The sequence below is a fragment of the Onychomys torridus genome, chromosome 3 (assembly GCF_903995425.1).
Source record: "Onychomys torridus chromosome 3, mOncTor1.1, whole genome shotgun sequence".
NCBI classification, from domain to species: Eukaryota; Metazoa; Chordata; class Mammalia; order Rodentia; family Cricetidae; genus Onychomys; species Onychomys torridus.
In genome coordinates, this window is record NC_050445.1 from 89,786,169 (window position 1) to 89,858,093 (window position 71,925).

The 71,925-nt window shown below is 45.0% G+C and overlaps 3 protein-coding genes across 4 annotated transcripts; 1 reads left to right on the forward strand and 2 right to left on the reverse strand.

Moving 5' to 3' along the window:
* The first annotated feature begins 8,060 nt into the window (after positions 1-8,060).
* Gpr27 (G protein-coupled receptor 27) lies at positions 8,061-10,780 on the forward strand. The gene has a single exon (XM_036182463.1). The coding sequence runs from the start codon at positions 8,395-8,397 to the stop codon at positions 9,523-9,525; it is 1,131 nt and encodes a 376-aa protein (XP_036038356.1). The 5' UTR covers positions 8,061-8,394; the 3' UTR covers positions 9,526-10,780.
* An 11,216-nt stretch (positions 10,781-21,996) lies between these two features.
* Positions 21,997-22,380, reverse strand: LOC118579222 (60S acidic ribosomal protein P1-like). Of its 2 annotated transcripts, XM_036180352.1 has the most exons (2): positions 22,310-22,380; positions 21,997-22,234 (listed from the first exon to the last, which is right to left on the reverse strand). In XM_036180352.1, the coding sequence occupies exons 1-2, from the start codon at positions 22,378-22,380 to the stop codon at positions 22,036-22,038; spliced, it is 270 nt and encodes an 89-aa protein (XP_036036245.1). In that variant the 3' UTR covers positions 21,997-22,035. The 2 variants fall into 2 exon arrangements, with proteins under 2 accessions (XP_036036245.1, XP_036036244.1); XM_036180351.1 differs by having other exon boundaries at positions 21,997-22,380.
* A 7,229-nt stretch (positions 22,381-29,609) lies between these two features.
* On the reverse strand, positions 29,610-44,481 carry Prok2 (prokineticin 2). Its single transcript, XM_036182661.1, has 3 exons — positions 44,342-44,481; positions 40,909-41,034; positions 29,610-30,397 (listed from the first exon to the last, which is right to left on the reverse strand). The coding sequence occupies exons 1-3, from the start codon at positions 44,432-44,434 to the stop codon at positions 30,293-30,295; spliced, it is 324 nt and encodes a 107-aa protein (XP_036038554.1). The 5' UTR covers positions 44,435-44,481; the 3' UTR covers positions 29,610-30,292.
* Positions 44,482-71,925: the final 27,444 nt, after the last annotated feature.

A 71,925-nucleotide genomic window follows, 5' to 3' on the forward strand; every position in this document is an offset into this window, starting at 1 on the left:
CAGGACAGGAGGTCTTATCCAGGGCTAGCTCCAAGCACCACAGGAGGACTGATGGGTGGACCTTGGGTGGCACCCACATCCTGCTAGGGCCTTCACAAGTAAGTGAGGATCACAACACTAGCTAGTTTAACCACTAGAGGGAGTCTACTCGGCTTTCGAGTGGAGTTGGTAAGGAGAAGGGTCACATAAAAGAAGGCCCCAGGGGCTGGGGATTTAGCTCAGTGGTAGAGCCCTTGCAAGTGTAAGGCCCTGGGTTCGGTCCTCAGGCCCCCCCACCTCGTTGGCTCCAAAGCTCCCAATCTTCAGATGTGAGCATATGACCTGGAGTAACTACAGAACCCAGGGAAGTCAAAGGGGGCCATTGTGGAGGGGGTGGGGGCAGGGTGAGGGATAGAGAGGGAAGAGCAGGGACCAAGTGATCTGATGGGGGAATGAGGAAGATGGGGGGAGGGCTTTAACTACAGATGGGGAGGGCGATAAGTACAGATGAAGGAGGGTACAGTACCAGTAAAGCTGTCTGTAAAGCCATAAGAGAGAATGCTATTAACTATCTACCTAGAAGTACCTATAACACATGCAAGTCAGTGAATACACAGACAAATATAATTGAAATGAAACATTTTCATCTTGGCTCACAATGCTTTCCTCAAAAGTCACAGCCTGACAAAGATCCCAGCAAGAGCATGAGAAGCCCTCTTTTGTAAAGCTTTCTTTTGAGCTGTTAGTCAGAGTTGTCTAAGAGACTCCCAAAACATTGTAGGATTTTGCTTTGGTGGTCCCCCGGAGGTGGAAGGCAAGTCCCTATCGCTGAAGACACCATGCACTTCAGACCTGAAGACCCAAGGTAGACCTGAGCCCAAAGCCTCCTCCATAAGCATTAGTTCTCATGATATTAGAAGGCACCATGCACACTTCCAAAGGAGGGGAGCAACCAATAGTCCTACCCACCTATGACACCTAAGAACCAGCCACAACAATGGCCAGCACAGCAAATAACCCTAAAGGCGCAGTAGTGGCCCATGTAACTTGGTGGTAACCAACAGCTCTCTAATTGGACTGACATCAACAAGAGGGAAATAATGCCTTGTAGTTAGAGTTTTTTTGCCTGGCCCAGTCAGGACAAATCTCTCTTACCCACCAGTCCCACAGTCGCTCAGACCCAAGCAAGTAAACACACAGAAACTTATATTGCTTACAAACTGTATGGCCATGGCAGGCTTCTTGTTATCTACTTCTTCTATCTTAAATTAACCCATTTCTGTTAGTCTATACTTTGCCACATGGCTCGTGGCTTACCAGTACCTTACATCTTGTCATGGCAGGGGCTGGCGGTGTCTTTCTCCACCCGACCTTCCACATCCCAGAATTCTCTTCTTTCTTGTCCAGCCTATACTTCCTGCCTGGCCACTGGCCAACCAGAACTTTATTTACACAGAGTGATATCCACAGCAATGCCTAGGACTGGAAACCTAGCCAAGTCACTGGCAGCTAGAGAAGTCACGGATCATGGAAGAGAATCTACAACCACCACTTTATCAAACCCACATAATCTCTAACTACGTTCTACATATTTATTCTGTCTAAACCCACAGGTAAGTCTAGGTCTTACCCCTTCTCACCAAGGAAACTTCTCTATGCAATTGATGAAGACCGTTAGAGAAAAATCACAAACCAAAATCGCAACCCAAATGCAGAGTTGTGGAGCCCAGTCCCAACTGATACATCTGCAACACAACCCTTGCACCTAAGGCTCAGGGATCACTGTGGGAAAGGCAGGTAGAAAGATCATCAGAGTCAGAGCAACAGGAAATCTGATATGAGATCGTGCCTCCTAGAAATGCCAGATAATCTACACCTATGAAATCTCACCAGCATGGCTGCCCAACCATGACCTGAATAAGGACAACACCAACAGACATGTTATCATGCATAGGGGAAAGCTCAGGAGGCCTCAACCCGGAAATGGTTAGCCTCGAAGGATATATATTGTCTGAGCAGGATATATATACACACACAAATGTGTATATGTGTGTATATATCCGCACACACAAATATATATTAACAACTGAAGAAAAAGAGGACATGAATTTAAAAGAGAACAAGGTAGGTACATGGGCGAGTTTAGAGGGAGAAAAGGGAAGGAAAAATGACATAATTACATTATAATTAAAAAACCAAAAAGGTAGCCATTCTTCCTCACGTGGAAGCATGGCTTTAAGTCACTTGAGAATTCATCGCAGTAAACCACCATCAACGGTGGACATTTGATGGTAATGGCACACCACTGTTGATCCTGCATGATCCTTTACAATGTTGGAAGCACCTGCCCACTGCAGTGTACTTCCTAGAAGAGCTCTCTCTCATCTGTTCCGACGCAGATACCTGAGGCTGTTCTGCATATGCTACCCAATGCCCTTAACAAAACACTGCACGCAAATGCAGTCGGGGACCTGGAGTCTCAGAACATTTTCAGGGGATTTAAGGATTGTGTAGAATACAGTGTTGTTGTTTTTCCTTCTCAATGTTGTAGAGTACAGTCCATTTGACCATGTCATGCTGATGTTTTCCTGCAATTATCTGTCACTTATTAATAACTGAGGACTAGAGGGATGGCTCAGCATTTAAGAGTACATGCTCTTGCAGAGGACTCAGGTTCAGTTTCCAGCACCCACATCTGGCAGCTCACACTGCCTATAACTCCAGTTCCAGGGGTTCCAGTGCCTCTGACCTCTGAGGGCACCTGCAACACATAGTATATATAACCGCCCAAACACATCTTTGTTTGTTTGTTTGTCTGAGACAGGGTTTCTCTGTGTGACAGCCTTGGCTGTCCTGGAACTCACTCTGTAGACCAGGCTGGCCTCAAACTCACAGAGATCCGCCTGGCTCTGCCTCTCGAGTGCTGGGATTAAAGGCGTGCGCTACCACCCTCCAGCCCACACATCTTTTTAAAGAAAAGAAATGAGATATTCACCTTATCCTTCCACTCTGTTCTATCTGTGCCTACCTTACATAATTAGCACTTATGAAGTTGAGTATTTTTGTAGAAGCACCTCGATGATGCACACAAACACCGCAGTGCATCACTGCACATAAACAAATGACAGCTTTCTGAGTATCTATGCTGATTGAAGAGTACTGACTGAAACCCTCCATATGTCCTCCCAAACTCACATCAGCTCTTCCTGATGCAAATCCTGAAGTCCATGCAAGAGGCAAGTCTGTACATGTGACCATATGGAAAATGTGACTGGCTTCTGTGGCCATTCCCAGGCCAGTCTCAGAACTCAGACCCTCCAGGCTGACATTCACTCAGAAAACTATGAGCAGGAGTGTGTATCACTTTTGGACAACAATCCATTCCTTAATAAGGTCATAGTGCTGGGTTTACTTTAATACAAATTGGGTTTTATTTTGTATTATTTGTAATTCTTTCTCTTGGGCCACTCACGGGATTGTGTAACTCTCCAAAATACCTAATTCAGGAAATTTTCCTCACTCTTTGGACAAATGCTATCTATAGCCAGGCCCAGCCCCGCTCCAATCTCCTCTGCAACCAACTTTTGTCTCTATGAATTTGCAGAGAACAAGGCTTGTGCACAAATGGCATGAAACCAGTGACCACCGTGTGTGGTCATGTGACATTACCTGACTGGCACCCCAACTAACTGTAGCTTGACCCATTTATGTATTCTCTATGCCAACTCAAATGCAAGCCATCTTGTCACACAGTAAATTTCCAACATTTGCACGGCACCATACAGAGGTAAATCCATAAAATCAAGGGAACTATAACTGCTCCGTAGCAAACTAACTTTTGTCTGTGTTGCTGTCTTGCCTTGCTGGTGGGGCCATGTGGCCCCAGATTTCATGGCAGCTCCTTGCTTCTTTAAGAGTTCCATACATCTGGTGCACATATTTTACAATCCATGGCCATTCAAGCCAGGGTGTGCACGCATGGAGGCTATCTTATCTGGTATTGGGTCAGCTGGGATCAAATTGTCCTTGTCTTCAGTCATTGTTGTTTGCAGGACTGAGGTATGAGCACCTGAGAAGGCCCCTGACACATCTGTCCCCGGTCATCATCTTCAGCTATCACTAATTCCATGCCACCGAATACACACCTTGCATTCTGCTATCTACTAGCAGGTCTCTTTAACTGATTCTTCCTCACAACAGACCTCTGAGGTTCAGAAGCTCAGAGCAAAAAGGACTTTCCCAGGTGTACATAGAGAATAACTCATTTGGGTGTGAGCCAGGGTTGATCTACTTCCAAAGCCTATTTGCATTCTTGAAGTTATGGCTGACTGCCACAGAGCAGCCCAGTGCTATGATCTGATAACCTAACATCCAATGGGTCTAAACTCTACCCCACTGCTTCTAAGAGTCAAGATGGGACTGTCAATGCAATCTTCTCCAACTTGGCATTCCTTGTACCCACAGGTAAATGACCAGACAAATCTGAGGTAGCGGCCAAGATGGCTTCCATGATGACGGGACCCATGGCTACAGCTGCATACGCCAAAGTGTGCCAACTAGTCCCTCTGAACAAGCTGGTTTACATTACCAGTCACACCATGTGCATCAAAGAGGTGATATAACTGACAGAGGGAGTTTTCCAACTCTTTTATCTATATGCAAAAGAAAAGAATTGCTTTTAAACAAGGTAGAAAATTTTATTGAAAAAAAAATCTCATTTGCCTTTAACATGAGACATTCAACCTGATGTCTAAGAAAATATTTAAGAGCCTGGCCCGAAGTAAAAAGAATACGAGTTGTTTCTGGCTGATGAAATGTTAATGGCTTTTCCTTAAGTGTTAATCTATTGAACAAACGCTGAGAATGAAAGCCGTGGACAAGTGCTACCACAGTCCTGATTTACATGTCCTACGGCTGCTGATCCTGTTTGATTCTGCGTAAATGACTAAAGCAAACCTCAGATCCCAAAGACAAGTGCATGAGACTAAATAGGCAGCAGTGGAGAAGAAGAAAATATATACTTTTATATGTAATATATAAATATGATAAATATAAAAATACTAATATGTTTTTATATAGAATTTAAAGCACAAGAGAACTATGGATTCTTTTTCCTCACCTTCTCTGAAGATTAGCTCTCTCCATTTGGGAAACAGACCCATTTAAACTCCATTTTTTTCCCCCTCACATACAAACTAAACTGCAGACTCAGAGACCCTAGGAAATCAATACCCTATTTTGTAAATGTGAACATTCTAGATTTCAAGGGGTTAAATGACTTGTTGAGTGATTTATATTCATAACAGCAAATGCTGTCAATATTCCATCTCAGTGGGGAGGGTCTGACCTGAAATGAGAGGACCTGGGCACTTCTTCTCACTCAGCCATGAATGACTCTGTAAAACCTCAGTATTGGCTTAGCTGGTTTTAAAAAGTCCTTCTCCCCTTGAAGGGTCTATCATTCTCTGTCCTGAGCACCTGCTGTTTACTGTTGGCTGTCATCTCAAGAGTCAGAATTTGGGGCTGGAGAGATGGCTCAGCTAGTTACTAAGGTACGTGCCTTGCAGAAGGACCTGAGTTTGATCCTTAGAACCCATGTTAAAATAAAATAGCCAGGTACAGTGAAGTTTGCTTGTAATCCTAGTGCTAGGGAGGAGGAGAGAGATGGATTCCTGGGGCTAGCCTGGCAGCCCAGTCTATACTCTGCAAGCTTGAAGCCAGCATGTGCACACTGCTTCATCTGCAAAGTGGAGATTGTACCCATACATAATACACATGCCCATGGCAATGATATCAAATAATTCTGTTATTTAACACAGTTTGATATCTGGGTGATCAATATATAGAAGCTGCCTTTAATAACAACATAAAGAACCCACAGACGGTGTTTCCTTCTCTGGGCAAGTACAGCCCACACAGTGGCAAGATCCCATTGTCTAGGGCTACGCATCTGGCTTTAAACAAAGAAAAAGAACCCTCCCCCCCCACACACACACACACACTGAGCGTGGGAGTCTATAACATCGTGCTTGCTGTGGTGTAGGTCTTCTAGAAAGCTCACAAAGGGGGCTAACCTACACACCAGGAATACTTCCGCTCTCCCCTCTTTCTCTGCCTGGGACATCTGCAGCCCATTGTGATCATAAGGGTAGGGAAATACTTTCACAGACTCCATCTGTGAAATTAACCAACACCAGCAAGCACTCACCTCCAAACATGTCTCTACTACCATGATGAAAACCCAATTCCTAACCAGTGCACCCTCTCAAACACACTGCTCTTTTCCTGTCACATATATTTACAGGACTGCCTAGTCAGCCACTTCCCCTTGACCACTTAGGAGTACCAAGAATGGCATTCTCTTTAGATTTTTGCAAACATGTCCAAACTGTATTCAAAGGCCTTGCCATTCAAAGTGGGGCCAACAGCCAATATTGGTGTCATTATCTAGGCCCATTCTGGAATACTGAGTCAGAATCCCATTTTAAGGGGATCCCCAGTGATTTCCAAATGCAAAATCTGAGGCTCTGGACTAACTTTCAAGTTCTGCACTCTGTCTCTGACTTGTTAAGTTGCCCAGATGGGCTTCCAATTTGCCATCCTTCTGATTCAGCTTTCTGGGTGCTGAGACCACAGGTGTCATCCCTCTTAAACCCTGCTGGCAGAACAAGCCTGCTTATCACCGCTCTCCTCATCCCTCTTCTTCTCCAGCACCATTTGAGATTCCTTTTCTATCAAAGGCTAAGTTCTGACTCTCTGTGATGGTGATCTTGGGAATGCTCACCAAGAGGCCCACTATGCATGTAGATTTTTTTAAATGACTATATCTGAAAAACAATACAGCCCTTAATTCTGTTTTTGCCATGCTAAGCAAATGAGGATATTGATATAAACACACACACACACTGACATGCAGGCACACATATGCATACACACATGCACAATATTTAGAGACTAGTTAGATGGACAGGATTTTTAAGAAGAAATAAAAGCAGATGATGGGCCGGGCGCTGAGGGTGCACACTTTTAATCCCAGTACTCGTGAGGCAGAGCCAGGCGGATCTCTGTGAGTTCGAGGCCAACCTGGTCTACAGAGTGAGATCCAGGACAGGCACCAAAACTACACGAAGAAACCCCATCTTAAAAAAACCAAACCCGCCCCCCCCCCAAAAAAAAAGATGATGGGAAACAGTTAAGTACCAGGAAGCAAATGAACAGAAGCCAATGACAAAAAGGCTGCTCCAAAAGCCTTAAGAAGAGCCTGTTTGTGAAGCTGGTGCAGACAGTGGGCCCAGCAGGATCAAAGGTGTTTACGGACCAGAACATGGGACTGGCCATTTCAGACTAACCCAGGAAATGGATATCCCATGAAATGCAGGCATCACTTAAGGAAAACGCTGTGGTACATGTTTGGCTGATGTTCCACTTAGGAGTTAGAAAGCAAGCATGCTTGAGGATCCCTGAAAGTCCAGTCCTGGAAATAGGACTAAGTAACATCGAGAGCCCAGCTGGGCCACTTCCTGGCTCTGGACTCCCTTGCCCTCTAAACCTAGGCTTCCTGGGGTACCTGATGGGTTTTGGAACAGAAGCAACTTTGCAGTTGTGGCTGGAGGTGGGGGTGGCAGGGGGTGCTCGTCCCCCGCGGGCTGCCGCCCACATCAAGCTTCACCTGGGTATTGGTGTTCGGTGATTACCCCGCTATGTTACTGCCCATCATTACCAGCTTGCCAACAGAAGGTTCACCCCGAGACATCCCTATCTCCTCTTCCCCCAGGCCTCCCAGACCCTACCACCCCAGGCCACCGTGTTCCCAGCTCCCGGCCACAGTGACCCCAGCGCTGGCGCCTGATGCCACCTTCGCCGAACCCCCGTTTACCTGGGGCTAAACGCGACTTGTCGCCACCTCGCGTCCTGGGCCCTGCCTCCCCTCCCGGCTGTCGCAACGGCGCCCCCAGCCCAGCCAGGCCCGGTGCGGCGCGGGATGCCTCGGCGGGACTGGCGGCGGCGGCCACGCTGCGCGCTCCGGCGGAGGGGAGGGGGCTCGGCGGCGGCGGCGGCGGCGACGGCGGCGAAGGCGGTGGCGAAGGCGGCGGCAGCGGCAGGCTCGGCGGGGGGCAGAGCCAAGAGGCGCGGCGGCGGAAGAGGACCGAGAGGAGGGCGCGGAGCATGCGGGGGGCTGCGGGCCTGCCCGCAGTGAAGCCCGCCGCGCCCAGGGCGCAGGGAGTGGCCGTCGCCTCCCGCGCGCACCGCGGCTGAGATGGCGGCGGCGCGGCCGAGGCGCGCGGAGCCCCCGGGGCAGGGCCGGCCGGGCGCGGGCTGACAGCCCCGCGGGCCCGGGGAGCTCACGCGGCGGAGCGCAGGCCCGGGGCGGCCTACGGCGAGCGGCGAGGGCCGGCGGGGAGGAGCGCGGCCGCGATGGCGAACGCCAGTGAGCCGGGCGGCGGCGGCGGGGCCGAGGCGGCCGCGCTGGGCCTCAGGCTGGCCACGCTCAGCCTGCTGCTGTGCGTGAGCCTGGCGGGCAACGTGCTGTTCGCGCTGCTCATCGTGCGGGAGCGCAGCCTGCACCGTGCGCCTTACTACCTGCTGCTCGACCTGTGCCTGGCCGACGGGCTGCGCGCGCTCGCCTGCCTCCCGGCCGTCATGCTAGCTGCGCGGCGCGCGGCGGCCGCGGCGGGGACGCCTCCGGGCGCTCTGGGCTGCAAGCTGCTGGCCTTCCTAGCCGCGCTCTTCTGCTTCCACGCGGCCTTCCTGCTTCTAGGCGTGGGCGTCACCCGCTACCTGGCCATCGCGCACCACCGCTTCTACGCCGAGCGCCTGGCCGGCTGGCCGTGCGCCGCGATGCTGGTGTGCGCCGCCTGGGCGCTGGCGTTGGCCGCGGCCTTCCCGCCGGTGCTGGACGGCGGTGGCGCGGACGACGAGGACGCGCCGTGTGCCCTGGAGCAGCGGCCCGACGGCGCCCCGGGCGCGCTAGGCTTCCTGCTGCTGCTGGCCGCCGTGGTGGGCGCCACGCACCTCGTCTACCTCCGCCTGCTCTTCTTCATCCACGACCGCCGCAAGATGCGGCCCGCGCGCCTGGTGCCCGCCGTCAGCCACGACTGGACCTTCCACGGCCCGGGAGCCACGGGCCAAGCGGCTGCCAACTGGACGGCGGGCTTCGGCCGCGGGCCCACGCCACCCGCCCTGGTGGGCATCAGGCCTGCAGGCCCGGGCCGCGGCGCCCGGCGCCTCCTGGTGCTGGAGGAGTTCAAAACGGAGAAGAGGCTGTGCAAGATGTTCTACGCCATCACGCTGCTCTTCCTGCTCCTCTGGGGGCCCTATGTGGTGGCCAGTTACCTGCGCGTCCTGGTGCAGCCTGGCGCTGTCCCGCAGGCCTACCTGACAGCCTCGGTGTGGCTGACATTCGCGCAGGCTGGCATCAACCCCGTGGTGTGCTTCCTCTTCAACCGGGAGCTGAGGGACTGTTTCAGAGCCCAGTTTCCCTGCTGCCAGAGCCCCCAGGCTACGCAGGCCACCCTCCCCTGCGACCTGAAAGGCATTGGTTTGTGAGGCGCGCTCTGCCACCCAGGCTCCCTCTGGCTTCGATTGTGACCGCGCTTCTTCCCCTTCTGTCCCGTGTCTGGTTTTTCTCCGCTGCCTTCACAAGACTCTCAAAGTGGACGCGCACTTGGATTGTACAGACTCCTGTTCTGGGGGGCGGGGGAGGGGATGCCGAGGTCCAGTTCCGTCCTTCTAATTATACTTTCTTCCTGGCCGTAGGCCCTGCAGTCTTTTTTGTACTGGTACCGACTTATTTTCTTCCACGTATGATTTTTTTTTTTTAAATAAAGGCTACACTGGTTTTATTCATGCAAAGTTTCCTAGAGACCATGGCCAGTTTTCTACAGAAGCTATTTTTGACAACCTCAAGTGGCATTACCTTTGCATTGCAGTGAAGGAGAGGGCTAGGGGATCTTCTATTGGAGATGGAAGAGAGACGAAGTTGTCTGAAGTCCCCTCTGCAGGCCACAGGACTAGGTGTGCTGTGTACCTTGTTTGGAAGTGTGGGGAACTTTTCCCAGCGCTGACACTGAACTTTAAGAGGAAATGGGAATGGGTAGGAAGGCAGTCACTTTGGAATCAGTTAACGAGCAAGGTTTGGAGCCCTGTTTATTTTACTTTAAAAACGACACATTAGCAACAGCTGTTCTGTATATCAATCTTGAACGGAATCTTTCTGTGGGACTGTGGCTTTTAAACGGTATAAAGTGTTTTGGATAGTAATGTGGAGAGAAAAAAAAAAGTTATTGCATGTGTTTGTGCTGATCGTGATTTGCGGATGGGGCGGGCTCTGGAGGGCAGAGAACCACAGGTTGGTTTGGGTTTGGGGTTTGGGTTTGGGTTTTTCCTCCCCCCCAGTAAAAAGTTAAAATACTTTTGTGGAAATGGCTTGTGCTTTGATAAGCCCAGTTTTGCTCTGTCTTATGAAAATAATTTACACTCTGAAGACTTTTGTCCATGGTAAAAAGAAATGGGATATAAATGGTGCCTCTCCCAGGAGACAAAACGTTTTTCCTGTGGTGTTTGCTGAGTTAGGTGGTGCTGTTCTCTTGATGGCTGATTTCAATGATTAATAAGAACTATAATTTAAAACACTATCTCTTTGTTAGACATTGTCATTTGGAACCGAAGGACTACATTGCAAGTACTGTATAATACTTTTTGCTTAAACTGCTATGTTTTTATTAATGTAACTTGCGTTTTGGAGATTTCTATCTGTACTTCTCTTTGCATTACACAAATACACCAGTATTTTCCTTCTGCAGTGCCTGTTCTGTTGTTTGAGGCCAGGCCCCCTTGGCTGTGGCTAAGTCACTTAGTTCTGTCCTTTAGTACGTGCTGGCCGGGTTCAGGTTTTCGGCTTGGACATTGGGAGCCCTTTGCGAGTGGGGGTGGGGGCTAGTGTTCGTATGTGTAGATGTGCATGTGTGTAGATATGCATGCATATACACATGGGGCCAGAACTTGGCTGCTTTTGGTCTCTATTCCTCCCCATGTTATTTTTTGAGACAGGGTTTCTCAAAACCTGGATCTTGCCAATTGGCTGGTTGGCTGGCTGGTAAGCCCCAGGGACCTTTCTGTCTGTACCTCCTCAGCACTGAAGATTACAGGTGTCCCCAGATTTTTACTTTTTACGTGAGTCCTGGGGATCTGAACTCGGCTTCTCCTGCTTTTGCAGCAAGCAGGTTACTGCCGAGCCGTCTCCCCAGCAATTGCCTTTTAACTTTGAAGTACAAGATAAAAATGGGTAAGTTGAGGCTGACTGCCCTTCCAGAGGTCCTGAGTTCAATTCCCAGCAACCACATGGTGGCTCACAACCATCTGTACTGAGATCTGATGCCCTCTTCTGGCCTGCAGGCATACATGCAGGCAGAACACTGTACATAAATAAATAAATCTTTAAAAAAGGGGCGTGGGGGGGACCCTTCTCTTTAAAGAAAGAAATAGTGAACACACATACTATTTTAAATGGTTTTAAAAACAAAACCAATGGGCTGGAGATGTAGCTCAGTCGGGGAACATTTGCCTAATACCTGAGAGACCTTGAGTTTGATTCCTAGAGACACAAGGAGGAAAGGGCCACTGATTAAAAATAAATAAATAAAAGGTATGACCAAAGTAATCATTTTGACATACTATTCATAATAGATGTAGTAAATATATGATTTATTTTTGAGCTTAATATTGACTTAAACATTAAGTCCAAGAGAGGTGAACAGTAAGTCCATGTGGGCAATGTGTCTCTACTAAACAGCATTATTTTGTTCTGCTTGTGAAAGCTGAAGACACTGTTCTATTTGGAAGGCTCTTTTACTCTGTGACCTTAGTTCAGATAGAGTTCCGCCCTTGGGTTTTCAAGGGCCATAGACAGAGGGGGCAGGGGAAGTAAATCCTCTGCCACACACCTATCCAAGTGATTCATGTTCAAAACACAGAGGTCACCAAGGCCATGTTTTATACAGAATATTTAGTGCCTAGCATGCCACCAGCGCCCACCCATCACAGGACATGCCTGAGCTATTCCAGCTTTAGGCAGCAAGGCCATGTTTTATACAGAATATTTAGTGCCTAGCATGCCACCAGCGCCCACCCATCACAGGACATGCCTGAGCTATTCCAGCTTTAGACAGCATTTAGACAATAGCAGAGCTATTCCAGCTTTAGACAGCATTTAGACAATAGCAGAGACAGTCTCACCTGTTGATGCTGGGGGCCCTGAGATCCTGGGGGGTATTTTCAGAGGAACTAGATTGGCATGCTTACACAATGCAGTGGTTCCTCTTGGGGTGTGCTGAGCCAGGAGCCCTTCTCCATGGAGAGTCATCTTCCACAGCCCTCCATTATTTCAAGGCATGACTTAACTTTCTCAATGCTGTGTGCAAACTTGGTCATGGTTTCCAGTGAGGATTCAAGCCAGAGCAGCACAAGGTGGTCATCAAGGCAAGTGCAGCCTGTGTCCCCGATGCTCAGCTCCTTGTAGCATAGCAGGTACAGTGCACTGAAGGAAGACAGGCACTGAGAAGGCTCATTTGCTAATTTGGGACATTAATTCAGCACACTCCCCTCCCCAGGGTGAGTTGAGAGAGTTTTCTCCGTACTCAAAGCAACAGGGAAGAAAAAGCTATGTATAGAAATTCCATCTGCATGTCCTGGCATGGATTTATTGAGTTTAAAATGAGCAGGTTTAGGTCTTTTGGTACCTCTATCAAAGAGCTTTGCAGCAAGAGTAGAGCTGTGCAAATTGAAACCTGACTTTCCGTTTTTAAAACGTGGCTACTCCTAGCAAAATGGGGAGCGTGTAACAAATCGGTAGCCATCATGATAAGTAATCGTTGGATCCACTGTGTGGTCTTACCAGAGCCTGTCAGTTTGTCCAATTGGCTCCCATTCTTTTTATGTGTGTGTCTGTGTGTGAGTGCATGCATGTGCCGTACTCACGAGTACATGCCATGGTGTGCATGTGGAAGTCAGAGGACAGCTTGAAGAAGTTCGTTCTTTCCTTCACCGTTCAGGTCTGGAGATCTAACAACTTGTTGGGCTTGGTGAGCTGAAAGCTACTTCATCTGCTGACCCATCTCACCAGCCCACCTCTTCTTTCCCCTTTCCTCTATTATTACTTCTCTCTCTCCCATCTCCCACTTTTCTTTGGATCTTTTTAAAGAAAGGAAATACAATTATTTCGGCCCCCTCTCTTTCAGATGCCCTGCCTTGCAGGAGAGAGTCTAGGTCTGATCTGTGACTTAGTTGTTTGCTTGTTTTGGGTGGTGGTGGTGGTGGTGGTGGTTTCAATTCTTCAGTTGAAAAAGCAAAAGTGATGCCTTGGCCCTGCTGAGGACACAACCAGTCCCCAAAATGCCCCAGGTCTGGAGCAGAGGTTTAACAAGGACTATCTGGCTCATAAGTCAAGGCCATCCCTCAGAGGTGGTCTTAGCAATTGGATGGTGTCATTTCCAATTATTCTGGCCAACTATGGACATAGCACGGAGTCCAGCAATTCCACCAGCGTCCCAGGCTCTGGCAGTCCTTATTCCTGCCTTGCAGCCTCCATGGGTGCACAGGCCCCCTTCCTTGTTCCTCAGCATCTTTCTTTCTTCGCCAGTTTACTCTCATGGTTCAGAAGTTCCCAGAAAGATGGGACCCTGCTGAGAGCTCAGGTGGGTCACTGAGTAGGTGGGATGTACCACACATCTTCCTAACAACCTTCTGGACTGGGTGAACCATCTTTGTGGCCATAGGAGGGCATTCATAGGCCCTGCTCTTTCCTCCAGCTCTGGGTCTCCTTGTATTTCCATATTCCCTTCTTGGATTGCCTGTGGGTATAACTCTCCATGCTCTCTGCACCTGTGTGGGGATTCCTCCCCATCTTATGTCCAGCAGGATACTAGGTGAAATGGCCAACATCTCAGGAGGCAGGAACACAAGGAGGCTGTACAAACAACAGTGCCCCAGCTGCCTGGACATTGGCTCTGTGCTAGACCCAGGCCAAGGACCATGGGAAACCCTTCTTGGCCAGCTACAATACCTTACACTCTGTTCCCTCCAGGAAGGCTGTGCCTCAAGTCATGAGTCACATGGGATCTCCTGTTCCCCTCCCCCAGTCTCTCTTCTGGCCCTCTCTTGTCCTCCAGCCACCCCTGGTCACTGGCAGTGTCACACATTATGACTCGTTCCTATGTCCAAACACCTTACTGCTCCCACCCCTCTGAACTACATATTAAACTTTCAGACCTAAAGAGTGACAAGACATAAAGAATGAATGCTGGAGCTGGAGCTGGAGAGATGGCTCAGTGGTTAAGAGCACTGGCAGCTCTTCCATAAGTCTTAAGTTCAATTCCCAGCAACCACATGGTGGCACACAACCATCTCTAATGAGATCTGAAGCCCTCTTCTGGCATGCAGATGTATGTGCAGATAAAGTACTGCAGATATAAAATAAATAAATGTTAAAAAAAATAAGTTCCTTGGGGCTGGAGAGATGGCTCAGAGGTTAGGAGCACTGACTGCTCTTCCAGAGGTCCTGAGTTCAATTCCCAGCAACCAAATGGTGGCTCACAACCATCTGTAATGAGATCTGGTGCCCTCTTCTGACATGCAGGCAGAATACTGTATATATAAAATAAATAAATAAATCTTTAAAAAAAAAAAAAAAAAAAAGTGACTGCCTCCCTCTATACCGTGGTGGGCCTCATCCCATTTGTGCACTGTGGGAGAGGTTTGGGGAGCTGTTGTAGTCGTGAACTCTTATTGCCTGGAGCAGCCTGGAGCAGTCAACTACTGGCTTACTGTCTATCTCAAGCACCTTAAATTGTCAGGACAGTGAGGTGGCTGGGTTGTGAAATGCAGCTGCCTCAAAGAATTCTCTCTGATCACCTGGGAGATACTTCCCCCACGTGGGCAGCCAAGATCAGTGGCCTTTAGGGCCCTCTCAGTGAGGGCTAAGGGAGACAGTGGGGAGCATCCTTACCCACTGACACCTGGTTCTGCATCAGCACTCTTTCCACACCTCTTTGCTACCCCAGGAGGAAAGAGGAGCAAAGACAAGATGGAGCTGAGTTCAAGAGTTTCTTTCTCCTTTTTCTCCAACTTGAACAAAACTTTTAGGGTTGAACCTAGCTCTTGAGAGAGGATGTGATGCTAGCAGCCAGAGCAGCCCAGCTCTCTTAAGACCACAAGGAGAGACACTGGTTTCAGTGAAGGCCATAGACCTTAATCTCTAGACTGTTAACGTTGGAGTAAAATCAACCATGGTTTCAGTCATTACAAGGATCCATAGAGCTCACTGGCCAGCAAGGGTAACCTACTTAATGAGTCCCAGGCTAGTGAGAGGCCGTGTCTCAAAAAAGAGGGGTTGGGAGCTGCAGAAATGGCTCAGTGATTAAGGGCACTGGCTGATCTTCCAGAGGTCCTGAGTTCAATTTCCAGCTCACAACCATCTACAACGGGATCTGATGGCCTCTTCTCTCTGATGGCCTCATCTGCCATGTAGGCATACATGCAAATAGAGTACTCATATACATCAATAAACTATTAAAACTATGGGTAAAGCACTTGATGAGCAAGCCAGACCATCAGAAGAGCAGAGTTCATCCACAGCACCAATGCAAGCACATGGTAGGTGTGGTGGCCAGATTGTAACCCCAGAACAAGAAAGCTAGAGACAGGGTCCTGGAGCAAGCTGGCTAGCTAAACTAGCTCAAATGTTGAACTCTGGGTTCAAGTGAAAGATCCTACCTCAATATATATAGTGGAAAGCAACTGACATCCAACACACGCATAATACCATATACACAAACATGCATACACACACATACACACACACACACACACACACACACACACACACACACACACACACACCCCTCTCGAAAAGACAAGATTAAAAAAATAAAGTAGATAGAACCTAAGGGATGACACCATAGGGTGTTTTCTGAGCTGCACATGCATCCTCCCACATCTACACATTTGTACATATATGCACATGCACACACGAACACACACACAAAGTTGGAGACCAAAGTCACGCTTTCTACCTCTCAGATTGTCCTGTCTGCAGCTAATAATCTTGACCTCAGAAAAATATCGAACTAGGGTTTTCTTTTTTTTGTTTGTTTTTGTTTTTTGAGACAGAGTCTCAATATGTAACCTTGGCTGGCCTGGAACTCATTATGTAGATCACGCTGCCCTCGAACTTTTAGAAATCTGCCTTCCTCTGCTTCACAACTGTTGTTATTAAAAGCATGGGCCACCACACCCGTGTTGAAATAGTTTTTTGTTATTTATTATTACAAGGTTGGCTCTATGTAATTATACTGTAGTAAATGTTTTTGATCAAGGTATGTATAAATTTTAAAGGTTATTCTTATGGTTTGAATATCAAAGGTCCTGTCCCTCTCTCCCCTTACCCCAAGCTCATGTGTTTGAATATTTGGTCCCTCAGCTAGTGGATCTATTTTGGGAGGCCGCAGAGCAGTTGGCAAACAGGCAATAGGTTGATATAGGTCACAGGGGCACATCTTGGGGGTCACAGCCCACCTGATTTCCTGTCCTGCCTCTGCTTCCCGGTCACTCTCTGTGAGAGGCCACTGTCATGACACCCACCACCACAGACCCTCCCACTCTCCAGTCAGCATGCCTTGGGGAATTATATTCACCTGGCATTCACAGGGCCTCATGATCTGCCATGGTGAATTATATTCACCTGGCATCCACAGAGCACTCATGATCTGCCATGGTGAATTACATTCCCTGAACTGTAAGACAGAGTAAATCCTTCTTCCCTGAAGTTGCTTCCGTCAGATGTTTTTGGTCACAGCAAAGAGAAAAGTAACTACGACAGTCATATATCTAATTAGAGGAATCTGGGAAGTGACTTATAAACCCACCCAGTCAACACACATTGGAAGCCAGCACGAAGCCCATTCTGGGTTGGCCAGTGCCAGACACAGGGGCAAGTAGGATACAGTTTTCTTGGTTACTAGTTAATTAGCAGGGGAAACTTGGCAAAGGAACTCCGAGTCATAAAGTAAAGCAGAACCAGACAGATGCCAAGATGGGTCCGCACAGAGCTGGGATAACTCAGAGGCCAGACTCCATTCCAGCTTGACTGGAAAGACTGACAAGCATTCAGCTCTGGTTTCCCAGTTGACGAGAAAGGGGAAACCAGGGCTCTGGAACCAAAATGGCCCAGGCCCCACCTTCCCTCCTCCTGGGCTGTACACCCCTCTGATTCCTTCAGCAGCCCCTTCATTCTGGAATCTGCTTAAAAAAAATTATTTCTCTCAGTAAAATAAAATCACAGAATTCTCTCTTCAAAACTTCCTGCCCCTATGGTATTTGAATATTCTGGTGTCAGAAAGGAATGGGGTCATTTTCGTGGAAGACGTTTGTTATATGTAACCTGTCCATACCAGAAGAGCTGGCAAAGATACCACTGGCGAGCTTTGTCCAAATTTAAAGAAAGCAAGCACGTTTCCCTCAAAGAGACCACTGAACCCCTCCCAAAGCACAAGTGAGGAAGAACAGGCTTGCACCACAGGGAAAGGTATTTTGTGGGTTTTGTTTTAAGAAAGAACAGGCCAAATCAAGGGAAAGCTTAGGAGGTACCCAGCCAACCCTGTATCCTGGTAAATAAATAGCCTGAGATTTACATCTGGAAGTTGGAAGACTTGAAGTCAGTTATAATTGCACCAAGAAACTGCAAACACATTTAAGAGGTATAAATGCACTCATCTCATTTCCTGGTAACATTAAGGAGACAGGTAAATGGAAGCTATTACTTCCTGCTTTCCAGAAGGAATCATTTAGTCATTTACAAATTAAGTTTTAAGTGGCCACCGTACAACAGGTGGAGAGAATATAAACTGTAGAAAGCTACGCAATAAACATTTCTTGGGTACAACTATATTACCTGTAGAATGCCAGTCTGTGTAGCCTTGTGGGAGGGATATCTTAATTTTCTGCCAGGAAATGACACGTGAGAAGCTCACCCGGTTTCTTGCTTGGAACATGGAGAGAGCAGAGTAGATTCATTTTCTGGAAGATAGAGCCCATACAACAGTTTCAGAAGGGCCTTGGAAATCATTTACATTTCAAGGCTAGCTTAGCAGTACCTCATTTTAACAGTTACATAGTATGGCTGGGGAGGTGGCTCAGTGGGTAAAGTACTTGGCATTGTAAGCATGATGACCTGAGTTCTGATCCCAGCACCCATGAAAAAGCTAAGGACAGCAGCAGAGGACTGTAGGCCCACAGTTTAGGGGCCACAAAGAACATTCTGGCCTGCCAATCTAGCAGAATTGATGAGCTCCAGGCTAGTGAGAGATCCTGTCTCAAAAAATAAAGTGAAGAGGGATTGAGCTAGACGCTGGATAACCTGTGGCCTTCATCTGCACACATGTCTATACATATAACACACACACACACACACACACACACACACACACACACACGCGCGCGCGCGCGCGCGCGCGCGCGCGCGCGAGAGAGAGAGAGAGAGAGAGAGAGAGAGAGAGAGAGACTGAGACAGAGAGAAGGGGGCAGGGAGAGAGAGGGAAAGAGAAAAAGAGAGAGAGGAGGAGAGGAGAGAAAAAATCTATAGCAGAGTTTGAGGATTTACCTCGGTGGTAGGGGACTTGTATAGTAAGCATGGGGCTTAGGTTCCAGCCCCAGCCCCAGGGGAGGGGGCGGGGGCGGGGAGAAGGAGAAATCCTAAATTAAAATACACCAGAAGATGAGACTTTTCCTCATTGAACATTCTGTTTCCCCTTTCCCCCATAATAGTCCTTGACTATTTCCCTGTAAGTGTGGCCATGTGCTAGGCGGAAAAAAGAAAGGACCACCATCACAGGCTTGCGTTCAGCAAAGAGGCATGGAGAGCGTAATTGGGCCATGTGTAATTCTCTAAGCCCACAGTCACCATCAGTTTCATTTGCATATCTATCTTGAGGAATTATGGGATACCCAGAGCTATTTCTAGAATGCTATTTGCATAATTGTTCTAATCTTTTATGAATACGGTGACATGTGTGGTCTGACAAAGGATTTTTGAAAAAAAAAATTTTGTTAAGTTGCTTTATAGGGTTTGTAAGGATATTAGAATTAAATAGTGGTAGGTATATATTTAATAACCTGTCTCTATTGAAAGGAACACAATTACATAAAGCCATTAGTCTGCTGTCAATGGCTTATTACCCTTGCTATTGTTGTTCACTAAAAGTTTAATATTTAAAGTTTATTTCTTCTTCACTGCCCCCCACCACCACTTATTAGAAAGATTTAAATTCACTTAAACACCACGGGAAAAATTTCCAGTTGTTTTGTGACTCTCTGACCCCTGATATTTCTTAGTCTGTAGGTATTTGACATGTTTCTGGCTTTGGATGCCAGCTGCCAGAAAACAAACAGATTCACTGGTCTTTGCCATCCTGATGTGCTCACGATCAAATCACCTAGGTTTCTCCACTTCAAATGTGACCCTGGCTCCGCTTGGTTAGCAAGTTCTTCTTCTTGTGGGGAATCAAGACTGCAAGTGGGAAACACGTGCCAGTCTAGCTCTCCATCGCTGGAACATTCTCAGACCACAGTGGGGAGGAAACTCATTTCTGACCTGTGAACCCCGTGAGCCACGTCCTCTCCCTGATTCCTGAACCAGCCAGCCCCTGACAGGACCTGCAGCCCCATGCTTGCTTCTGGTCACATTAAAGGCTAACGTCTCCTGTCCTTGTCGTTGTTAATGTGTGCCTGTTGGCTGTCACCACACATCCATATTAAGTCTGAACACCCCACTTTGGGGTTTCGTCTGTCATCAGTCCCAACATCCAAACCAATTAGAGGTCAGTGTGAGGTTAATCCGGCTCTCAGAAGGACAAGCACTACCAAATGGACATCTTTATTTTTAAATTTTGGTTTTGAAACAGGGTCTCATGCTATGTAGGTCGGCTCAAACTCACTACATAATAGGAAGGCCTTGAATTTCTGATTTTCCAGTCTCCAGCTCCTGAGTGCTGGGATTATAGCTGTATGCCTCCATATCTAGGCACCACTATTTTATTTTTTTATTTGTAAATATTTGTTCATCTTTATTTTAAGAGTATTGCTGTTTTGTCTGTATGTTTGTTTGTGGGTCACATGCATGTCTGGGGCCCCTGGAGGCCATGATCCTCTGGAAGAGTGTTCTCAACAACTGAGCCATATCTCCAGCACCCCATGGTTATTTTAAAAGATAACAAACAGCTGTGGGATGTCTTTCTGTATGCTGTGAATATGTGTTGCTCTGATTGGTTGATAAATGAAGTTGCATTGGCCTATGGCAGGGCAGGATGGAGCCAGGAGGGAAAATCCAAGAGGGACAGTGGGAGGAGAAAGGAGAGGAAGAAGATGCTACTAACCGCCATCAGGAGATGCAAGATGTAAAGTACTGGTAAGTCACAAGCCACGTGGCAAAGTATAGATTTATAGAAATGGGTTAATTTAAGATGTAAGATCTAGCTAGGCAGAAGCCTGAGCCATTAGGCCATATAGTTTGAAAATAATATGAGTCTCTGTGTATTTACATGGGTCTGAGCAGCTGCAGGACCGGACAGGACACAGGAAAACTTCTGGCTACCACAAAATGAAGTTTAAAATATAAAAAAATGATAATGCATTAGAAAGAAATATTCAGCTTAGTGATCAGGGAAGAGATGATGAAGATGTTTACCAAGATGACTCCAAATAAGAGCCACTTGGGTGTTTTGAATGTGTGTGCTTTAGGAGTCCCCCCAAGATCCTGGCCAGGAGGTCAACTCAACCAGCTTTCCCTGGGCCTTCACTGCCAGGGCCATATGCCAGATATACTCACCTCTCCCCATGGCAGAGGAAGCTCAACTTCCTTTTAGTAAAGTGAGGGAGATTATATCTTCTCTCTCCCTTGATCAGAATTTAAGTCCCACAGTCCCACATGGAACAAATGATCCACAGAGGGCAGCTATAATCTACAGTTCTCCTCTTCTATTAATGGATTTCTCTGCTCTTAATAAAATGAAAGAAAAATAATAGAGGAATATGAACATTTGCCATGCAAAGGACTAATAATTTATTTTTATATTCCCATAAAAACACAGCGAATGATATTGGCTATGCATCTTGTGTCTGAGAAGCAAAATATCTTCTAAAATTTTACACAGGAACAAATACTCATTTATGTGAAGATTCTTGGCCTGAACTATTTGACTCTTTAATTTTGTACTCCAACTTGGGATTTAAAAAATTTATCTCAAGTTAGTGTTTAAGCTGGGTGTGGTAGAAGCATTCTCGGATTCCATCACTTGGGGGGCAGAAGCAGAGGCTCATGATTTCAAGGTAAGGTTCCACTACAGAACGTGTAAAGACAGCTTGGATACATGAGAGTCAGTTCCAAACTCAACCCTCTACCCAACAAAAGTAATTGTTTAAGAAGCCCACCCTTCCATGGCCCTCAGGGACAGAAGGAGAAGAGAGTGCTATACTTTGCATTGGATTGGATGGTTTGTCCCACAGTTGCTTCATGGTAGGCACTTGGCCAGCAGTGTTGGGAGTGGAAGCTTTAGGTGGTAGGGCCTATAGGGAAGTAACTGAGCCATCGAGGGTGATGCTCTTGGGGGGGGGAAATTTTAAATTCCCTTGAGAATCTTATTAGTGCTCTCAAAAGAGTTGTGTTGGCCAGTTTTATATCAACTTGACACAGCTAGACTTATCTGAAAGGAGAAACCCTCAACTGAGAAAATGCCTCTATAAGATTGGGCATTTTCTTAGTAATTGATGGGGGCGTGCAGCCCATGTGGGTAGGTGGTCCTAGGTTCTTTAAGAAAGCAGACTGAACAAGCCACAATGAACAAGCCAGTAAGCAGCATCCCTCCATGGCCTCCGCATCAGCTCTTGCTTCCAGGGTCCTGCCCTGTTTTGAGTTCCTGTCCTGACTCCCTTCAATGATGAACAATGATGTTGATTTTTTTTTTTTTAAAACAGGTTCATCTTTTTATTGGACATGTTAACAAAAGAGGTTTAGTCAAAAAGACCAAAGCCCATGTTGTCATCAGACTCCTCAGATTCTTCCTTCTTTGCTTCCACTTCCTTCTCCTCAGCTGGGACAGCAGCAGTAAAGTGGGCAGGACCGCCTGCTGGCACCACTCCAGCTCCTGGAACAGGCCCACCAGCCCCCACAGTACAGACGAAGCTCCCAATGTTGACATTGGCCAGGGCCTTTGCAAACAAGCCAGACCAGAAAGGTTCAACATTGACACCAACTGCATTAATGAGGGCATTGATCTTGTCCTCCGTGACTATCACCTCGTCCTCCTGCAGGATGAGGGTGGAGTAGATGCAGGCGAGATTGGAGATGGAGGCCATGTCATGGACTGGCATGGTGCTAGTCTCCAGATGAAGTGAGGACCTCACCACAACACAGCCTTAGCTTCCTCAGAAGGACTGAGTACCTTGGCGGCAGCTGAGGAAATGCATGATACTGATGTTTAAGGGAAAATAAATTCTTTCCTTCCCAAGTCTCTTTCTTCATGGTGTTTCACCATAGCAAGAGTAATCCTAACTAAGACTGGAGGGTTTTTTTGTTTGTTTGTTTGTTTGTTTTTGCTTTTTGAGACAGGGTTTCTCTGTGTAGCCCTGGCTGTCCTGTGACTAGCTCTGTAGACCAGGCTGGCCTCAAACTCATAGAGATCCACCTGCCTCTGCCTCCCCTGTGCTGGGATTAAAGGTGTGCACTGACAGGAGCTTTTATATATTAAAAACTTGGGTCCTCCTAGCTACTCCCCTCCTCAAGCTTCATGTGGCATCCTATGATTGCTCCCTCTCACTATCTACTAAGATGTAAAGCAGCCAGAAAATGCTCCTCAGAGCCTTCAAAACCCAAGGTAAGTATTATTACCTTATTTTGTTTTTTATTTTCTTTATAAAGAACCTAGCCAGGAACTGTGGAGCTTGCTCAGTCATCAAAGTGTCTGATACACAAGCATGAAGATCTAAGCTTGGATCCCCAGTGTGTGTGTGTGTGTGTGTGTGTGTGTGTGTGTGTGTGTGTGTGTGTGTTAGAAGAGATAGGCAGCCCTGTTATGGGATAATGTTGTGGAATATTAATTTTAAGATGTGTTACATTAGTTTATACTGTGGAATATTTGTTGCAAAGATGTGTTGCATTCTTTTATGTTTCATTTGTTTAACTCTGTGAAGCTGTGTTGCTGTGCCTGTCTAGAACACCTGATGATCTTCTAATAGGGAGCTGAATGGCCAATAGCCAGGCAGGATTTTTGAGGCAGAAATAATGCTGGGAAGAAGTAGGTGGAGTTGCCAGACAGACAGGGAGGAAGGAGGATGGGGAGTACAGAGAAAATGTAAACAAGACACATAAAAGAATGTACATTAAAAAATGCGGGGTTAATTTAAGTTATATGAACTAGTTAGGAACAAGACGAAGCTGTTGGTTGAACTTTCATAATAATAAGTCTCCATGTGGTTATTTGGAATCTGGCTGGTGAGACAGAGAAAGACTGTCTACAGATCCCTGAAGCTCATTGGCTGGAAAGTCTAGCCAAAAAATAAGTAGGTTCAGTGAGAGACTCTGTCTCAAAACTAAAGATAGGAGCTAGAGAGATGGCTTGGTGATTAATAGTATGTACTGCTCTCCCAGAGGATCCAAGTTTAGTTCCCAGCAAGCACATCAGGTGGCTAAAAACTCATTTGACTTCAATTGGGGGGTATCTGACACCTGCAGTCTCCATGGGTACCAGGACACAAGTGTGTATATCCACACACAGACATACACATAGACACATCATTAAATACAAATCTTAAAAAATAAAGGTGGAGAGTGATCTTGGAAAAGTACCTGATGGTGACCTCTGGTCTCCATACACACATGCCCCTGCCTACACATGCACACACACATATAAACAAGTATATACATATACAAGAACATGTACACACACAGAGAGAGATACACATACAGAAACCTAACAAGGGACATTTTGTCACAGTAACGGAGAGCAGAATACTATATATAGTGACAAGAAGATTATACTAAGTTGGTTTGCATTGGGACAATGAAGAGGAGGAGGGGTGAGGTGCAAGAGGCTGGGATGGAATGAGGTCACCACTGAAATTGTTGGCATTGAGGAGATACTGGGTGATAGCTCTGTGATGCTTCTTTTCAACATTTCTAAGAGGTTAAAATTTTAATTTTGTTATTACTCTGTGTGTGTGTGTGTGTGTGTGTGTGTGTGTGTGTGTGTGTGTCAAAGCACACATGTGGAGGTTGGAGGACAACTTTGTGGTGTCTCTTTTCTCTTTTCCCTTGTATGTAGGTCTCAGGGCTTGAACTCAGGCCATTCGGCTCGCATAGTGAGAGTGGTGAGCACCCTTATCGGCTGAGCCATCGAACTAACCCCTCCTCTTCAGAATGTCTATGTAGCCAGGCGGTGGTGGTGCAAGCCTTTAATCCCAGCACTCGGGGGAGGGGGGAGTGAGGGGGGAAGCAGAGGCAGGTGGGTCTCTGTGAGTTCAAGGCCAGCCTGGGCTACAGAGTGAGTTCCAGGAAAGGCGCAAAGCTACACAGAGAAACCCTGTCTCAAAGAACAACAACAACAAAAAGTCTATGTTTACATTGCCCATAAAAAAAAAAAAAAAAAAAAAAAAAGTTTTGCTGGTTGGGTTGTGTGTTTAAAGAACGGGCTAAACACCCTCATGCCAGCATTAATCTTGTCACAGAGAAATGCGATCCAGGAAACTTCTCAACAGCTTCTCGAACCTTAACAAAACACAGTTTTCTCCAAATTGGCCTGAGTTTCGTCAATGGAAATCCCCCTCACACACATACATTGCTTGTATTTTAATCAAGAAGATGAAAATGTGAATTTAAGCAATTGTGGAAATTTGATTAGCAGTATGACCTAAAGGCCAAATCATTCCTCAGTGATGAGTGTCTCTGGGCCCTTTGCTTTGGCACTGACTCACAAGTGACATGCTGTGGGTTTCTAATACTTTGAATGTATTTCATTTCCTCAGATTTTGCTGAGGTTTAGCGCTTCATAATTACTTCTGTGTCTGTGTGTACATGTATGTGTATACATGTTCGCAAGTATGCAGTTTAGTGTGGAGGCCGGGGGCCGACATCTGTCCTCTTCCTCAGTTGTTCTCGACCTTACTTATTGAGACAGGATCTCTCACTGTCTAAGCTCACCAAAGTACCAAGGATGGATGATTTGAACCCCAGGACTCCTGTCTTCCCTGCCCTGGCTCTGGGATTATGGGCATTTGCTGTTACGTTCTACTTTCTATGTGATTCAGGCCATTGCACAAGTGCCTGACCAGCTGAGATGTCTCCCCAGTATACAAAGGGTTAACTTTTACGATTATTTTACTTTTTGAGATGGAAATAAAATGTGTAATTAAAAAAAATATCAAACAGACACAAAGTAGCTGTGGCCTAAAGCACAGGTCCTCATCTGTACCTGCTGCCTCTGGGAGATGCATGACAATGTCTAAAGACCCTGCCAGTTGTCAGAGCTGGGGTTACAAGGAATCCTAGAACAACCAAGAAATCACTCACAGTGTGGAACACTGTGATCCAGAAAGTAAGCAGGGTGTGTGTGTGTGTGTGTGTCTGGACCATGGACCTGAGGAACTCATGTGACAGAATGCCTGGGAATACTCATGAGTGGTAGGTAATTCCAGAAAGCAGGCCATGGAAGAGCTGCAGACATGACGGTTTCAGACACTACAAGGAAGTCCCCAGGAGGGCACAAGGGCACGTCCTCAAAATGTGTATGCACTCTGAGCATTTTGTCACCACGAATCACAATTTAATGTTGCAATCCCCCCCCCTTTTTTTAAATGTTCTTAGTCTTTGGAGACTAATACACATTGTGTGGAAATAATGGTTTATGGACCAGTAGAACAGAAGTCCTGAGACTCAAGGAGAAGGACCAGTTGTTGGCAGATTTCAGGCAATGAGTCACCTGAGTTGTCCCCCTGGAAGGTCTACAATCAAGAGAGATCTGAGCTACAGGAGAGCCACAGACCAACTGGGTGGAACCCTCCTGCCCACCACCTGCCTCTCAAATGAGCTACACACTACCACCACTGAATTCTCCAGTGGAGCCCCTCCCTGTGTGCTTCCTTCTAGAGTGAGGAAGAAATCAGAGTCAATTACACCAAGGACCTAAGGAACTTCCAAAGACATTCAGCTCCTGCCTTCTGATTTAACTAGAAAACTGTCTTGTTGAACACTGTCTTCCACAGACGTGCCGTCCTTTATTTTTAATCAATGGCTTTTAACTATAGGTAGACCTTAAAGAGAAAAACATTTAAAAAGTATCTCAACACCAAGGCTTCATCCCAAACAAGACCAAATTAACGGACTGGAGGATGGTAGATGATGGGAAAACTGGGACCAGTACCTCCAAAACGGCTTGTCAGCTGAGCACAGTGGTACTTGGGAGGCTGGGGTAGGAACATGATGGTCACAGGCCAGCCTGGGACACACAGTGAGACCCTGCCTCTAATTGAGAGACTCATATATTAATAGTGCCTCTACCTTTGGGAAATGTGTATGCCAAAAACAGCCTGGTGTCTTTGGTGGAGTAGAGAATAAGATTGATTCCCTTAAGGATCCAGGGACAAAGGACTATCGTCCTTAGAATGGCATTAGAAAAGTTAACAGGGAAATCTGTTGCATGGAATGATGATAGCTGTTAGTGTTACATCCCCCACATAGATGTTCAATGTCTTCACAATAAAGAGCATATGAGGTGAGATACATGCTAACTAGTGCAGCTTAGCCATTTTACAATATACATATAACTCAAAATATTATGGCTACCATACACAGTCATATTTTATCTGCCAATTAACATTTTTTTCAACATTGGAAGATGTACAGATGTTAAATGAATGCATTGTGGGGGAAAGATAACAGAACTAATGAAATATCAATTCCAAGGATATTATCTGAAATGTGTGACAATGTGAAAATGGAAAGGTCACATAAGGTTGTCAAGGGTCTTATAGTGATGCATGCTAAACATTGCAAGTGTCCTGATGTTAAAGTTAAAAACAGCCCCTGCCTTCCATCCCCCAGGAAATGAAGCCAGGAAATAATGAGAACCAGAGAAGAGGATGATTGGACTGTGTTTGGTTTGTACCTCAACTGACTGCCTTCGTAGGGCCTTAACCAGAGCCGTATTGAAATGCAGATGAGCACCACAGCCCTTCAGCTGTGGGAGCAGTCGTTCTGGCACAAACAAGGAAAACAAGTTTTTAAGTACAAAGTTAAACAGCTAGAAATGGTCCTCTGCATTAGTTATTCTTCTCATTGCTAGGACAGAATTGCTGACAAGGAGCGACTTGAGGAAGGGTTCATGTAGGTGCCCAGCTTGAGGGGACTCTACAGTCTATCAGCGAGGGGACAGCATGGCGGCAGAAGTCGGAAGCTGCTGCCCACAATGCACCCAGAGTGAGGAAACACAAAGGGTACAAGACCTCGTGGTGGGCCATCGATCACCATGGGGGCCAAGTGGAGAACAGTCCACATCAGATCTCAACTCTGTCCATGAAAGCTGACAGTGGGAAAGAGCTGGACGCTCCCCTTGAGTTTGGTTACTAGCTGTCAGCACCAGACCTGCTTCTGCCTTGCTCTCCAGAGAACTCACTACATTGTATATACATACATACATACATACATACATACATACATACATACATACATACATACACACACACACCGGGTATTTGGTTTTTCACCTGGAAATCCTTACTTTGCCTTACCTTGTAGAGTTCCAGGACATCCCAGACGTAGAGTGAAGGGCCATCCTGGGAGTTGAAAACGCAGTTACCAGGGTATATGCCTAACACGTGTCTCATGTAACCACCCTAAACAACCTCTGAGGGCTGGTGAGATGGTCCAGCCCATTAAAGCATTTGGCGTGAAAACTTGACCTCTGGCGTTTGCTCCCCAGAGCCTATGCAAAAAGATAGGAGAACCAACATACACAATTGTCTCTGACCTCCACAGGTGTGCCTTGGCATACTCCCCTTTCCCCTCTCCCCTTCCTCATGTGCGCGCGCGCGCACACACACACACACACACACACACACACACACACACACACAATAGCAATACTTAAAAAACATTTACCTTCTGAGAAATGAGATTTACAAGGTTTGTGAGACTGTGATTGGAAAGGTGTTGGTTTTGATGGCAGTTAACAAAATAATCTCTAAGTAGTGTGTGATTCTAGACACAATGAAAGTAACAAGCAGAGAGAGAGAGAGAGAGAGAGAGAGAGAGAGAGAGAGAGAGAGAGAGAGAGAACGCAAACAGCAAGGCTCTGGGGCAGCAGGTGCTAATGAGTACCCAACTCAGCTGTTTACGTTCTATACATTTTGGTCTTCTGGGTTGGGCACCTGACATGCCATCTGTCCCTTTAGGTATAAGCCTTTTGAACTGGATTGATAAACATAAGAGCAAGAATGTATAAAGGGTAGTCTCAGCTTTTAATCGGTGAAAATTAAAATTACATTTTGCCACTTACTGGAAAATGTCTTGAATGCTGTGTGTGAAAATAATGTTAGCCAAATTGCTGACACGCCCATTTCTTTCCCACAATTCCTTGTTCAAGTGATTTTTATTTTGTTTTCAATAGACTTGCTAAGGATGTTTCCTTCAGTGGAAAGTGAATGGAAAATACTTCTGAGAAGCTATGGTGACTAGTACACCCAGATCCCACACAACTGTGCCATACGTTAGCCTGAGGGATAAATTATATCCAACGTACCTGAGTAAGCTCTCACTGAGCCAATCACCACGGAATGGACAACTGCTGTCTACTTTGAGGAACAGGCGGTGGGTGGGCATGGGCAAATGTGTAGTCAGCTAAACTTAAGGTTTTGGATGTTGTTGACTTGTGATGCAGTATGGACCAACAACATTTAGGGAGTTGTTCAAGGCCGGTGAAAGCCTAGCCCATGCTTCAGGCTTTGCAGGGCCATCCTGGCTAACAGTCACTTCTGGGTGTCACTTTTTCCTTCACTCTCCAAAGCCTTTTTGATGGGTACACATTGTTTATTTATTCATTTTTGTGCTGCCTTGAAATTCACACAAACACAACTCTCCTGAATGAAATGAAAATCCACACAGTGTTAGGGTGAGTTCACCAGCTCTGGGGTGTCTGCCCACTTTAGGACGAGGGCTATATAGAAATCTGCTTGTAATAAAAACTGTTGACAACCGTGACAAAAATAAGGATATAATATCAAAATAAATCAAAGGATATACAGTATTGTCGTTATTCTGATACAGAATTTTTTACATAGAAATATTGATACCAGTACAAATGGCAAGATATCAGGAAATCCATTACAATAGACCTTTGGGTTACAAATAAAATTTTAAATTATAACTTAACACCGATTTTTAAATGATGACTCCTGTCATACCAGATGAAAACCAGTGCTTCCTCCTCAAGTGGCCTTCTTTAGAATGTCTCCAACAAGAAGATTTAAAAAAAGAGCTTCAAGTAAAAACATGAAAAAAGAAATGTAATATTCCACTAGGGAGAAAACGCCTTTCACTCAAACAAATCTAGAAAAGTGGTCCACATTCCTTGTCCCATTCACTTTGTCCTACCACCAGTTAACCAGTACGACTGAACGGCCTGGCTAGATGGGTGCAGGAAAGTTCCAGAAGCACTCCCAACTTCCACTCCCAATGAGCTGTCTAGAGGGTCTGGTTCAAATGCGTCCTCTTGCCACCAAATAAATCTGGAGCTAGCTGTCTGAGCCTCCGCCGTGGCTCTGCCAGCAAGCTAGGGTTGTAGAGACCGCACTTTAAAATACTAGGCTAAAGTGAGGGCCATGGGAGTCTTTGAAGAGGGAGGAAGGGAGTGTCTGCACTGGGCAGGATGGGCAGACGGTTTGCAAAGGACAAAAAAAAAAGCTTCTGCAGCAAAATACCTACTCTTATTCTCCTATTTGTGAAAGTGGTTGTTACTGGCATTCAAAAAAATGTCAAGCCAAAACATAAACAGGGAAATGAGAAGCCATTCCAGAATGCTTTGCCCTTTATAAGTCTATCCAAAAATCAAAACTCTCCTTCAAAAAGAAAAAAAAAAAATCACTTCAAAATGTGACTTGGAAAGTTGAGGAAGCGAGAGCATTTCTTTCTGGCATGTTCTTTGTGTGACACAATCACAAGTGAGACTCGACAGACATTGTGCAGTGGAGGTTCACACTTCAAGTTCCTACTTCAAAGTGATCACTTCCGGGCCAAACAAATAAACCGGTTGAAAGAAGTCCGTAAACACGCCAAGCCTGGCAGGCAGGGACAAGTGTGATGCATTCTCCGCCCCCAAAATGGAACCTAAAAGAGAAAAGGGTACCGAGTCAGAAAAGTTTGATTTTTCAATTTACCTGTTCATTTATTTAGTGCATATATATATAAATTCAGTAACATGCTTGCTGAAGATGAGCTTGTTGTTTCAACTAGGCTGGCAGACCAGTCAGGTCCTGAGGTACATCCATCTCTACACCCCCCCCCCCCCCCCCCCCCCCCCCCCCCCCGCCAGTGTTTGGGTCACAGGCACTGAGCACCCACCATGCTTGGCTTTTTATGTTCACACTGGGATTTGATCTAGGTCTTTGTGATTGCAGAACAAGCACTCTTACCAACCGAGCCATCTGCCCATCACTCTGACAAAAATAAAAATGAAAACGAATGAAATCTTTCTGTGGATCCTTGGATCCTAAACCATGTTACTAAATGCTCAGTAGGTGATATACAGAGGTCTTTACATATACATCATATTTCCCATCCCTGCCATCAGCATATGAAGATTTCAAATACAGAGTCACACCTGTTTTGCAGATGAGAGATGGAAGTGCAGAGATGAGCAAACAGCCCAAGTTCACACAACTGGAGCTGAGTGTTTGGCTCTAGATGGACCAGTAACACCAAGTCTTTTTGCCTTCTGCATTTTCTCATTTCTCGAGCGCGCACGTGTGTGTGTGTGTGTGTGTGTGTGTGTGTGTGTGTGTGTGTGCATGGAAATTTATGCAGGGTCCATGTGGAGGGCTGAGGTGGATGTTGAATGCCTTCCTTCTTCAATCTCTTTTCCATTTTGAGACAGGGTCTCTTAATAAAACTGGAGCTGGCCAATTCCAATAGGCTGGCTGGCCACTGAGCCCCAGGATCCACTGAGCCCCAGGATCCACTTGCCTTTTCCTCCTCAGTGCTGGGATGGATTTCAGAAGCTCAGTGCTGCCCTTGGCTTTTGTACTGAGGTTTTGGGGGCTAGAACCCAGGTCTTCATGCTTCTGTGGCAAGCATGTTACTGAATGGGCCATCTCTCTAGCCCTCCCTTTTACTCTTGTTTTCAAGTGTCTTGCAGCCAGGTGGTGGTGGCACACGCCTTTAATCCCAGCACTCGGGAGGCAGAGCCAGGAGAAGCTCTGTGAGTTCGAGGCCAGCCTGGGCTACCAAGTGAGTTCCAGGAAAAGTGCAAAGCTACACAGGGAAACCCTGTCTTGAAAAGTGTCTTGCTATGTAAACTCCACAAGGAAAGACAAGCCTAGGCATGACCACATGGATCCAATGCACAAGTATGAATCCATAGCCAGTCAGGAATATGGAAATTCACACATTCACACACAGCTGTCAAAGTTCAATCACTGAGGATGTCTAGAGTGAAATCAATTTGAGGAACTACTGCACCCAGAGGCTCTCAGCCTGACTCACAATCCCTGTACAAGCCACCAGTGGCCCTGGATTGAGGCAGTTCACCGACAGCTAGCACTCACAATACGCATGCTTTCCAAAGTTCTAGAACAAGGAGAGACAGGAAAACCACCCGAGCCCATAGGTTAACACCCTGGTCTGGTTGGGTGGTTCAATCCTGTAACAGCAGCACTCAGGATGCTGAAAAGGAGAATCACGAATGGGGGAATAGCCTGGTGGAAGACCCTGGAGAGAGAGACAGAGGCAGAATGTGAACCCTTTTTCCAACTCAAATGTTTTATTAGCTGTCCTTTTATGTATTTCTGGTCTGTCCTATCAAAGGAAGCCACCCCACACCAATTACCCAGATGTTTTCAAAATATAGTTCTTTATAGATTAAAGAAAGAAAAAGGCAAAAGGCTGTCTTCAGACAGTGGCAGAACCATTCCAGCCTTACTCCTGGGTTGACCTGAGGGGGCGCGAGGGCGGACCCAATGCTCATGTACAGAGTGAAAACCAGGAGTCCTGGGTGTATCCCTCAGCAGCGAGGCCGCGCTCTCTCTCTTTCTCATTCTTCTTACCTCCTTTTTCTTTTTTCTTCTCTTCGCCCTTCTTCTTTCCTGCCTTCCATTTGCAACATGCCTCTGGATGGGTCGGGGAGATGATTGACGTCAATAAACACGAAGGGAAGGGAGGGAAATGGCAGAGGGCAGGACTTGTGGTGTGGTCGCCAGGCAGAACAGGGCACACGGCCAGGCTCCCCGGTGCCTTTTGCCTTTTGGATGAGTGGTTATTTCCAGAGGCTACACACGGCATCTATGCACAGCCACCACCACGCTGCCAGTAGGGCTCGGGCAGATGGTGTGCTCGGAATGGTTCTGCCACTCAAGGCTGCTGGGATAAGGCAGAAGTGTGTGTGGGGGGGGATGTGGTTACCACTCAGAACACATCCGACAGCTGGGTATAGCTGGGCCAGCTTAGACAATGACACCTGGGCAGTGTGGCATGTGACCACCAGTGATCTTTGCAATCCAGTCTGGCTCTCAGTTTTTGCAAGACTTCTCCAGACCAAGCCTTAGCTCTCAATTACTGGGGATGATTCTGTCCTTACAGCCAGGATAGCCCTCTCAGTAAACAGTAAGCTAGCTCAAAATATACCTGGTACTGAAGCTAATAACTAGCAGCCAGCAGCAATATTCAAGGAACTGTGCTTGTCCCAGGCAAGTGAAAAATATCCCATCAAAGGGTTATGCACAGGATCCAGCAAGCGGGTTTCAAGTTGATATGCTACCTACTATCTCCAGCCCCTACTCTAGGTATTGAAGGATGCAACCATGAACCAGAAGGAAAGGCCCTTTGCATGAACAGCAATCCAGACCGGCCCCTATGAACTTCAGGGCCTTTCGTCCTGGTGCTTACCTTTTCTCATGCAAACCAAGACCCAATCCGCATCTCTCCTTCCAAGCATCGTTTTCAAGCCATGCAAGCACACAGCACTTTTCCTTCTCCCTTTCCTTTTGGAAGTCCCTAGTGGTAAACAGCATTGAGTCCCAAAATCATCCATTCAGCAGACTCTCGCCTGATTCTCCCTGGGCCCATTCACTTCTAGGTTCAGAAGCCTCAGAAAATGAAGCAAACAGGTGCTCCTGGAGCCAAGAAATGTTTACATCGGTCCACACTCTAACCACTAGTCCCAAACTTGGCAGCTGCTTTGGCATCAGTAGAGGACCAACTTCTTAGAGCCCACAATTCCAAACGGCAGATTCGTAACTCACCAAGACAGAAAGAGCATGGTTCTAACTTGCTTGTGGTCCTTTTTGTTGTTGTTGTTGTTGTTTGTTTGCTTTTTCGAGACAAGGTTTCTCTGTGTAGCTTTGCGCCTTTCCTGGAACTTGCTCTCTAGACCAGGCTGGCCTCGAACTCACAGAGATCCGCCTGCCTCAGCCTCCCGAGTGCTGGGATTAAAGGCGTGCACCACCACGCCCCGGCGCTTGTGGGACTTTTAAAGGGAAAACTGAAGCATAGACCTGTAAAATCCTACAGGGGACTGGCGCAGGAGGATGGTGAGTTCAAGGCCCCAGCTTGGACCGTAATGAGACCCTAGTTCAAAGTAAAAAGAAAATGTGGGGCTGAGTATATAGCTCAGTGGTAGAGTGCTTGCCTAAGGGGTGAGGTCCTGCCTTTAGTCTCCAGTCACACACACACACATACATACACACATACACAAACACCACACACACACACACACACACACACACACACACACACACACACACACGGGGAAAGAAGGGTGGGGGGTGGGAGGGAGGAACATGGCTCCATAGTTTCGGAACTGCTTTCTATCCTGACTGCATGATTGCCTGTCACTGAGTGTCCTCCAGTTTTGCAAGATGCCACCACCTGGAGAAACTAGGTACAGGGTAAAGATTGAGAGCCCTGAGTGAAACTGCAGTATGTCTCGGTCCCTGACACTGTCAACTGAGCCTGCAGCCACAGCTCTGATGCTGCTCGAAGAAGTCACTACACCAGTGACTCCTGAGGGCCACAGTAGGAGGAATGAGGAAATCATGGTTCTCTCCAAGCATCCAACGGTTAAGTCACACTAGTTACCTTTTAGTCTTACCACAACTGCTCAACGTTAACAAATACACTTACAAGAGCATATCCTTAAGTTATATTGACGGTCTTCCGTCATACACTGCCTTCAAAACAGGAACCACTAACAAAGTTTGACATCTTCAAAAACTTTTTTAGCAAGACTCAAATTGTATTTTTTTTTTTTCTTTCAGAAAAGGTAATGTACGGGCCAAGTTCCAAAGTGAAATAAAAAAAAAAAAATTGTAGCTGGGTGTGGTGATGCACACCTGCACTATAATCTCAATATTCAGGAGGTAGAAGGTTATAAATTCTACATAGTGAGAGACTGTTGAGAAATGAAAGAGAAAGAGAGAAAGAGAGAGAAATGGAGAGAAAGGAAGGAGGAGAGAAAAAAAAGGAAAGGAAGAAAATGTTGTTAAAATGTGTACATAAAAGTGGGTGGGGGCAGGGAAATGGCTCAGTCAATTAAGAGCTTGTACCTGAGTTCTCAGCCCAGAATCCACATGAAAGCCAGGCACAGTGTGTATCTGTAACCACAGCGCTGCAACGCTGGAGACATATGCATGACTGACAGACACCTGCCAGCCCGCCCAGCTAAGCCCTGAGCTCCAGGTTCAATGACAGTCCCTGTCTCAAACAATGAGGTGTAAATTTAATGAGGAAGACAGCAACATTGACCCCTGTCCTTGGCGCGCACACACACACACACACACACACACACACACACACACACACACCTATGCAAACATATAATAGAGACACACATACAGAGTGGACTGGAGCTGGGTGTGTGGCTCAGTGGGAAAACACTTGCCTAGCACAGACAAGGCTCTGTGTTGAGTTCCGGTACAAGCAAACCAGAGGGTGGAACAAACTTAAAAGATGAGATCAGAACAGCTCTTTAAATTAACAAACAAAAAAACAAATAAAATAGTAAAACAGTAAAAAAAAAAAAATCCAAGTATTAATTATATCCACCAAATCCAATAGAAAACCTGGCATAAAAATCCTCCTTTTTTAGTACTCTGGTTTTTTAAATTATGAAGACCATAATCTAGTGAAGACCACAATGTAACCATTAATAGACATCAAAATAGTGTGTTTTAAAAACAGTGTTTTCTAAAGATGTAATTTCATGAGTCAATCAAAGTGTTAAAAAATGATATCATTTAAAACCATTGTTTCCTATAAAATGTGCTTTCTCCAGGTAAACCAATGTTTTGAGCTCTTTGCTTCCTTGTTTATTTTGCTTTTGATGGTGCTTGGGATTGAACTCAGGTTCTTAGTTACATGAGGTACTCGCTCTAACCCTCAGCTAGTGCCCTAGGGACTCACTCCCAAACCTAGGCTGACCTTGAACCTGGGATCCACCTGCCTCAGGGCCCCAAGGGCTGAGATTATAGCCTTGTGCTATCAAGTCCCACTGTTTTATCCCACTTTGAATTATCAAATATAAAACAAAAACCTCTGAGCTTTTAAAATGATAGTCTAACAACACCAACTGTAAGTCCACAAGTCAATGGATGTACTTGAGATAAAGAAGGGACTTGACCTCAGAACTGCCTGTCTCCACCTTTGGCTCTGGCTTCATCTCAAATATCCCTCTTTTCATTCAAAAGTCAGATTTGGGGGCTACTGACTATGCCAACCAGAAGTAAGAGAAAGAATTTTTCCATAAAGGATCTATATTTTTACAAATTACTAACAAACCATCACTGAACTTGAGTAGAAATGAAAAACTGTCCTGTAGTGTTCATCAGGGCATATTTATAGAAACATTTTTCTTTACTTATCTTGGGGACAACATAGCTGAGAACATTCTAGAAGAACTACACTTTTCTAGACTACATTAACCTAATCTTCACCAAGATTACCAACTTCAGCACCGACCCTCATCAAAATGACTTTTCAAATTTTCCAGGATAGGAGAAAAGCATATAAAACACCATAAAAAAATGAGTTCTAGAAATATGTTTCATGGCGACATCTCCATGGGGGAAGGTGAACCTGACATGAATCTTGTCTTGAGCAATTTGGTCGCTTTATCACTTGGCTTCACTATAAAACCATAGTTATTTATAGGTTTCTTTATTTGCCCTGCCATCAAGACGAACTGCAGGGGCACAAGCAGAGGTATGTGGGAAGGTAGTCTCATTTGCTTTCAGAATTGGCATTACAGCAAGCAAGAACTTCAAGTTAAATCATGGAAACAAAACTCAGATGCTTTTTAAATATCAAAAATAGCAAGAAAGTCCCTGCCCCAGCCCCACCCTGCCCTGCCCACTTAAGCACTCTGCAGTGGATATTGCTCTGTATAAATAAAATGCTGTTTGGCCAGTGGCCAAGCAGGAAGTATAGGCGGGACAAGAGAAAAGAGAATTCTGGGAAGTGGAAGGCTGGGGGAGAGACACTGCCAGCCGCTGCCATGAGAAGCAACATGTAAAGACACTGGTAAGCCACAAGCCATGTGGCAAAATATAGACTAACAGAAATGGGTTAATTCAAGACAGAAGAAGTAGATAACAAGAAGCCTGCCTCGGCCATACAGTTTGTAAGCAATATAAGCATGTGAGTGATTATTTTATATGTGGGTTGTGGGACCTCGGGGGCTTGGTGGCACCTGGAGAGAAGATCTCCAACTACAGCACTCAGCTAGCCTCTTTCTAATTTTAGCTTTTGCCTATATTGGGGGTCTTGTGAGGAAGAACCTTGGCGGAAGAATTAGCGTTGGAGATTATTATAAGAATGAGAGAATTCATGCCTCCAATCAATCAAAATCCAGGACTGAGACCTCCCAAGACACACTTTCAAGAGGAAGCCACTAAGGAAGTCACATGATGTCACAAAAGATACCCATCCCAGCAGATGAACCATTCTCAACAGAAATACAAGATTAATGAAAAAACACAGGCAGCTAAGTGAATTAGGGAAGGCCAACACAGAATCTGAAGGAGAACCGACAGGCGTCTCAGAGGAAACAAGATGTTCTGCAGGTCAGATAGAAACACTACTTGGCAGCCTCAGTCGTATTAGATCAAGCAGAAGAAAAAAATGACAGAGCTTGAAGACACATCATTTGGGTTGTTAGTGTCAGAAAGAAAGAACAATATATGTGTATGTGTGTGTGTGTGTGTGTGTGTGTGTGTGTGTGTGTGAGAGAGAGAGAGAGAGAGAGAGAGAGAGAGAGAGAGAGAGAGAAGGAGGGAGGGAGGGAGGGAGGGAGGAAGAGAGAGAATATGCAATAACTGTGGGATACTCTTAAAAACTCAAATATTCAGATCATTGGCACACATGAAGAAGAGCTACAGGTTGGGGGCATGGAAAACCTCCTCAGAAAAATAACAGCAGTAAACTTCCCCAAATTTTGAGAGAGACATAGACATGCAGGTACAAGACACATTTAGAACCTTAAACACACATAACCACAGAAGTATGTCACCATGACATATCATAGCTAAGCTGTTAAAAGTGTAGGACAAAAAGAATATTAAAATCTGCTAGAAGGAAATGTCAAGTAACGTTTGAAGGCAAATATATTAGACAAACAGCAGACTTCTCAGAAGGAACTCTAAATGGCAGGAAGGCAGGGAATGATGTATTTCAGGTCCTGCATGAAAATAACTACCAACCATGATTGTTGTACCCAGCAATGCTGTCTGTCCTTCACAAGGGATAAGTATGTACCCTCTGTGGTAAAAATTAAGGGAACTCATGGCCACTAAGCCAGAATTACCGAAGATGCTTGAGAGAATCCTAAACCCAAAAGAGAAAGAATTTAGTAAATATCATCATTAAGAACATGAATAAATCCCACTAGAAAAAAAAGAGAGAGAGAGATGCTAATGAGGAGTAAGAAAAACATACTAACACAGTAAATCATCAAATTCAAAAGTAGAGAAAACAGGAATTGACGCCTGGAATTATGGGCCAAAGTTTCTGCCCAGCAAAGCAGACATTCTGTTGACTGGCCCACAGAACGAAGCTGTCTGTAGTGGTTTGGATAAGGACGGTCACCATAGGTTCAAACATCTGAATACTTGGTCTCCTGTTTGGGGAGGATTAGGAGACATGCCTTTGTGGGAGGTTGTCACTGGGGATGGACTTGAGGTTTCAAAAGGCTGATCCCTGGATGATCTCTGCCTCCTGCTTGTGGTCCAAGCTCTGAGCTCGCAGCTGTTCCTGCCTTTACTCTGCAGTCATGGACTCTGACCCTCCGCAACTGTAAGTCCAATTAAATGCTTTCTTCTTGCTTGGTTTTTATTATTATTATTATTATTATTATTATTATTGAGTTCTTTGTTCTGTTCTGTTTTTCAAGACAGCGTTTCTTTGTGTAGCCTTGGCTGCCCTAGTAGACCAGGCAGATCTTCCTGCCTCTGCCTCCCAAGTACTGGGATTATAGGCGTGCACTACCGTCCCCCTGCTAATGCTGTCTTTAAACAAATGCAAGGACCTGGGGAGATGGCTCCGACTCTACACTGCTTGTCAAGCTAGGCAAGTTCAGATCCTCAGCACTTAGCTAAAAAGCCGGGCACCGAGTGAGGAAGGCAGCCAACATCAGTGTCTGACATTCATAGGCAAACAAAGAAACATGGATACATGGATACACACATGGCGCAAATTACAAACCTGTACTCTTAGTGCTTATCCTGGTGGGCATCTTGTCTCTGCCATTTGGTTTTCAGTTCAGGAAAAAATGCTCAGATGACCACATCTGATTTCACTAGGGTTGAGGAATGGGGTAATCCAGGCCACACAGGCAAGGGGATGTCAGGAAGATGGAAAGGTAGCTGTGTATAGTCTCACAGGCTGTCTGTGCGACCTCACCTGGGCTTAATGTCGTATTGAGTGCATGGCAAATCGAGAACTGCAGTACAGGGGTGAGACACTGGGTAAGGGCGACATACACAACAGTGTATACAGACTGGATGGCTCATCCGAGCTGACCCACGAGAGTAGATACTGTTAAGACCAAAAGGCCACGTTTTATTTATTTAGGAATGTTCTATACATGATTCTCAGAGCAATAAGGCAACAGGAAGCTACTTAGGGACAATGGCTTCCATGCACAAGAGAAGACTCACTAGGAGTAAGGAAGAAACCTGATTCAGTGCCCAAAGCAGCGGAACCAGCCTCACCTGCTCCTGAGAAGCCTGGTGTTTAGACAGGTGACTAACGGTAACGCCCTCTGTATCTCAGAATGTCCAGGAATAAAAGGTGTGTGTCATGTTTAAAAAATGACAGTGAAATCTTGCACTGTCAGACCACAGGAAGAACGGCTCAAATGCAACAGGAAGCATTTCACAAGGCCACCAGCCACAGGAAAGACAGCCATGAATGCAGCCTTCAGACAGGCTCCCCAGCAACCAAACTCTGGAGTCCCCACACTGAGGCGCACCTCACCAACAGGCTACCAAAGCTCATCTCCTTATGTGTACTCTGAGTGGGTGAAAATGTGGAGTGTAATCTGGGACAGTTGGAATCACAGGGAAGATGGCTGTATCTATCATAGCTTCAAATCCAAAGACATATGGGGAAAAAAAGAAAGAAGTAGAATTCTGTTTGGTTTGAAAATACGCTACATCTTTTGTAAAGAACCCTTCCTGGAGTATAGGGTCCTGCCCTGGACCACTGCCTCTGGATCAAATTTGCTTGATGGGTTCAATGAGGAAGAAGAGAGACAGCAGGAAGAGGCTGCCACTTGCCTGACACTACACTGTGTTTACATATATATATATATATATATATATATATATATATATATATATATATATTTCCCATGTGAAGGACAGTGACACAGTTCTACACACTGTCTAGTCACCTCCCATCTATCTACCTCCTGATGTAACAGAAACGCACTGGCCCTCCAGTTGGAGAATCTGCAATTCATAGGAACACAGCCTCTAAGGATCCATAACCTTTCCAAAATTCTTTAGGTTACCATGACATTGAGCTGCTTGGCAATGGTGTTAGAAAATTAAATGTCACCAATCTCCATATGAAAATCATATCTCACAGGTCTAGAATACTAAACTTTAGCTGGGCACTGTGCTACACACCTATAAGCTCCACACTTTGGGGGAGAAAGTAGAATCAGAAGCTCAAGGCCAACCTAGACTACAAAATAGAACATTTAAGATACAAGAGTAAGCAAATTAGTTATTGGTGATTGTCTTAAAATAAAATACAACAAACAAAACCCACAAAGCTGACTGACTCCTCCATTAGCTAGTCAATTTTGGAGTCTTTTCAAGAACTCTTTACAAAGCCTGTTCCAGTAAAATATCTACTTTGTCTGTTTTAAACCTAAGTACATTCACATGTTAGGTACTATGTTAATGGGTTATTTTGAATGTCAGGAGAGCAATGGTATAAAATGGGTATAAAAACAGTGATTGGGATGGAAGGAGAGAGAAGAGAGAAATAGTTTCATCCCCCCCACCCTCTCCCACCCCGTTTTGTCCTCTGACTTCCAATTTCAAGCAAACTACCCAAGTCTTCCATCATATAGGCCTTGCTCAGCAGGCAGGTATACCAGAAGTCCCAGCACAGACACTAACTTTCCGAGTCAGGGGGTGGCAGCTGTCTCCCACTTGGCCCATAGGTGTGCAGATCCGTATGCTCTTCACCCAGATACTGACAGCGCAGCACATGCCTCCTCCACACTGGGAGTCCTTGTCGCAAGCCTGGAACAAAATAAACCAACAGATAAATATAGACAGTGGGAAAGGCTCAGGCTGGGGAACTCTAAAATTAGCAGAGAAAACCCTCTTTAAATATCCAAATGCCCAGCCAATAAAGTACTTGCCACCTAAACACGAGGACACGAGTTCAATCCTCAGAGCCCACAAGTAAAGCCAGACGTGGTGGCTCGACTCTGGCTTGTATGTAATCCCGCCTCTGGGAAGATGGAGGCAGACCGATCCTCGGGGCTTGGTGGCCAACCAGTCTAGCCAAACTAGGGCATTCTAAGCCGTGTGAGAAACCATGTCTCAAAAAATAAGGTGGATAGCATCTGAGGACAACACCTGTGCTTAATGTCTGTCTTCCACACGCATGCCCATACATGTATGTGTGTGTGTGAACACCTCACCCAGCATGTATCCTAATGCAGTGATTTTAATAAAACAGAACCCTAAGCTCCATTTACTTATACCTACAATCAACATTGATTAGAATGTTCCACAGACTAAAGAGCTTCTGTATGATGAAACCCAGGATTAAGAAGGAAAGAGGAGGGGAACAGCACTTTGGCTCTCTTCTGATGCTTTATGGCTAAAATTGAAGTATGAGTTTATTATGCTAGCCCTGTGCTATACACGGCCATTCAGAACTACACAAAGCAAATCACAAGATTTTTATGACTACTAATAGGGGGCCTAGTTTTAAAAAAGAGATGGACATAGTCTCTAAATTGGGTACAAAGTGCTGCAGACCTGTAAAGGCACTGATGTAACATTGAGAAGTGCTCATTTTCCCTTTCAAACGTTTGCCCTGTGCTTTGTGAGACTGGATGCTTCCTGCATGGGTACCCTGATTTTCACCATTTCCTCTTTCAAAATACCAACTGTCCAAGGGTGGGAAGGGACAGACCAAGACTTTTGCCCCTTCCCACTAGTCTTTCATGAGAACGACATACAGAAAGGAACTGACTGGCTCCGGGGCAGCAGACGTGGACATGGGAAACTAGCCGCAAAGGTCCAGCAGGTGAGGACAGGCACAGGAAAGCACAGATGTAACCAGCAGCAGTAACTCCTCAAGGCACACGCCACCCCCCATGGCCGCATACACAAACTGCAAGTCCATGCAGCTGAAAAATCAATATAGAGGACTTCCCATGCAGTGCCACGTAAATGAAGCCCACGTTGATTTGCATGAAAATGTATCTTAAGAACTGTAGCTTTTCTTAGAGCCAACAACAAAAAAGGGATGCTTTGTTTTAGCAATGTGTAGCAATCCATTTGTTGTTCAAAATAAGCAGTGGCTTAAAAACCACAACTTTAACTTTGGGTGGCTTTTCTTCTTCCTTTGTTATAAGATGATGTTTAAACATTCCCACCTTTTTATTTTTGTCTGGACACCAGAAATCATGCAAACACGACCATCATAGTCCTGAAATGTTAGGTCTACTCAACAAATACGGTCTTAATACATCTATATGGAGACATCAAGTTCAAAGACTGTGCTTGTGTGTGTGTAGTAAAAACTTCAGGTGGATATTTCAACCAGTCTTTTAACAGATGTACAAGACTAACTTCCAAAGCCCCAGCAGCTCTTTCTAAGACCATAAAAAAAAAAAAGCCAGACCAAAATCTTTTAAAATTCAATCAATCACTTAGATGCTTATCACCCTGTATACACGGTATCTAGATAAATAACTGACTTTTTCATTTGAATCCAGATGAACCTAACTTCACTTTATTGCTGTGTTACTTTAGAGAAAATTTTTTCCAATACTCTTTTCATAACATTGAATTAACAAGAAGAATAACAAAAAAGCAGAGTCCACATAACTGACTGTACCAGCACTTCTCCCCACCCCCGAATCCCACCAGCATGTAAACATGAAATGAGATAAAATTTCATTTCATAACAAAAAGCTTCAGTTGTTGGAAATTTACAGAGAATTGCATAAGTTTATATCTTTTTAATTAGACAGCTGTTTCCTAGTACTCTTTATTCTTCTTAACCCATTGCAGAGCCTTGCAAAGTGTCCTCCTGTGAATGGAACAAAACCCACTTGCACTGCCCAGGAACCTTGGGGCTTAGAGGATTAGGAAACACTTAGAATGAACCAGCAGGGGAAGGAGGGAAAACCCACCCAATCATGTTTCCATTCGCATGTGTTACAAAGACACTGTAGAGACTTTTGTTCACGCACACCAACTGGCTATGGTTGAAGCTATGTAAGTGGTTTTAAGAATCTCTGCTCTAATAAGTACCACAAGGCATAAAACCAAATATCTATGGGACATAACTCAATGCTGTCATAGCCCCAGAGCTTTCAGAATGCAGTCTGTATACTAGGAAACTCAGAGAACATCCGTCTTCATTTACTCAACACGATGACCCTTCTTTTAAATGACATGTTATTTTATTGCCTGTATGTCATCGTTCCAAACAGATCTATATTAAAATCCAATAACGTACTCTTACATATTAAAAATGATTTAAATAAATAGATCTACTGAAAAAATATGCTAGCAACTTTCTTTTTCTTTAATGAGTAAAACAACAGCCAACAGCCAAGGTTCAGCTGGGCTATTTAAAACAGACTTCCGAAGTGTTGTGCTGTGAACTCATTCTTTAGATAGACAAAAAGAAAACTCAAATTGTTGAAGAAACGGGCTATTTCTAAACGTGATGGAGATGCTCTCTGTGAGTCTAAACAATGTCTAGTGACAGCCTGCTCCATCGCCAAGCCGTGGGAGTGAGGTATCAGGAATCAAACTTGATAGTTTATGTAAGGAGAACTTCACGATGAAGAAGGGGGAAAATAAAAAATAACATAAATGTAAAAGAGCAGCTGCCCCCAGAACACAGTAAGAAGAGCCCACAGTTGCTTTCCAAAGCTCACACATGACCACGGCCCAAGGTACTTCACAGGGTAAGCCCACCCGGGAGCTGTGGAATTTGAGGTGTATGTCTTGCTCTTTTGCAATTCAAGGAAGGGCGGTCAGATTTTGAGGTGAGGGTTTCTAGCCCCTGGAAAAGAACTTTCTCACCGGGGAAGAAACTTCTTGGAGCTGCTAAATAGAACAGCAGACCCAACGCAAGGAGTGCTGGAGGGAGAGGGAGGGAAGGCGCTGCTGAGGCAATTTAATTCCAAGATGCGCCTGACTGTCCCCTGCCTTGGGAGCAAGACACGTTCCCAAGTGGCCAAAGGACGATCCATGAGACTGTCACACAGGACACACCCTTCCTGGTGCCTACACACCCCGGGCCTGGTGTCCCGGGGGCGATCCGGGAGCGACAGGTGCGCGGGCAGCTTACCCCGGTGATGACCGCGGCATCCCCGGTGGGCGGCGTGAGCAGCAGCGGCAGCAGCAGGAGTAGCAGTAGCGGGGCACAGCGCGGGGCCCCCATGGCGCCCCGGGGACACGGTGGCGGTTGGGGCACGCGATCGGGGACGTTGGGGACGCGTGGCCGGGCTGCTCTGCCGAGCCGCGAGCCTGGCGGCAGTTATAAAGGCGAGCCCCGCGGTGACTCACGCCCGGTAGCACGCGGGGGGCACGGCGCGGGCACACACACCCCGCGCCCCACGCGCACACGCGCACGTGCCCCGCGCCCCCACGCGCACAGGCGCCACGCGGGCAGAGCCCCCCGCGGGGCGCCGCCAGCCCTAGTCAGCCTTCCTGTTGCTTTTGTAGTCTCAGAAACCCTCCTCCTTCGCTGTCCTGCTTTCCAGAGCTCCACGTGCTCAGCCCCCACATTCTCGGAGGCACATCATTTGCTATACAGATGTGCAGAGGGTGCCCACGACGTGCCGGGCGCGGCGGACACAACTGTCCTGTATTCGTACACATTTGTTCAGCATGTCTTCAGCGAGCGCTCCGTGCGTACCAGGTACTGCCAGCGTCTCTGTCCTGCCGTGGCACAACTTAGAGAGGACCCACCACAAACCAAAAAACAAAGGTGTAGTTAAGCGGAAAAACAAAGCACCACGAACACCCCAACTCCCCATCCCATGCGAAGTGGGGGGGCCTCGGCTGCCTCTCCAGCTGTGGAAGCCTCATTTACTTTTTTGAAATGACTTCCCCCGGTGGTGCCCACATCTGTTCCTGACCCTCTCCGCCCTGATTTCCCTCACGTGCGTTCCCTCCCCTCGGCAGCTTCCAGCCAGCTTCGGGCAGAACAGGATGCTGCCAAAGGGAAAAAAGAGAACTCCCAGCATGTTCTGCCAGCTTGAGGCCCTGGGAAGGCGGCTCTCTCCCAGTTCTCTTCCCCAACCCAGGAAACTCTAGGTCTTATACGCGAGTCCTTGGTTCAGGTCAATAACTATTGTGTGTCTGTTGGAGTCTGTCTAGTCATGCCACAAGACAAGAGACAAGAGTCAACTATGCCCTCTCTGTGTCCCTCTGTGGCTCCGATAATCCCATCTTACTTGCTTCTACAAGGGTGATCAAATTGACTTGTTTTGTTCAGGGAGTGGTGGTGCATCCCTATAATCCCAGTACTCGAGAGGCAGAGGCAGGTGAATCTCTGTGAGTTCAAGGCCAGCCTGACTGGTCTATAAAGCAAGTTCCAGGACAGCAAGAACTGTTACACAGAAAAACCCTGTCTCACAAAACAACAACAACTAATTGTTCTGAGTTTGAGGGGAGCCTACCTTACTCCTGGAGGACTTGGGACCTCAGAGTTTCCCATGTCCCTTAGGAGCACAGACTGCTGAAAGGCAGATGGGCCTTTTCAGCCTCTTTAATCAATACAGTAAGGAGAGCTGGGCCAGTTACTTTCAGACTGCCGGCACCCCCATGCCAAAGCATTCAGACGAAATGTAGAGGGAAAAAAACTGAACAAAGGGCCAGGGAATTATTTGAATGTTAAACAGCTGGGTATTTCAAACCCCAGATCTTTGGCTGAGTTTTAAAGCCTTTTGTACCCATGTTTTCGAGTTCAAGAAGCATCCTGAGACCGAAACACAAACGGGATCAAACTCAGTTTTAACTTTGAGAAAACTGTTAAAAGTGGATTCACAGTAAAATAAGTGGAAACAGTAGCAAGTGACAGACTGGTGGAAAGTTTCCTTTTCCAGTCTCCATGCCAACCAAGGCATGGGCGTGCAGCCCAGGGGGAAATGTAAAAACCAGTCAACATGGACTTTAACATTCCTGCCACTTTTTTTCCCCCTTGAATGGCCGATTTCATATTTGTTATTACTGAACGCCAACTGGGTATTCCCTACTTCTCCAAGCATAGAAACCAGGCCATGTCTACACAGGAAAATGCTAGCCTTCCATTGTGACTGGCTGCTTACAGGTCTGTTTGCAAAAACCATCTTCCAAGACTATTAAATCAAGGTTGGAAATGCTTCAAAATAGGTTGGTTTGGGGCTCTTGTTTTCCCGTGCTGAGGTTGGAACCAAGGGCACAGACACCCTGGGCAAGCCCTCTACCACAAGGCTACACCCAGAACTCTTTGGAGACCTTTTTTAATGGTTTTAATACTTGAGAAAATAAATGAAAACTCGCCAGCACAACTTCTTTGGACCCACAGGCAAGTTATCAGAACAATTCTGATTTTAATTTTTTTTCTCTTTTACCTCAGAGCTGAGGACCGAACTCAGGGCCTATCACTTGCTAGGCAAGCATTCTACCACTGAGCTAAATCCCCAACCCCCTGATTTTAATTCTTAAGAATGGAAAGATGTAATTCAGATTAGCCCCCCACAAATAAGGACAGTGATGGAGCAACCGTGACACTGAAGTTCTGTTTTGTTACTGCAGCCTGCTGGTGTGGTCAGTCATATGGTCCAGTTAGCCAGGAAAAACTGCTGGATGAGGTCTAGACTTGCTGGGTTCAGAGTGTAGACTAGCAGCCTAACAGGCCACCACTGCTCAGCAGATTTGAAAGTGTGATACAAGAGTGCCCGAAGAATCCCTTGTTTGAGAGTTAGAGTGACCTGGATTGGAGTCTTTTGTAGCAAGTAGACTAGCCTTCAAACCTTTAAAGTCTGTTTTGGTTCCTATGAAATGAGTATAAAATACCACCTTTCTGGGGTCTGGCCACCATGGGGCTCAAAGGCAACACCTGTAAAGTGCTATGCACCAAGTCTGGGATAGACTGGAAGGCATGCAAAAGTGACTTCTCATTAAATGTTAGAGTGTGCTCTCCCTGATAGGTTCATTGACCACTGATAGGGCTGTTTTTTCTGTCCTGCCCACCTAATTAGATCACATACACTTGCTGGCTGGGAGCTCACTTTCCTGAAAATCCTTCTTGCACGTGGCATTAGCCAGCACTTGGAAAATGATTGATGAGCAACAGGAGTCTATCCCATGACCAGGAACAGAGACAGGTTACGAGCAAATGGTGTACAGTGCAGATGCACTTCACCTATAGGGACCATGGATGCAGCCAGCAAAAGCTGAGAGGAAAAGAGACCCGGTGCAGGGGATTCACCTGCTGTGTCCGCTGAAAATATGAGACTGGAATGAGGTGACCCTAGAGAAGTGTACTGTCTTACAGCTGTCACACATTTGACCCACAACAGTCACTCTGGGACCTGAGCCGAGGGAGACTTTATTTGAACGGATTTATGATTTCCAGTCTAGGGGTACACTAAGTATCACCTAGAAAGTTATGTCAAAATTCTAGACCCAGTTACCTGTGACTTTATTTGGAAGTAGTTAGCTTTGCGGATACAATCAACCAAACTTGAAATTATCTTGGATGAGACTATGTCCTAGATCTAAGGATTGATACCATTGTAAAAAAAAAAAAAAGTGGGGTGTGTGTGTGTGCATTTGTGTATGTGTGGGCCCATGCACACAGAGCATGTGTGCAGGTCAGAGGGCAAACTTGGTTACCAACACCTTTTGTTTGGGACAGGGTCTTTCACTAGACTGGATCTTTTCCACATAGGTCATGTTAGCTGGCCTCTGAGCCTCAAGGTCTCTGCCTGCCTCAGCCTCCCAAGTTACCATGGTTGGGATTACAGACTCTTGTCACTACACGTGCCTGTTTATATGGGTCCTGGAAAGTGACCTCAGGACATCATGCTTGTGAGGCAAGCACTTTGCTGACCAAGCTATCTCCCTGGCTTTTGTAATAGGAACAAGACACTTCATACAGAGACAGGTAACACATCTGTCGGCCCTCCTCCCAGATAGCTAGCTCCCAGAACCCAGAAGAGTTGGGAAGAGCATCTTCCCAGAAGGCTTCACAAAGAGAAGGCTCTCTGACACCTTGATGTTGAACTTCTCACCTCCAGAACTAGAAGAAAATAATGTCTGATGTACGAAGCCACCCAGTTCTGCTCACTTCTCCCAACACCTCTGGGAAACTAACAGGCTGGGTGGGGCAGGATGGTTGCACATCGGCTTTCTTCTGCCTCTGCCTGGAACTCAAGTCTGACTGTGTGGTGACTGAAACAGGTCACATGCCAGTTCACTTTGCTAAGGATAGCAGTAGCAATGTGGTTTGTGCTGAGATCCAGAGACCTGGTGAGCAGTGCCAGATTCTACAGGAAAGGGGCCTTTGGTGGCTTGAACTCCTTAATGAGTTCAGTGCACTTTGACCAATCCTAGTAATTCTCACCACAAAAGATAACGGGTTTATGTATTTTTTTCCTTGTTCCATCCTTCAAGTGACACAGTGTGAAAGAGTACCACTGTGCAAGCTGGGAATGTTTCCTTTTAAGTAGTAGTAAGCCATCATTCACCCACTCACTCAACAGGTACTTACTAAGCGTGAACTATAGACTAAGCATTGAGTAAAGCACTTGGTGGCTCAGTACATTATTTGCTGACCAGGATGACTGAGAGTAGTCATCAACCCATGTCCTGACAGGAGAGAGGTGCAGAAACCTTGTTGGCCGTCCAGAGAAAGGGGTGCAGGAATAGAGTATGAAGGGAGGAGGGTTCTCAGGATTCACTGTGTGAACTGGCTGAAGGGTGGGGGGTGGGCGAGAGGATGAGGTGGGATGCTGGCACTCACATGGGTGTGGGCAAAGGCGCTCAAGCAGGCGGGGTGAGGGGAGCGGCTGTGCTACAAACAGACATGGCTAAGCAGTGGTTTGTTGGACTTTTCAAAATTCCCATTTCACATAATGTAGCCACAGTGACTAAGATTTAGGTAGCAAGTTGGAAAACTGTGATCTATTGTCTGTTGTTGTTGTCGTTTGTCTATCTGTCTGGGTTTTTTTTTTTTTTTTTTCCGTTTTGTTTTAAGTTTTACCACGACCCAGCCACGCATGTTTCTGCATTGCCTGTGGCTGCTTCTTACTGAGTACTTGTGAGACCATAGGACCCGAAGAGCCAAAATAAAATATTTATTCTCTGTTCCTGAGAGAAAGCTGGCTGACCTCTGGTTGTATGCGTGTGTGTGTGTGTGTGTGTGTGTGTGTGTGTGTGTGTGTAGGGGGTGGTGTGGATGTACATGTAGAGGCCAGAGGCCAGCCTCAGCTGCCGTTCTTCAAGTACCTTCCACCTTGCTTGGTGAGACTGGGTCTTTCACTAGGCCTGAGACTCACCAAGTAAGCTAGGCTGGTTGGCCAGTGAGCCCCAGAGATCTGCCTGTCTCTGCCTCGGTGCTGGGATGCTCCGTGCATACCACCCTCCAGTCTGGTTTAATTTTACATGGGTTCTAGTGAGCAAACTCAGCTTACTGTGCTTAGGACGGAGCTATTTCCCCAGCTCTGCTGCCTCTGGGTGTATGTGTTCAAGAAAAGCCTAGAGGGCTGGAGTGATGTTTCAGCCATTGAAGGCTAGGCTCACAATCAAAAATATATATGTATAAAAAAGAGCCTAGAGTTTCTATACTGCCTCTTCCTGCATTTTTGCCACCATCTTCTTAGCTGAGCCTCACGTGGGATGTACTTTGGAGGCTCCAACCCACATTCTTTCTGACGTTTGGGATATTGCCCAAAGTTCTGTCTTATGGCTTGATGTCTTGCATATTAACTGTAACTGATTTCGATGATCTGGCACACAGTAGGTGCTTAATCAACATGGGTGGAGTTTGAAAAGAAAGATCAAGAAATGCATGCCCTGTTCTCCATCTTGAAAGCCTCAGGCATTTCCTGCACCACAGAAGAAAACATCTAGATGAGAAAGTCCAGGCTGTTCCTCACGTGGCTCTGCTCTCAAAAGTGGTTCTGGCTTTGTGGAGGACTTCCTTTGTATGCGTTTTTTTCTTATGGCTTATTATGAGAGCATAATGGGGGGCTGGAAATGTCATCACTGGGTTTTATTTGTCCTTGTGTAAATGACTTTTCATTTAGATCTGTTCCAAAAAGTAAAATGGATATTCTCCTTTTTGCTTTGCCTTTATCCTTTATTGAGGAGCTATTCCACATGGCTCCTCTTGTTAAGCCCATAATATCATCCCGCTATCTTTCTAAAATAATAACCGTGTTTTGAACGTGACACAAAAAAGGAATGGCTTTTATAATTCTAACTAAGATGTCTATTTTAATCCAGTTCAATGATGATGATTTTCTCTTTATTTTAAAAAATAAATCACCAAGATTCAATTTGAAAGCCAATTGTCTACAGAGGCACTAAAAATCATTTGCTCCATTCAAGTGGTAATGTACAGTAAAGTTTATCTATTTTTAAACAGTTGAAATATTAATCCAGGAGAATGAGTTTTCTTAAAACAATTAGTACACAATGACTTTGAGATAACATGAAGGGTCACCAAGGAACACTCACTTCTAAAAAATTTAGTTGTATTCATTATAGCGCTGGCCCTTCTCTGCCCTTTTTTTTCTATTGAAGATGGGCTCGAAGGCAAAAGCTTGTGCAGCATGTACTGAGGTCTTCATTCAAAGGAGAGATTATTATGCAAATATGTGGCATATTTGGTAAATTTCCAGATGGAAAAAGAAGTCTCACATAAGAAAGGTATTTTCTTAGGATTAAAAACCATGGCTGGGTAATTACTTTATCATCCTTTCAGGTCAACATGAACTAGCTATTACACTGAAATAAACCTCATTTAGCAACCTTTCAAGATAGAAAGGACTCGGAAGAAGTAATCACACACACACACACACACACACACACACACACACACACACACACACACACATGAAATACTAGGCTGAAAACTTTCAGAGCCAGGTTGGTGGCTCCTGTCCCTAATCTCAGCACTCAGGAGGCCGAGGCAGATTTGCCAGGGAACTGGGTTACATAGCAAAACCCTGTCTCAGGTTTGGTTTTTTTCACTTTCCTTTTCTTTTTTTAGGACACAAACCAACTGTAGTATCTTCATTTCTAAAGTACAAAGCTGTCTCCAATGCTTTGCATACAATAAGCACTCAGTAAATCTTCTATAACACCCCGGGGACCCTCTGGGTAGAGCTCTTGAGCGCCTGTTACAGAAGAATAAAGTGGAATTTGGAAAGATCAGCCATGTCATCTTGAGCTAGAGTAACTGCTAAGGAGAGAAGCTAGATCTAACCCTAGTGTGCTCTGATGCCAAGCATCTAGCTATTACAGTTTCTCCGTAGATCTATAACACTGTCATAATGCTTGGGTGGTCAATAACTAGAAGTAAGAAACAGCAGTATGGTGTGGGTGTTCCATACACTCCATCTTCAAACGTGTCTCCACAAAGCTTAGAGCCATTTGCTCACTTTCTAGATGTTTCTGAGCCTCCACATGTGACTTGCCATAGAAAGGTATGTCAGAGCCCGTGGCCATCTTACTTTCAAGGTGCTCTAGAGCACTCTCCCGCTTCTTTCTCGATCGGTTTAATAGTTAATAGACTCCTTGTAACAGCTGGAGATAGAGGAGTATGGGGCAGGGAGGAGTCTGGAGATGCGTTGATTGGGGTGTGTAGAACAGGACAGTTTTCCTTGCTACATGACACCGAAAACAGTCTGAATGGTGGGAGTCAAAAGGCTTTAGTCCAAAAGTAACTGTCATGAGCTGCTTCCTGGAAGATCTGCGGGCCAAAGCATGTTAGCCACTTCCGATTAAAGTGTTATCTTCCTTCTCCTCCTCCTCTTCTCCTTCTTCTCAGAGAGACAGGGTCTCATGTAGCTCAGGCAGACCTTGAGCTCAGTATATAGCTGAGGATGACTCAATCTTTCTATCTCTACTTCTGAGTATTGGGATTACAGATGTGTGCCACCATGTTTGGTTTATGCCAGGATAGGAATTGGGGCTTTCTGCATACTGGGCAAGCATTCTACCAACTGCAATACATTCCCAGTCCAAAACAAGCACCCTCTGCATGCTAGAAATCATGTGGAATGGTTAATATGCATCATCTTATATAATCCTCCCCACACCCCCATTGTCAACTGTACCAACATGATGGAGCACTTGACACTTGACGGAAAATTGTTACATTTCACCTCACTTCATCAACCTTGTATGACAAATGCTGCTATTGTCCCATTTATGGGCTCTGTGGTCTTTTTGCAAGTTTTCATTTAAAAAAAAGTCAGCACAAAATAAATGTACAGGAAGGGCTATATAGTGCAATGTTTCCGTAGATGTTTGCAGCATGTAGTGAGCAAATGAAGATGATAAGCATTTCCATCTCCGTAAAGGCTCACCACTTCTTGGTAATAGGAACCCTTGAAATCTACTCTTCTAGATTCTTTGATGTGTAGTTGTTACCTTTATTCACTGTGCTGCAGAACACTGGGACATGTTCTTTGTGTATAGGTCAAGTTTGGTTGCTGTTGCCCAGCCTCTTCCTACCCTGAGAAATTGTGCACTATATAATCTACACAGAAAGGACATATGTGTTTACTCAAGGAAATAACAAGTAAGAGATCATGTAACCAGCCTTGCTTCAGCATCTGAATCTATAGGGTCTCGGAAATCCACATGGTCCCCTCTCCAAATATATCTTGTTCCTAGCCCCGATCTCAGCCCTTTTATGATTGTTTCCTAGTGTGTTAACCACCCAAGCACCTGTCTTTCCCAGTTGTCCTAGATACATACAGATCCCTGAACATTTTACAATTCATCTTCCTGCCAAGGCACAAACATCTCAGGACCTTTCCCCTTCCCCAGGTTTTAAAGAACCAAACTTGGATGTACTGAATTCCTAAGGAATGTTTCCATTGAAATGGAAACCCCACTCAAATAGCTTGAGTGAAGGGCAAGCTTGTAGCTGTGCTTGGAAGTCTCTATGTGCTGGTTCTGCATCTACAGACCTGAGATGGACAATATTGGGGAAATGAGTCACACCAGCCCTGAAAATGTGCAGACATTTTTTTCCTCATCATTATTTCCTACAGAATACAAAATAACAACATTCACACAGCTGTATGTAAATTCTCTACTGCATATTATACAAGGGGTTGGGTATCCATGGATTTGAGTGTCTTCAGGGGTACTATAACCAAGCTCACATGGATATCAGGGCATGACTGCTCTCTAGCAACTAAAAGAACAGTGGTAGGCACAGCCTGCTCTTCTAGTGTGACTTCTGAAAGGTTGGTCTCCTGGGTCAGGCTGTTTACATATGGTGGTTCATAGTCACTCCGAGGGAGACAGTCTGCTTCCCATTTCACATTTCTTCTCTCTTTCTCTCCTTGTGTGTGTGTGTGTGTGTGTGTGTGTGTGTGTGTGTGTGTGTGCATGTGCGGCTCACTCAAGCATGTGTATGTGTGTGTATGTTAAAGAATCCAATTTCTCTTCCTTTCCCACAGTAATTCCAGCAGATGTCCGGGCATTAAGTCTCTGTGGACCATTTTTGGATTAGGCATTTATGGCTGAAACAACTACTTTAGCCACGGGGATGAAATCTGATATCTGATTAGATGGTGCTATTGACAAAGGGACAAGGGGCAGATGGTCTTCAGACCAAGGTGATAGCTTAGCCCCCCACTTCCAAGCAAAGCAGGGTTACTCTGCCCATGCTTCCCAGCTACCAGTCAGCCATTCTTGTTCTCCAGCCTCAACAAGCATAGCTACCTACCTGTCTCCATTGCTCTACCAGAGTACCTGAGATGGGTTAACTTGTAAAACTAAGAAAATTGTCTGATTTCACCATTTCAGAGGTGGGAAAGTCTAAGAACATAGTCTGGGGCTGGCGGGATGGCTCATCTGGTAAAGTGTTTATCTGACAAGCATGAGGACCTTAGTTCAAAACCCAGAACCCACTTAAAAAGCCAGGCCTGGTGGTGTACGCATGGAATCTCAAGGATGGGGAGGCCAAAACAGATGGATCTTGGGGGATCTTGGCCAGCAAATATAGATTAATCAGCAAATCCCAGTTCCTAGTGAGAGACTTTGCCTAAAAACAATAAGATCAACACATTATGCAGAATGATACCTGAGGCTAACACATGTGCATTCTCCTACACACACACACACACACACACACACACACACACACACACACACACATATATATATATATATATATATATATATATATATATATATATAGAGAGAGAGAGAGAGAGAGAGAGAGAGAGAGAGAGAACGTGATACCAAGGTTTTGGAAGATCTTAAACTTCTTCAGTCATAGATGAAAGTGGAAAGGGCAAGTGAGCCAGAGACAAGCCAAAAAGGACAGCCTGGCTTTACCATGGACCACTCTGCAGCAATTTCTCTGTTCCGTGAGAAGGGCATTGATGACCTCATCACCTCCCAGCATTACAAAGACAGACTCCAGCTGGAACTAGGAGGGAGCAAAGCAAGTTCAAACCGGAGACTTCTCACTTTCCCTGGGAAGCAGGGACATTTTCAGCAAGAGCTGTTCTCTTTTGCAAAGAGCCTTGTAAAACCCTGGTTCTCCCGGGTTTTAGTTTCCATCCACCACGCTCTGCCTCTAAAAATGGACTTTGTATGTTTAAATTGTACAGTTACAAATCCAGCCTCTTAGCTGACTACATATATTCTCTCTATACCAGGATGAGGTAAATGGGAATGAAATTAGTGGGTGCTACTTCAGAGACCAAATGACAGAAAAAGCCTGAAATGAACAAAGAACAACCCACGATTACTCATAATAAAGATGCCCACCAGACAATGAGACCTTATGGGGCTGAAATTATGAAATATTTATAGAGCAGTTGGTTTTGTTTGCCAGTGCAAACTACTTTTTGTTTTTCACATTCTCTCTATGCTTTTATTAGAAGTCATGGAAACACACACACACACACTCACTCTCCTTTCCTCCTCTCCTCCCTTCTTTTCCTCCTTCTCTCCTTCCCCTCTGCAAATTCACTACATCATTTCTGGACTTTTCTTGGCAAATTCTTTGCTATGGCCAGGTCAGTCATTAAGGAATATGTGAATGTGATATTAAATGTATCCAGAAGATGTCCTGCCCTTGAATCAACACTAGCACAATTTGTATAATTTCAGTGTGTGTGTGTGTGTGTGTGTGTGTGTGTGTATGTGTGTGTGTATGAATGTATAAATGCCAATTTTTTTAAACCTTAAAATGATTATATTCTTCAATAGGACCTTTGGAAGGGAAACCATAGCTTGACCCTTTCTATAGATCTGTTTTCCCTCAAATTTGCATATATTAAAAGTCATATTTTCATGGACTGAATCATCAAGGGTCCAAAGTAACTCAGTATTTTTTTTTTTTTTTTTGCAGTGAATCACAGGCTAATTTTCATTTTAAAGGAGAAAGAACCTCCAAGCTATCCTCCATAAGCATCACCATTCAGAGTTCTGAACCTGACTGGCTCATAGTGAGAATGGCCCTGCCCAAGCCACCGAGCCCAGGCTACCCCACTTGTTCTAGGATTTGTCCTCTTCACTGTCTCCATCCTCATCATCTTCCTGTTTTCATGATTTCATGCTTGGCTTTCAATGTTCACTTAAAGTAAGGTGAACATATAGGACCAAGAGAACCCCCCAGATTTCTTAAAACCTTGGTGTAATTTATTAATTGCAAAGTTTGTAGATATTAAGAAATGATGTGGGATTTATTTTTCCTTGTTGCCATATATTCTTTATGATAATTGAACCACAGTTCAGAGAGAAATAGCTTGCTGCTAATTTCTTGTCATTCTAAAATTCTTTTATTTATTCTATTGTCAAATAAAGCCAATTAAACTATACGTATTTGTTATATATTATATGTTCAACTGAAAAGTATTTGTTATGGCTAAAGTGAACTGATTTACATGTGGTGCCTCCATATGGTATTGGGTATTGGGGACACTTCAAACCCACTTTCAGTGACAACAGCACCTTATAACCAGGCACGGTGGCTATCCAGGAAGCTGAGGTAGGAAGGTCACTGGAGTCCAAGGATTTGAGGTGAGCCTGGATAAAACGGGGACCCTCTCCATAAAAAAAACAAAAAAAAACCAATAAATAAAACAAAAACAACAAAAATAAACAAAACACAATAGTTTGTTGTTAACCACAGATATCTGTTAGGCAACAGACACCTTGTATAACTCAAAATTCATTTTCTTTGACCAACTTCTCTCAAAATCTTCTCTAATATTACAAGTGTTCAAACAGATTTTTGAAGCATAAAAATCTCAGATTACAACTGGGAGTAGAATTACCCTTTAGAAGCTTTTCGGCAATTATCTAGAGACATGTTTTGTTATATCAGGTAGAGCCTAATGATGTGTCTAAATGTCCTACACTGATCAGGACTATACCACAGACAGTGTTAGCTGGCCCTGAAGTCAACAAACCCAAGTTTCTATAGGTGAAGACTCCCCCAAAACAACTAAGCATGTCCACAACAAAAGCGTTACATGCCCTCTGTCTCTGTACAGAAGAAAGTGAGTGTAATTCATGCTTGCCTTGAATTTTTGACTTCCTTTTGCTACTAAGTCTGGTGCTGTTGAAGTATGTTGTGTCCTCTCTAGGCCAATCCTTTCCTCCTGGCTTTGGAGCCAGTTAGGATAAACTTCTGCTCAGAAAAACAACCCAACTTCCTGTGGCGTTAGTAGCCGGGAGCTTTGCTCCTCACTTAGAGGCCAGCTGAAGATGGCTGACTTTGTCCCACATGTATGTTTCCTCATAGCCTGAGATCTCCACTTCTAGGATGCCTCCTTCCCCCTGCTCTGCCCTGCATACCGTCCTCTACTTCCCTGCTAGCATCTCCCAGGAAGACAGCCCTCTGACACCATTCTGATGAGAATTCATTTCAGCATCTCTTCTGAGGGACAGACCTAACACCAGCATATGGGTAAGGGTCAAACTTGCAACTTTGTTCAAAAGAAATGAACGTAGCTGGGCAAAGTGGAAGTTGCATAGAGTTCCAGCTACTCAGGGAGCAAGATGCTCTTTAGAGCTCTGCGGTTAGAGGCCAGGTTGGGCAATATAATGAGACCTCAGGTCTTAAAAACAAAAACAAAACAAAACAACAACAACAAAAAAGAACCTGGACTAAACAAATAGTTCCAACGGGAAGTTCCAAATGGGAAGATATATTTGAAGACAATCATCTTCCTGTGTCTGGGGGAACAAGTAAAGTGAATTATCTTTTCAAGTATGAGTTTATGTGGTGCAGTTTAAAACTAAAATAGCTTAATTTGGGTATTAAAGCATTAAATGTGATATAAGAAAATCATAATTTGAGAGACCCACCTGTTGAATGTGCATTCGTTTTCAATTTGTTTAGATTACTGCTCAGAAGTCTGGAAGGCTTCCAATTTGATAGACTCTCCACACTAGTGCCCGTAGTAGGCAACATGAGTATAAGTGACTAAATAACAGCTGGAAGTGGAGGAGGAAAGACAGGTTCCCGTGAGTCTTTCCTGGGCCCTCTCATTCATAGAGGTGGCCTGACACACCCTTGGCTTGCGAGAACCTCCCAAGTCTTGTTCTCTGTCCTCTACCCTCCCTAGAGCTCTCATGAGTGAGCTGACTGTGAAGACAGCATCTGACCTCTGGGCAATGCCTCATCCAGATGCTTGTGAACCTGTTCCCTACCATAAAGTGGAAGCTGGAAAGAAAGGAGCCTGTGATTGGGTGAGCATCTCACAGTCATGACTTCCTGTTATGACCCATTCTTGGCTTCAGAGCTGAATTTTCAGTATCCAAATCTCAATTCTGCCATATCTAAGCTCAAACCCACCCCACAGCTTCACCAATCCCATTAGCTTCAGTGTCTTAACTAGAGAACAGAGTTTTCACAAGGACAAGGAGTCTTGAGTTATTTTACGGTTGCTGAATTCCCAGTAATGAGACCGAGGCTGAAGCATGGTAGTGTGCTGGTTTGCTTCGTAATTGCTGCAATAAAATGCTGACCAAAACCAATGTGGGGAGGAAAGGGTTTATTTGGTTAATGTGTCCAAATCACAGTCCTTCACCGAGGGAAGTCAGGGCAGGAATTCATGGCAGGAACCTGGAGACAGGAACTGAAGCAGAGGCCTCGGAAGAGTGCTGCTTTCTGGTGTGCTTTCTCTGGCTTACTCAGCTGTTTTTTGTTTTTTTGTTTTGTTTGTTTGTTTGTTTGTTTTACAACCCTGGCCCAGCTACCCAGGGGTGGCACCGCTCACAGTGGGCTGGGCCCTCCCACAGCAATTAGCAATTGAGAAAATGTCCCACAGACATGTCTACGGGCAATCTGATGGAGACAATTCCTCAACTGAGGTTCCCTCTTCCCTGATACCTGTACTTTGTGTCAAGTTGAAGAAAACTAATAAGCAGAGGTAGATATCGACTTCTGCTAATGAATGAAGAATGATATTGTGAAGGCTGTGAGTAGTTGCACAAAAGGGCTTCGCTTTGGAGGCACAAAGCGACCTTTCACAAATCTTAGCTGGAAATATATAAAACATACACATATCCTTAGTTCACTCTTTATTTTTGTCAATCTATTTCCCACCACAGTGGCACAGTACAGTGTGTTGGGACCCCTCCTCCTCCTCATGAAGAGACATTGCTCTATTCCCCAAGAATAACAGTATCTGTGGTGAACAGAGCTGAGTCCCAGTCAGCCTCCATTCTTCTTTACTTTTTTCCCAAGGGAACTCAGATTTTAATTAAGCAGCCACTGTCTCTGAAGTTTCACAGTTTGGGGAAATGTTCCTCAAAATTAGACTCTCAGATTGGATTCTGAGGAATCCAAGCCAATCAGTTCATGCCACTTTCCTTCTCCTCATGACCCACTGGCCATGTGTCTAAGGTTGGCATAACCAGAATGAAGGGGACGGGTTATCATTTATGCATAAGGGTGTGGCTTTTCTCTCTCACCAGGTGCTTGAGGACAAAGAACCATACAGCTCCGTTTGCCAATGGCACCCAACCCTTGCAGTCATGAAGCACCATGCAACAGAACTGGGCTTCAGCTCTCTGGAGGAAGGAGGAGCCGAGGCATGCAGAGAGCCAGGCGCTGCATGGAGTCAACTGCTAAAAGTGTGACTTTCCTATGTAAGACAATACATTGTCCCATGGTTTGTGCCACATAGGGTGGGCTGTCTTGGTACCTGACAGTCAAAAACAGCTTACCTAACACAATGCCAATCTGTCCAGGAAGTGATGATGCAGTAATGGCAGGGAGATAGCTAGTGTTTGTTCATCCCTGTCTGTCAAGCTATGTACTAGGCCCTTCAACTATGTCACTTACAAGTCTCAACAGGTCTACATACTAGGGGTATGGATATCTGTAGCACGAATCTTAAATGCTTATTAATAAAAACAAACCCAGAGTCAGGTATTGGGGTGATCACTGAAAGATCAGAGAGAACCAGCCACAGCTACTTCACCTTGCCAATTCCTCAGCTGATCCTGTTTCCTCAGACTGGAAGCCTCTGAGTCCTCATCCAAATAGATCTCAGCTGAACTGCTGCTCAAAAACCTAAAAGCTTAACCAGCTCTAGTTCCTGGTCCTCATGCCTTATATTCCTTTCTGCTTTCTGCCATCACTTCCTGAGATTAAAGGTATGAGTCACCATGCCTGGCTGTTTCCAGTGTGGCTTTGAACTCACAGACATCTGGTGGATCTCTGCCTCTGGAATGCTAGGATTAAAGGTGTGTGTGCCACCATTTTCTGGCCTCTGTATCTAGTGTGTGTTCTGCTCTCTGACCCCCAGATAAGCTTATTAGGGTGCACAATATTTTGGGGAACACAATATCACCACAGATGTCTTTGTTTTCAGATGCAGAAACTTATGCACATGTTTGTGTCAAGGCTACATATACACACAAATAACACACATATATACACACAAGTACACACACACACCACCAACACACATTTGTACATACATGCACACATCATACAAAAACACACACACACACACCAAAACAGGCCAGTAGAAGTCCTAGGATTAAACACAGGCAATTTGCTTTTGAAGCTAGACTTATATCTAGTCATTAAACATAACCATTAAATTGTACTTTACAATATTTATTTTTCTGAAAACTCACAATGAATATCTAAAAAATCCCCCAATGTAGTAGGTTTTAGATGTTTTGTTTTGTTTTAAAGTATACCTTGGGAGTGGTGGCACACACCTGTAATCCCATCACTCAGAAGGCAGGGCTAGAGGAGGACTGCTTATTTGAAGCTACATAATAAGACTATTGGGGGTGGGGAGCTGAGGCTAGGGGGATGGCTCTGGCTTTGTCAGTAAAGTGTTTGCTATGAACACAAGAGCCTGAGTTCAAACTCCCAGTGACCATGTAAAAAACCAGTCATGGTGGCACATGCCTATAATCCCAGCACTGTGGAGGCATAGACATGACCATCCCAGGAGCTCACCCACCAGCTAGTTTTGATGTAGGTTCAAGGAAAGACCCTGTCTTAAAAAAGAAATTAGGCAGCAAGAAAAGAAGACAAGTCATTAGCCACTGGCCTACACTACATATCCCCCCATACACAAAGACATATCCATACTTATATGCACACACACACATACAAACACATACACGCATACTTTATCAGTTATATTTGAACACAAGCATAACTTTCTTATGGTACACTATTTGCTTCATGAAATTTGTTCCTAGACCTTTACCAAATAGCTACTGAGCCCTAATTCATTAGATCAGTGGTTCTCAACCTACCTAGTATTGTGACCCTTAAATATAGCTCCTTGCGTTGTGTGAGCCCACAACCATAAAATTATTTTTCTTGCTACTTCATAACTAATTTCGCTACTGTTATGAACCATAATGTAAATATCTGATGTGTAGAATATCTGATGTATGACCCACAAAAGGGACACGACCCACAGATTGTGAACCACTGAATCAGGCACTGAAACAGGTTCCAAAGCAGTGTTTCTCAACCTGTGGATTGTGACCCATTTGGGGGTCAAACAAACCTTTCATGGGCGTCACCTAAGAATGATTACTACCTTGCTCAGTCTACTTTCTTATAGAACCCAGGACCTCCAGCCCAGGGATGGCACTATTCATCATGGGCTGGGCTTTCCTCTTTCAATATCTAATTAAGAAAAAGCCCTACAGGCTAGCCAACAGCCAGATCTTATGGGTCTTTCTCAAGTGAGGTTCCTTCCACTCTGATAACTCTAGCTTGTGTTAAGTTGACATAAAACTACCCAGTATAGCCGTGTAGTAGTTTGAATATGAATGGTCCCCAAAGGCTCATATATAAATGCTTAGTCTCCAGAGTGGCACTGCTTGAAAGGATAAGAAGGATTAGGAGGTGTGGCCTTGTCGAAGGAAGTGTGCCACTGGGGGTGGGCTTTGAAGTTTCAAAAGCCCATACCAGGGCCAGTTTCTCTCTCTCACCTATGGATTAGGATGGATTAGGATGTATCTCAGCTACTTCTCCAGCACCATGCCTGCCTGCTGTGATGATGACAGACTAAGCCTCTGAATCTGTAAGCAGGTCCCAGTTAAATGTTTTATTTTTTAAGAGTTACCTTGGTCATAGTGTCTCTTCACAGCCATAGAATATTGACTAAAACAGCCATGTGTGACTGTCATGGTGTCACAATCCACTCACAAGGAGGGGCAGTAACTTTTTTTTTTTTTAAGAGAAGTAAATTTACTACACAAAGGCACACCCACTATTACGTATAATTAAGAACTCCTAGTCAATGACTTACATATAGTGGGAAAAAATTCTATGTATATGTTTGCAGGTATATACGTGTGTGGGTGTGTGCACATACACACTACCATATGCATTTCAAGAGGATGTTCTCAGCTGTCATTCTTAGGTGCCACCTATGTTACTTTATTTATTTGTTTGTTTGTTTGTTTATTTATTTATTTATTTATTTGGTTTTTCAAGACACGGTTTCTCTGTGTAGCTTTGCGCCTTTCCTAGAACTCACTCTGTAGCCCAGGCTGGCCTCGAACTCACAAAGATCCACCTGCCTCTGCCTCCCAAGTGCTGGGATTACAGGCGTGCGCTGCCGCCACCACCAGCCCTATGTTATTTTTTGAGGCAGGATCTCTCATTAGTCTGGAGCTCAGCAAGGAGGCTAGGCTGGCTGGTCAGTGAGCCCCAGGGACCCTCCTGTCTCCATCTTTCCAGTGTTGAGGTTCTAAACACACATCAGGCATAGAGTGGGGTGTTTTTGTTTTTACCTTAACAGTAGGTTCTGAGGGATTGAACACAGAAACTCATGCTTGCAAGTCAAGCCCTTTCCTGTCTGAGGATCACCTTAATCTCATGGCTTTGGGACTTGCTTACCCAGTGCAGTGCTGGTGAAAATGATGAATGCCACTTATGGGCAGGTTTAAGGGCCACTCAGTGCCTCCTCTGTGTCTTTTCCTTCTGTCACAACAGAAGCCATGTTACCACTCACTGTGGTGATCAATATGACTTTATCCATTTATATAATTTTATACATATTTTTTCTGCCCTGTCTTTTTTTCCTCTATCTCCCCTTTCCTGCACTCTCTGTAGTGATGTTGAGGAAACTCTAGACTCTGTCACAGTCTTCTAAAGACTGCTGATACAGACGTGTATTACTTGGGGACTCGCTTATACTATAAAGTGAATTTTATACTATGAAGTGAATTTTGCCTCTGGAACTCTGTGGTGTGGTAACACTGGGCTTCTTCCTTTCTGCGATTAGCAAAAATGGGGGAAAATTCTTACAGAGTATGTGCTGTGCTGGACGAATCTGGCATTGACCATGCATGCCCAGCTAGCTTGGCAGTCATGATGCCTGGCTAATCAGACTGTTTTCTTGGAGAGTCTGTCTACAGCTAAACAAACAGGACCACGCCACTTCTGTAGCCGTAGCTAACTGGACCTGATGGTGGATGCCTGACTCACACTGGGGCCTTTCAGAATTTCAGCTCTAGTCTGTCCCGTTAGAGGCCTGCACTGGGAACCTAGTATGGGAGCCTGAGACAGAGGCTCCCTGGAGGGAAAGCCAACGCAGAGAGAGAATTTCGTTCATTCCTGGGAGTCTCCATTTACACAGTGGGAGCCATTTTGAGAGGTGCATCATCCTGAGGATTCATTTATACTACCATGTGAAAGTTGCCCTGGAGCTCTGTGGTGCATGATGCTGGGTGTCTTCCCTTCTCGTACTACAAAGAGAGAACAAGGACGAAGACATCACTCTTGGGGTAATGAAACAACAGTTATAATTTGGTGAAGTGTATGGAACACGAATAAACTTCCAGGTTGGTATTTGGGTCTGTGTAACACAAGTAGCTTAAGTTACAGAAATGCAATGGACAGAGAAAAGACAGATTGTTATCTTTGATTACACAGGGCACCCCCCCCACACACACACACAGTAGTCCAGGAGTGTTTGTGGGGAGAATCAACAAACAGTGATGTAGCAACATGCTACGTATAGTTATCTGACTCTCTTCAATCCACCACACATCAGAGGCCCACATGGCCCTTTCCTGGGCTGATATATCTTCATGTCTTCTTCCTGGATACAGACACCACCTCCAGCAGCCCCCGCCCCCACTTCTTTGATTTAACTCCTAAAATTGCCTAAGCACATCCCTTCTATTCATTTCCTTCTACAAGCTTGTCTTTTTATATAGTGAAATATCTAAATATAAGTTTAGAGCCTTATATATTTTAAGAGTTTTATGCCTTCTTTTGACACCTAATGTTAAAATATGCCATATAATCTCATCTCATACAATTCAAAGCAGTAATGGGAAACGTGTAGACAAATGCTCCCCGCTGTTTTAAACTCCACTTAGGAGCTTTTATAGTTGAGGGGTTTGCCGACATAGCTATTAGTCTCTTATTATGGTGAGTATATGAATTTTTTTCTTGTAAACTGGAGAAAGATGCAGTTTTAGAGAGACAGAGCATACACGGTTCAGAGGCCAACTCCAGGACCCTTGCTATTTTTTTAACCCACGTCCGTTATTTTCTGCAATTGTGAGTGTACAGTAAACATCAATCATTTCCATTTGTGGGGAGAGAAAGTCATAGAAATGAGCCAGGGCTGGGACTGTAGGTCAGGGATAGAGTACTTGTCTGGCATTCAGGAGGCCCAGGGTTTGAGCTCCAGCATTCCTAAAACACACAAACCTAAAATAGATACAATAAAGAATTCCCTAATCATTCCACATTGCTTCTTACCTTTGTTCTTAGAAATCAATTAAGATTTCTTGTTTATATTATCAAGTGTTTTCTTTTCCTCTGATAGCCTATAGAGGTTTTATAGCCTTTGAGGATTAAATAAGTCTCATATACCCCAACTTTTTATATCCCCCATATCTCTCTCTCCCTCCGTATGTGTGTGTCTGGGGGGGGGGCATGGGCACACTTGGGTGTGCAGGTATGTGTGTTCATGTGCGTGCATGCATGTGAAAGCCAGAGGCTAACCTCAGGTGTCACTCCTCAGGTCCCAGCCACCCTGATTTTGAGATAGGGTCTCTTACTAGCCTCGGAGCTCTCTAAGCAGGCTGGGGGCTAACTGGCTGCTAAGCCCTGGGGATCTGCCTGACTCTACCTCCCAAGCACTAGATTTACAAGTGTGGGCCATGAAGCCACATGGGGATCAAACTCAGATCCTTATTCATGTTCAGCAAGGGCCTTACAGAGCCATCTCTTCAGCTCCCCTCAAGTTATCTTTAGATCATTTCAACACCGAATTTCTTTCTAGAAATAATAATAAAAAACACAGTGAGCCTACATGTTAGCACATCCCTCTCCATAGCATACCAACCTGCTGTTTGGGCAATCAACAGGTAGTTAAAGCAAAATACAGCAAAACAGATGAGTTGATGGACTTGACCAAACTTTGTGAATATAGACACCCTACCTAATTAAAACATTGTTACTGTATAATCAAGGAGACAGACATCACCTGTGGAGGCTGAATTCAATCTCTCCCATGGAAGACACTGAAGCTATCACCTCTCAGAACTTTTTTGAACTCAAGTTCTCTCAGAAGCACATCTTCCCATATAGGGAAATTCTGAGTGGAGCTCATTCAAGCATGCCTATTGGTTCTAGGGCTGGCTGAACTGCCCTTTGCACTGTTAGGCAAGTGCCCTCCAATAATCTGATGTGTACTGGAAGAATATTGGCTGCATTTGCTAATATCGTAATATGCACATGGATAAGAACACTTCTGGAAGATCCATTCTCCAACACGTGCTCTCCCAACTAATTCAAGAGATCCATCTTCTCTGAAGCCACAGTTTGTCTTCTGAGATAATTTCACTCTGTTGATCACTTTGTGCTCTCTGCCAGCTAGCTCTGTAGCAAGGGAGCTTGGCGTTGCCATATTCTCTGCTATCTAGATAGTCTCTATCTAATATGGTGCAAACAGCCTTGGTGAATTGGTTCCACACTTCCATCTAGGAAAGAATTATAATTATAGTGAGCTGAGGCTGTGCAGAATTTAAGCATGATGGCAGGGAGATGGGCACCAAATCTCACCCCTGGCTGAGGAGCTATTGGTATTTTATAGATGCTGAAGGAGGAAATACCAGTTCTCTGTGTGATCTCTGATCAATTGACCACAGTCCATGGCAGGCCCCACCCCCATAGTTGGTGGGCAACACAAACTGGACTCAATGGGGAATAAACAAGAAACTCAAAGTTGAGTGGGTAAAGATGACGAGGGTGGAGAGGGTAGATATAGGAGGAGACTGGAGGAGTGAACATGATCAAAACACATCATATTACATTATCGAAGAATTCATAAAAGTATTATTTTGAAAAAGAACAAAAGCAGGGCTGTGATGGCACAGGCCTTTAATACTAGAACTTGGGATGCAGAGGCAAGCAGATCTCTGTGAGTTCAAGGCCAGCTTGGTCTACAGAGTGAGTTCCAAGACAACCATTACTATTACAAACAGAAACCCTGTCTCAAAAACAAAACAAAACAAAAACACTATACTGCCTGCCTAGGAGAAAAACTACTGTATTCCAGTCATCAGTGACACTTTAACAGAGTGGTCTGGTCTGTGTGATAATTTATACAGGGCACCCCTGTGATGGCTAAGCAGTTTAAGAGAGTACCAGGTACCCCATAAAGGCCATTGACCTTTGCCTTGAACCTTCTTGGGTGTTGTCTTAGTTTGGGTTTCTATTGCTGTGAAGAGACACTATGAGCATGGCAACTCTTATAAAGGAAAACATTTAATTGAAGCTGGCTTACAGTTTCAGAGGTTTAGTCCATTGTCATCACATGGAGAAGGAGCTTAGAACCCTACATTTTGATCAGCGGGCTGCAGAAGGAAAAACTATGTGTCACACTGCCTGTAGCTTGAGCATGTAAGACCTTGAAGCCCACCCCCAGGGTGACACACTTCCTCCAACAAGGCCACACCTCCTAATAGTGTCACTCTGTAGGCATTCAAATAGGTGAATCTATGGGGACCATTTTGATTCAAGCCCCTGCAGGTGGCTTGGCTCTTCCTACCTCCCCCAACTAGGTTAATAGTGTTAATATTGTCAGGACCAAAAGAAACTCAGGACAAATGGCCAACTGTGGTGATATTAACATTCCAAAGCCCTCACTGGGGGCTTAGTTCCCTTAGTTCCTGTGGCTCCTTCCACCCCTCCTTCCCATCCCCCTCCCCTGAACCTTTCTTTCCCCAGCTTCTGATCCTGTATAAACCTGCCCTATCAGTCAGTGGCCATGCACTCTCTTGGTTCTCTCTGTAGCCTCTCTCTTCTCTTCCTCTCTTGTTCTTCTCCCCTCTCTCCTCTCTCCCTGGTACAGTCTGCTGGACCTGGGCAGTCCTACCACTTTCTCTCCCTGCTCTGGACCCTTCCAGATGCCTCTGGCTGTGCTCTCCCTTTATCTACAGTAAAATCCCTCTCAACCATTAAAAAATGAAAAGTGAAAATGAGGGCTGGTGAGACGGCTCAGTGGGTAAAGGCACTTGCTGTGCGAGCCTGGCGACCTGAGTATACACAGAGGTGGAAGGAGAAAACTGACTTTCCGAAGTTGTCTGTGATCTTCACAAACAGGTTCAATAGCGCAAGTGCCCGTACACACACCATACAGACAGACACATTAATAATAATAATGACTTGATTACAAAACAAAACAAAACATAAATCCAAAGTGAAAGCAGATTTAGACTATTAAAGAGAAATTCTGGAACACTGAAATCCAACTTACCTTTTAAAATAATGTGAGATTTCCTCCTTGAAGCAAAACATAATAAATGTTATTTATGGAAAACAGGAGCTCAGCTATGCTGACCTTTGACCTTCCATCTCTTGCCTTCACCTTTGACACTGACTATAGACCAGTAACTCAAGCAGATTTCAATTTCTTGACCCAACAGATGAATGTTTGGAAATCTATTAGTTAGTCAGATATGTCAGGTTTCAAGTGGAAAGTGTATCTCCTTGAAGCCAGTAATGACACTTGAGCCATTTAAGATCATTTCTTGGAATGATCCTTAAGGCTCCATGTCCAAATTCACTTCTATCGTCTTTATTTCAGGTGCTAAAGTCATCATGATATATTAAGGAAAAAATACATTTGATCCAGATTCAGGTTGTTAGTTGGTTTTACTCTAATCTTATAAAATACCAACTAACCAACCAGCAACAGTAACAGCAAGAAAACAAAAAAAAACCAAAAAAACAAAAAACAAAAACAAACAAACAAACAAAAAACAAAGACTATAAGAGAAGGAAAATGATCTGGTTTTAGAAAACACTAAATTAAATGCAGAAGCCTTTGTGTGTGTATTTGGTATGTGTTCATGTAGGTGCCTTTGTGTGCACATAAACTCAGCACTCTGGGACTATGCATGCATGTGTACAGGCATTTACAGACGTGTGTGCTCATAAACAGCATTCCTTTGTGAGGTGCTTCTGCAGAGCTCAGGGTCTCTTGGTTTCAGTACTACTAATGCTGTAGTTTAAAGGAACATTCTCCAAGGGTCTGTCCTGAACATTTCAGGATATCTGCTGGTATCAGTGGTCTCTACCTACAAGATGCATGTAGAATGCCTTCTATCCCAGTTGTGAAAATCAGTTAAGTCTCCCTACACTGTCAAATGTTCTCTGCTGGCGAACCTCCCCCCACCCCCAAGTCCCATAGCAAACCTTTGTCAGGAGTCATAAAGGGATTTGTCACTGTTTCTCTGAATGTCTTTGTTTTGTCTTGGAGGAAAATTTTGATTATCTTTGAGACAGTGTTACAAAAACCAAACTATAAATAACAGAAGAAAGATTAAATGTTTATCATCTAAACCATCACAAGCAACAGTGTCTTCTAAAAACACAAGGGTTTTTTCTTCTTTTTTTCTTTTTGAGTCTTATTGTAAATAAATTTAGCAGTATTTATTTAAAATCTGCACCTTTGTAATGAAACTCCAATACATTCAGGGGAACTGGATGTTAAATAAAGAGATAGAAAGGTCTAATTTGCTGGTTCATTAAGCTAGCTGATTTCCAGACATTGCACATATTGCTTTAAATTTCCTATTTCTGAGCGGTGGAGACAATGTAGGATCTGTCTGTGATGCCACGTGTCAGCCAATTAGAGTGAAAATGGATGGAATCTCATTTCATCAATGATACACGCAGCAACTGTTATCTCTGTGCCAGACACTTGACGGCATCGCATCTCTCCAGAAGCTGTTGTGGTACCTGATTTGCTTGCTCAAATTTGTATGAAGCCTAGTGGAAGCAATTATTTGGGCCATGTTTCCTCTTGTGATACTACTCTTTCAGGATCAGATGTGTTCACCCTAATTCTGTGTGTGTGTGTGTGTGTGTGTGTGTGTGTGTGTGTGTGTGTGTGTTTATATGCATGTGAGCGCATGAGTGCACATGTATGTATGTGCACATATGTTGGGGGAGCAGAGGAAACTCTCAGGTGTTGTTCCCCGGGTGCAGTCAGTCAGTCCACTGTTATTTTGTTGTTTGTTTGTTTGGGGGTTTTTATGGTTGTTGTTGGTGATGGTGTTTTCTTGTTTCTTTGTTTTGTTTTGTTTGAGGCAGGGTCTCTCACTGGCCTGGATTTTGTAGGCTAGGCTGACTGGCCACGGAGCCCCCAGGGGACCTACTGTCTCTACTTTCACAGCATGGGCATTACTGAGCCTTCTCCAACAGTGAAGCAAAATGAACCCGTCCTACCTTAAGCTTCTTCTTGTTGACCATGTATTTGGTCATAGTGATTAGAGAAATAGCTGTATTTCCATTTAATAAATAATAATAATAATAATAATAATAATAATAATAGTAACAATAGGTAAATAGCCTGAGTGTGCACCACCCTCATTTTCACCAACACTTGTCATTGCTTGCATTAAACGTCTTGCCCACATTGACACATGTATGTGCTGTTGCTGAAGGACACACACCTGGCCACATAGATCCGTGACAAGGACTGGCTTTAAGGCTCCAGAACTGCATAGGACAGAGCACAGTAGTAGAGGCTTTTGACTGAAAATGATAGAAACCCAACCTGAGCTGCTTTGGCCCCACACGGCTCCAGGGATTATAGAGCACTGTGGGTTCTCTGCCTCTTCACCTCTCATCTCGGTTTCTTTTGTGCATTGGTTGGGTTCTTTCTATGTAAACAGGTGGTAATGTAATGTAAATGGCAGTGTAATGGCAGGGGCCGGGGGCACAGAAAAATGTGAGCTGGCTGTCTAAGAAAGCCGTGTATAACTGGGGGTGTGCCGGGTAAGGAAAGGTGTGGGGAAGAAGCAGGGTCAGGCCTGGAAAGCTGCACTTTACACCCGTTTGGGGGAAGAAGCAGGGTCAGGCCTGGAAAGCTGCACTTTACACCCGTTTGGGAAGTTCTTATCAAGTGGGACAAATACAGGTGCTAAGTGTCATCCTGCCCAGTGATAACATAACCTTGCACAAGGAAGTACAGAAGTGTGTGTGTGTGTGTGTGTGTGTGTGAGAGAGAGAGAGAGAGAGAGAGAGAGAGAGAGAGAGAGAGAGAGAGAGAGAGAGAGACAGAGAGACAGAGAGACAGAGAGAGACAGAGACAGAGACAGAGACAGAGACAGAGAGAACACCATGGGTGAAGCTGCATCAGAACAACATGGAATGGGAGGAGTTTCTGTGAGAGTAACAGGCAGACAAAAGAATGACCTGGACACATCCTAAGATATCTGAGAAGGAATCTGGGAAGGGGTGTGCTTGGTATAATATTCACCATGCCCTAATACACAGGCTGAGTTTCCATCCTAAGTCCCATGGTGATGAGCAACTATGACTTAAGCTGTGATATCTGGAAAAAAGACCCAGCTGAGCCTGTTTCTCCATCTGGAAGATGGGGCATGATCACTGGTGCTTCACAGGTTTGTGGGGTCCCCTGCTCTGCTGACTTCAGAGTCGGCTGTCTGAGGTGATCAAAATAAACAGGATGTTGGCAGCTGACACTATCTCAGTGTGCAGAGACTTCTGTGACACTGGGGTTGTGAGGGCCTGATCCTTCTCAGTGTGCAGAGACTTCTGTGACACTGGGGTTGTGAGGGCCTGATCCTTCTCAGTGTGCAGAGACTTCAGTGACACTGGGGTTGTGAGGGCCTGATTCTTCTGCCCTATTTAATAATTTCTGCTTCTGCTGAGTGATATCAATGTGAAAATACCCCCAAGTATAATATCTGTTTAGTTGTTATTTTGTTTCCCATGTTTTCATTGATGCTCTTGTGTAGTGGTAACCAGTGTTCATCTTAATTTGAGTGCTAGAGGGGACTCATCAGGTTCTAACACATATTTTTGAAAAGGGCAAACTACTGTGGAGCAATCTTTGTACACTGTAAATATGTACTGCTCTCACTGTTAATAAAAAGCTGATTGGCTGATGGCTAGGCGGGAATTTGGGGGCAGAGAGAATGCTGGGAAGAAGAATGGTAGAGTCAGAGGACTCATGAGAGAGACGCAGAGGAGGCAGGACATGCAGAGGAGTAAGCCACAAGCCTTGAGGCCGCACATAGATGAATAGAAATGGGCTAATTTAAGTTGTAGGAGCCAGTTAGTAAAAAGCCTGAGCTATCAACCAAGCATTTATAATTAATAAGTCTCTGAGTGGTTATTTGGAAAGTGGCTGGCAGAACAAAGCTGATTGTGGTCCTGACAAAAAAAACTCCACCTATAGCACATTTTAAAAGAGTGATTTTTAAAATTTGTTAAAAATTTATTCATTTTGTATGTGAATGTTTTTCCTGCATATCTATCTATCTATCTATCTATCTATCTATCTATCTATCTATCTACACCATATGCATGATGGTGCCCCTGGAAGCCAGAAAAAGGTATCAGACCTCACAGCACTGAAGTTACAGATGGTTGTGAGCTACCATGTGGGTGCTGGGAACTGAGCTCTACTCTTAAAACTTTATTGCTTTTGACAGTAACTAAAAACATTTCGGACACATTTCAGACAATTTCAAGCACTAAGAATGCAAGCAAATGTTTTAATTAAGGAACAATTGATGGGAATGCACCTTCTTGAACAACAGGGAATGACATTTCAAAGATGGATGCAGTGCTCTCTATTTCCTGTGTTCTCATTCTCTTCCTAGCAACAACCATGTGTATCCCTCAGTCCCTACCTGGTTTGGTAATCCTTGTACGCAATATCCAATTTTCTTAGG

Coding starts and splice junctions, on each gene's coding strand:
- Gpr27 (XM_036182463.1), top strand. CDS start 8,395: ATGGCGAACGCCAGTGAGCCGGGCGGCGGCGGCGGGGCCGAGGCGGCC.
- LOC118579222 (XM_036180351.1), bottom strand. CDS start 22,380: ATGGCCTCCATCTCCAATCTCGCCTGCATCTACTCCACCCTCATCCTG.
- Prok2 (XM_036182661.1), bottom strand. CDS start 44,434: ATGGGGGCCCCGCGCTGTGCCCCGCTACTGCTACTCCTGCTGCTGCCG. Junction 41,035..44,341: donor ATGCCGCGGTCATCACCGGG/GTAAGCTGCCCG, acceptor ATTTTGTTCCAG/GCTTGCGACAAGGACTCCCA. Junction 30,398..40,908: donor GCCACCCCCTGACTCGGAAA/GTTAGTGTCTGT, acceptor TTTCTCTTTTAG/GTTCCATTTTGGGGGCGGAG.